Source organism: Cupressus sempervirens, chromosome 2 (genome assembly GCF_028749045.1).
Source record: "Cupressus sempervirens isolate cs-2001-9-10 chromosome 2, ASM2874904v1, whole genome shotgun sequence".
Classification (NCBI taxonomy): Eukaryota; Viridiplantae; Streptophyta; class Pinopsida; order Cupressales; family Cupressaceae; genus Cupressus; species Cupressus sempervirens.
Window position 1 is genome coordinate 746,016,819 of NC_143119.1, and position 72,089 is coordinate 746,088,907.

Below are 72,089 nucleotides of genomic sequence, written 5' to 3' on the forward strand. Positions count from 1 at the left end.
AAACTGGTTAATACTAGAACAACCCCAAAATACAGAGAACACAAAGAGAACATCAAAGTCTCAGAGATTGGATTTGAAAGTATATTATTGAGTTAAGGTAAGGTTTATGTTTCAGTTTCATGTCGAATTCAAGTAACTAAGTTTTCACAACTACCCCTTACGATTAATTCATTTCTATAATAACTTCCATTAAGTCAATAATCCAAATTTACAATTTAATCAAATAATAATCATTATTAATTAACTTTAATTAAACTAATTTTAATTAAATTAATCAATAATTACTTGTTTTAATCTATTTATTAATTGTTAATTTATTAATATTTAACCAAAATTATTAATAAATTAATATTTACAAAAACTATGCTAAATGCATTATTATTTAATTATTAAATATTAATAAAGATTAAAATATTATTAATTAAAATATATTAAAAAATTTAAATAATAATAAAAATTTGTTTTTATAAATAATAAAAATTATATAAAAACCGAAATTAAAAAAAATCATTTAAAAATACACGTTTAAAGCCCGTCGGCTTGCAAACCCATGTGGTCTGCCGCAGTCTTGCGGTCGCAGGGCCTGTGGCAGCAGGTACTCTATACCTGCCATCGCAGTACCTGTGATGCAGGTACTTTCGGCTCCGCCGACAGTGGGGGTGGGCACGGGGTAATTCCTTCCCCCCCCACTTAATCATATTTTTTGTTTTATATATTATTTGAAAAAAAAACAACAACCACGAATTTGTTTTTTAAACAATTTCCCTTTTTTTTTAATTTAAAATTTAATTTTGTTTATATATATATATATATATATTTATAAATATACTAACTCAATTCCTCTTTAATATATAAACATATAAATATATTAAAGAATTGCCTCTTTTTTTATATTGGTATAGAAGTATAGTCAACCATCCAAATTTCTAATGTAGAATTTCGGTATTAGATTCAACCCTTCCCATTTAAATCTCATGTATACAGAAGTTTATAAACAAGCATCTGATAAATTCCAATATCGTAATGTTTAAATATTCCTCATAGAGAATTTCAGATTTACAAACCCCAGACACGAAGAAGACAGGAAAGGATAATTGCGTAATAAATCGATAATAAAAAACACAAGACCCTACTTGATCCTGATGCTATTATACAATCTCCAGGAACTGTAAAAGAATTCGCTCCTCTCAGTAACCTTCTTCTGGAAAACTTTCTTGGTATTAGGCTTCTGAAATTCGCTTCCAAAAGTAGTCTCCCAAAAATTCCCATCCAAAAATGTGTCCCAATTCGTGTTCCCCAAGAATGAACCCCCAATGTTGTGATAAGCAAATTTTCTCCTTAAACTGGGGCACTTAATTGTGCGTTCACCCGAGAAGACTCTTTGCACAACTGAGTTAACTCCAAATTAACCTTTATTATCTTTTCTTTTATTTTGCATTCAACTTTCATGCACATTAAGTTGAATTATTAAATAACTTTATTTAATATACCACTTGACTTCTATTTTAAATTAATTTATTACTTTAATCTCATGTGCACTTCATGAAATTAAAATAACATTATTAATTTCTATTATTTAATCTTTTAATTTAATTCTCATATTTAAACTCATGCTTAGATCATGCGATCTAGAATTCTTAATAATTTTATATCTTTCAACTTTTAATTTATTTTAGAACTTAATAGATAACATATTTAATTAATTTAAATAACAATAATATTTAGCATTTATTTAAAAATGAACTCCAAATATATTATTATTAAATTAAATAAATATTATCCTGTTCTAAATTTATCTTTGAACTTTAATTTCCAAATTTAATTCTTTTATTTAATTAATTTCTCAATTAATTAAATATTAAAGATATCATATTAATTCTCTATTAAATTAAATCATTAATTAATCTTTTTAATTAGACTTAATTAATAGAAAACACATCAAGGACTCATATAACAACATACGAAAACCCTACATAGAAAAACACATACTAAATCAAAACAAAAAGGGTTATAATCACGAAATTACATCTTTTGATGCATTCAGAGGGTACTTAACTCAGATACTTGTCCTAATTATCAATTAGGACAATTGGCTAAAGGGTTTAGGATTTGGACTTAAGAGTTTATCTCCCCTCTCTTACCATTGAGACAATACGATAGGGTATGCTCATCCTGGAAATTCAGGGAAGTCGATACCCGGTACCTGCAACCTGCATAAAATCCATGCATGTACAAACACAATATTCTAAGCTAAATAGACAATGGCAGGAAGTGGTGCATCATGTAGATCCCAGCTAGCAGGTGACTACGACTCCCTTCCTTAACCACATCAGAAACACCATACATAAATAAAACAAACACGCACACCATACACATGCAGTATGGGGTAAGTATCCATAAGAAGCACATGGAATAATAAACCATCTAACTAATCATCATCGATTACTGAAAACATTGAATAATCATCATACATGCCTGAAATATAGAGTACCAAGTAATCTCATCATATAATAAACTGAGTGTAAAACAACATCTGATAATATCTAAAATAATAATACTAATCATCAAACATAAATTGGCCTAAAAGAGTTGGCAATGATAACAAAAATGCGACTTAGGGGCAGGCACTACATATTCAAAATAATTATTAAAAATTATAATCCTAAAATTCATACATTTTTACACATTTCATTAGTTTACATCATTATCAAATTCTAAATAATACCATCAATTTTATGTCATTAAAGGTGAACAATTATAGTTTTGTTAGCCTTTTCCATTCTAAAAGGGTAGCATAGGTTTGTGCTTTTACCCTAAGACTATCTCCAATAGCTACAAACTCATCCTTGACAAGTCTAAGTCTAGTGAAGTAACTTGTAACGTCTTCTCCTTGGTTCATCTGGGTATTCTTCAATTTCTCTTTGAGAATCATCTTCCTATTGGTGGTAGCATTACGGTACATATTCAAAATGACATCCCACATCTTCTTTTTTGTGTCTAGCTCTGAGAAATGTGGAACAATATCATCCTTGACACCATCAAGGATAATCCTCCTCACCTTGGCATCATCCTTCTTATATGTTGCAAGCTATTTTGCATCCATTGGTACAACTACAACACTAGTAACATAATCCATGATACCATTCTCTTCTAGCAATAAAGAAATTCTAGCCTTCTAGACACCAAAATTTGAGGCACCATCCAATTATTCCTAATCTCTCAAACTAGCGGAAGCCATCTTAAGGTATTAAAGCAATAATAATTTTGAAGAGATCAACCCTTAATTTCTTTTCTAGGGAAAAAATTTTCTACACTCAACACCACTCTGATACCATGTGAAAATTTACACTATTACAACCACTAATTATTAATCTCCTATCGCAAACAATTATTAAACTGCCAAAAAAAAATTCATGTGCTGATATAAAAAAATAACACAACTGCAAATACACCAATAAAATAAGGAAAGACATTCACAACACAATGAACACAATATTTTTGAACAAATCACCCCTAGAAAAACCCCTAAGGGAAAAGTAGTTTTGTAGATGGAAAATATATTAACTTCAATAAATCAAGAGATACAAAATTTCTTGCCTTCCACTGGTAGAATTCAGACAACGTCCTAATTTCTCCTATTGATATTCCCCATTGCTATCCCCAATGCTATCATTGTGCCCTTGCTAATGTTACAAGGCTATTTTCTATCACTACAAACACTTTTACAACTTGTGTTCCTCTGTTACTCTATTCACCTAATGCCTCCCTTGATCCCCCTTTTTATACTACATAACCAAGTGGTTTCTAGTTGCTTCTTGATTAAGACAACCTAACCGAGAAGTTTCTAGTTAATTCTTGATAACAACCTAATGAAGAAGTTTCTAGTTTCTTCTTGATTAAAACAACCTAACCAATAGGTTAGTAGTTTCTTCTAGAAGGAGTCAATTAATTAACAAATATTTGCTAATTAATCACATATGAACAAACAATTTTCTAATCTACCTAAAAATAATGAGGATTAGGGCAAAAAGTTAAGGTTTGGGGAGAGAGAATGAAAAATAGAAAACATTGACTCCAACTCGCAAATTCTAACTTTTCAACCTTAACTTTTGGAAAGTTCAGGTTGATAGAAAGAGAGAATGTTTTACTACATGGAGAGGAAACTTTAATACATAGAGAGATAAAGTTTTAGTATGTAGAGAGATAAAAGCTTATGGAGAGAGAGGGTTCTAGTATGGGGAGAGAGAGATAAATTAAGCACTTCAACTCTATTATCATTTCTAAATTAACCTTCCCTTAAATTTTTAGGTGAAAATATCAAGGTAACAAATAAACATTATTTCTAGGTCATATAAATAAAAGATAGCAATAAACGCTTGAACAATGAATTTTAGATTACAAAATTAGATAATGAAATCTTGGTTTTGTAGCTCTAAAATGAGCCAAATGGATGAAAAAATTATATCTCAACAAAATAAGAAGACCCTATTAAAAAGGATATATGGATGATCTACATTTAGATACTACCCCAAGTACCACATAATGGCTTGTATTTGGCGTAAGTTATAATAGTTTAGGATTAAAATTTTAAAAAACTTAATAGAAGTTTTAGTAAAAATATTTAATATAATTTAATCAAATTAAGTAAACATTAAAAAATTTAAACTTAAAAATATAAATTAAAATGTTTATAGTTGAAATAACTAAGATTACTCTCTAGCTTAAACACAAGTCATTAGCCTACATTGATATGACATCAAAGGAATTGTATTCCTTTATAATTAAAATAATAATAATTTATCATATGTTACTATGATAAATGAAATATTATGGGTTTCCTATTTATATATATTTTATCCTCAAATATCCACTTTACAATAGTAGTGGTTCCTCTATAACACCCAAAACTTATGAGCCAATCAAACAAAAGAAAAATCTTACATTTAAACATTAGAAAAATTAAAACTTAAAATAAATAAATAAAATAAGAACTATCATACTATATTATCTAATTAATAAATGTTGTTGAAAGTTATAATTAAAGTAGACATTTAAAAAGGTGAACATGTGTACCTAGTGGCATGTACTTGCCTCATAGTTTTTATACTAATTAGAAATTAGAATTTAAATACTGAATTTAATATTTCAATTACAATATTGTATAGTTTTGAAAAAAATTTATATAAAAATACCACCTAATCTTTGCACTTATAATTTCATTCTTATTTTTTAGCAAATAGCAATTAGATATATTATTTATAGATAACTTGAAATGGTACAACATCAAGGAAAAATAATTTGTGATGCCTTAAAAATATGAAGCCTCCTTGAAGAATGATACCTAATGCCCTTAGATTAAATTTACTTTTTAGATTTTCCAAATCTTAGAAAGGTTGTCTTTTTAGTAATGTAGTTGACTAGGATTTTGTGTTGGAACTTTACCTTGTTAAAGGACAAGTTAATGGCCAATGATGGACTCATTACACCTTGATATGAATTTACTCTTTTTATATGTAAGACCTTCTAGTTTAAAAGTTTGTTTGATGTATAGTTATGTATTTTATACTTGAAATCTATGATACTAATAAATACCTTGCTAGGTTTTTACATAACAAAATTATAAAACATTGTTGTCACACAACAAAATTTTAAGAACATCGTGTCTTGAGTAAAGTAGTTGACATTGAAACAAATAATAAAATTAATATATATAACCATAATTCATTATTTTATTTTCAATACATTAAGCTAGTCTTAAATAAATCTATCTAGTACAAATATCCACTACAAAATTATAATTTAATTTACTACATCTAAAATTATTTATATTTCTTTTATCTCCATTTATTTAGTTTCTTACTAAGCTTTTTATATTAATTTTTTTTAAAAAATAGATGATTTATATATCAAAATATTATAATTTAAACGTATATTTTATATGGTATTTATTAAATTGTTTTTAAAAATATATTCTATTTATAATAAGATTAAAATTTTTGACATGTTCCAAATATTATAATTTAAATGGAATGGATATTTATGTGGTATTTATTAAATTGTTTTTAGAAATATATTCTATTTATAATAAAATTTAAATTTATGACATGTAGATGTTGTCAAATTTAACCTAGAAGAATAAAAGTTAACATTAACACACTCACACCATCCCACTCCCTCATTCTACCATTATAGAAATATTAATAATTAAATATTGATATTGATTATTCTACATAACAATTCAAACTTAATAGCTAAATAATATCACATGAATATATTAAATACTTTTAAATACTAATCTATAACATCAAACCATATAAACTAATATTTGATCAATTAAATAATATATTTTATATTTTATATTTTAAATTAGACAAGATAAATTTTTAACCACGTAATGATCTCATAATAATCAAACTTAAATGACCAAAACCAAAATGAGTACATAGATAGAAGTAACATATATTTAAAAAATGCCTTTACTAATAAGTTGTGACAAGGTTATCAATAAGTAGTGACAAAGGATAACCGGGAGTCCACAATCCAACAAAACGTCAACATACACGAAAAGAGCTCTTCAGAGTTCCAAAAGCTTTTCCCCCATTCTTCTGCAGCCGACTCTTATTTACTTGAGTCTTATTTTCTACACATTTACAGCCAGCCATGGGGAACAATAATGGAGCTTAGTTTTGTTGTAGCTCTTGAACATGGCCCTTTCCATCCAGTCCTTTGTTAAAAAACTTCTGCAAATACTCTTTCCAAGGTGAATTTCCATAAACAGTAGGATGGTCTTTGTCAATCGGTGCAGAAAGGGGCGAAATAATGACTTCATCATGTGGAATACCAGAGAGAGCCCATGACATCCTTGTTCTATCCTTGTGAACTAAACTCCTGTGCTTAATGTTCTTGTATATCTCATTGCTTATTACCTATTTGTATTCTTACATAACTTATTATCTGTAATTTTAATCAAATAACAATTGTATTCTTATGATTTGATATCTTCAACATAAACCAATATCTATTTAATCTAATGAATTGCTTATTACATGCAATTTCAACCAAATAACTATTGTATTCTTATGATTTGACATCTTCCAAATAAACCAATATCTATATAATCTAATGAATTACTTATTACATATAATTACAGCCAAATAACCATTATATTCTTATAATTTAAGATCTTCAACATAAACCAATATCTATATAACCTAACAAATTGCTTATTAACTACAATTTCAACCAAAGTATTCCTTATATTCCTTATACTCTTCATAATCTAAAATCCTTGGATCCAATAAAATCTAAAAATAATTCTCAGACAAAATAAAAAGTTAGAAATAGACCCGTATCTATATAATCTACTGGTTTTCCTTTAAAAAACAAAGACATATATATTTGTTTACGTCAAGTGCATCAGCAATGTTAACAATGAGGGCGCCTTGAACACTTTGAATATCAACCCAATTTCCATCCTTTCTGATTTGTAGCCCTGGAGTTTCATCACTCAGAAGAAACGTGAGAACGTGGGGATCAGAGTGAGGAGAAATTCCAAGTACCATTTCTGGCTGAGGACATGGTGGATAATAATTCATTCTGATGTGGATTTCTTTCTTTTCTCCACCCACTGCCTCGTTCAGTATATTTTCATCTTCTAATCCTAACCGTCTGCTCAACACCTTCATCAAAACCTCTCACAATTTGTACATCTCTCTTGAATATTCATCCATAACTTCCCTGCAAATAACAATAACTATATACCCATATGAATTTGTTACACATAAGAATTATAAACCTCCACAAAAAATGATGTTTGAAGAGATGTAAACAGTGTACGTGAAATTAGAAGGTTGTTTGGGCCATTTAGACATGTTTCTTTCGTGTAGAGGCAATATAACGTTGTAATAGTAATCCCCACAGTCCAATTTAGCATCTTGGGTGTATCCTAATTTTCTTCCGCAGCCAATAGGGCTTATGTCTTGTTCATTTGTATACAATTCCTTTTCTTCAATGGGAATATTGAAAAACACTTTGCCCACTTTGAGAGATCAGAGTTTGAGACTCCATGAATGATGATCTGAAAGAAATCCCAGCCTTTTGCAGCTTCTGAGATTTCTACAATGGTTTCTTGTTCTAAATGTGAGGCTCCCAAGCCAAGAAAATCAATGACTGGAACGTGGGTGTTGTGTGGTTTGGAGGACTCAAGATTAGGTCTCACATATTGGAGAGGAACATTTTCGATCCCACTCTCTGATAATGTCTAAGCTCTTGGTAAGCTACCCAGTTTATCCATTATCGATGCATTCAGTCTTCACACAAATTGAGAGAGTTTGTGTGGAGCCCATTTATATGCTACTCCTGCTCATTTTGTAAACAACTTTTTCTTATTAATTCAATACTCTGCAGTCTGGACATAGCCACTATTGTGGTGAACCAGAATAAATCCGGTGTTGTGTATTTCTTCTTATTGCGACTTTTAATTTCTTTGTTTAAATCCTTTCAATTGGTATCAGAGCACGAGGTGTATAGATTGGAAAATTAGTGTTGAATTTTCTAGAAAGATGGAGGATTTGAAAATAGAGAAATTTACAGGCAAGAATTATAGCCTATGGAAAGTGCAGATGCATTCCTTGCTGGTTAAGCAAGACTTGGCTCTCGCAATCGAAGGAAAGTCTAAGAAACCATCTACAATGACTGATGAAGATTGGCAAAAGATGGATGACAAGGAAATGGCATCCATTTTTCTCTCACTAGCAAAAAATGTCTTGTTCAATGTCTCAAATGAGACATCAATGAAAGAGGTTTGGGACAAACTTCAGAATATGTATTAAACGGCGTCAGCTGCAAACAAAATCTTCATTATGAAGAAACTCTACAAACTGAAAATGAAGGAAGGGATTGCAATGTCAAATCATATAAATGATTTGAACACCCTATTATGTCAAGCAAGCTCGATTGGTATGACTCAAGATGACGAATCCAAAGCAATCATCTTGTTATGTTCTTTACCTGATAGTTGGGATCCCGTAGTTACAGCTGTAAGTACTTCAAGCTCTACGAAGTCAAAGCTGGCCTATGATGAAGTTGTTGCCACTTTATTAAGTGAAGACATGAGAAGGAGTAACAAAGACTCCTCATCCGGTGATGCTCTCACTATGGTCAGCATTGAGAAAAGAGGAAGAAGCCATCATAGAGGAAATAATAATTACTATCAGCGAAGATCAAAGTCACCCAATTGTTCAAGGTCAAAAGGTAGGAATGGAGAATGTTGGTTTTGTGGTAACCCTGGCCACACAAAGAGAAATTGTCGGGCTTACAAGAAAGCACAAGAAAATGTGAAAAACATGGAAGAAAATACAGCCTATGAGAAAGATGAAAGTGCTTTAGTTCTTTCTACAAGTGACACAAAATCGGATTCTTGGGTGATAGATTCCAGAGCTTCTTTCCATGCTACTTCATGTATGGATTATTTCAAAAACTACCATGGTGGTCAATTTGGAGAGGTATTTCTTGGAGACAACAAATCCTACGAAATAGTTGGCAAAGGTGACATTTTGTTACCGCTGGAAGATGGAGGGAAATGGTTGTTAAAAGATGTTCGCCATGTTCCCAAATTAAAGAGAAATCTGATTTCGGTTAGTTAGCTCTTTGCCCAAGGATATTATCCATTCTTATATCTGGATACTTGGAAAGTTACCAAGGGTTCAAGAATAATTGCCAAGGGAAACAAAGTTGGCAATCTTTATCTCCTTGAGAAGCGTACTAAAATAGGGGCTGCTATGTCAGTCATGGGCAGCGATGCAACACTTTGGCATCAAAGATTAGGCCACATGACCAAAAAGGGCCTTGAGATAATGCTCAAAAGGGATCAACTACCGGGTCTCCAATCAGCAAATTTGGAATTTTGTGAACATTGCCTTTACGGAAAACAAAAGCGGGTCAGCTTCTTGAAAGATGGACATGATCTCAAGGAGAAACCATTGGAACTTGTACACTCGGATGTCTTTGGTCCAGTTGAGGTAAGCTCTTTAGGAGGTTAAAAAATTTTTGTTACATTCCTTGATGACTGTACTAGGAAAGTATGGATATACATGATGGCAAATAAATCTGAAGTTTTTTCTAAGTTTAAAGTTTTCAAAGCTCTTGTTGAAAACCAAAGGGGTCATAAGATTAAAAGTTTAAAAATGGATAATGGAGGTGAGTTTTATTCATTGGAGTTCGACAATTATTGTGCAGATAATGGTATTTGTAGGGTGAAAGTTGTACCCGACACCCCTCAAGAAAATGGGGCAGGGAAAAGACTCAATAGGACAATAATGGAGAAAGCTCGGTGTATGCTTTCTAATACAGGATTGGGTAAAGAATTCTGGGTTGAGGCATGTAATACAGCCGTATATCTCATTAATCGAAGTCCTTCTTCAAGGTTGAACTTCGGAATTCCAGAAGAGGAATGGCAAGGTAGAAGACTCTTTTATTCTCATCTTAAAGTTTTTGGTTGTCAGGCTTTTGCACATGTGCCCAAAGAAAAAAGAAGCAAGCTGGATCCTGAATCTAAGCCTTGCATAGTCATTGGCTATGGAGAGGATCAATTTGGCTTTAGGCTTTGTAGCTTAACTGATAAGAAGATTATTAGAAGCAGAGACATTGTATTCAATAAGAAAACATTTCCAGCATTAAATTCTCAGGAAATGTTTGAAAAAGAATTTGTGCCAATCGCTGCACAAAGGAATGTTGGATTGAATCCACAAACAATTTCTAACACTATTTCATATAGTCCCACCTCTGTACTATTTCCAAATTTATCATCTTCTTCCACTTCTGGGAACACAGGACATGATGATAGTTCTACACAAGAATTTTTTGATATCTCTTCTCATGACAAGAATTTGTCTCTCCATCACGATCAAGCTTGTGAAAGTTTTTCAAACCAAATTATAAGGGATCCTCTTACTACAATGGGCTATCAGTCAAAGGACTATAATGCTCATCCACAGATGCAAGGTGGGTAAATAGAATCGCAGGACATCAATCTAGAGGATGAGAGTAATTCGCAGGCTGTGCCAATTGATATCCATGGCAATCTCGTCTATATACAGAGTACTCATAGTAAATGTATGTCACTATATCCATTTGAGCACGGTGAAAACTCAAGCCACAATCTTGGCAATACACGTGGGCAATTTCAGAGTGTTGTCTTGTCATCCATCTTTTGCCAATCTTCATCAGTCATTGTAGACGGTTTCTTAGACTTTCCTTCGATTGCGAGAGCCAAGTCTTGCTTAACCAGAAAGGAACGCATTTGCACTTTCCACAAGCTATAATTCTTGCCTGTAAATTTCTCTATTTTCAAATCCTCCATCTTTCCGAAAAATTCAACACTGATTTTCCAATCTGTACACCTCGTGCTCTGATACCAATTGAAAGGATTTAAACAAAGAAATTAAATGTCACAATAAGAAGAAATACACAACATCGGATTTATCCTGGTTCACCACAATAGTGGCTACGTCCAGACTTCAGAGTATTGAATTAATAAGAAAAAGTTGTTTACAAAATGAGCAAGAGCAGCATATAATTGGGCTCCAATAATATTACAAATGAAAAGTCTTTGGAAACCAAGAGACACGATTATTGGAGGGAACAATGATGACTGTTGGCCTTCACAATATCAACAGTTTGTGGGTATATTCAGAACTTAAATCTTATTTAGGATAGTGTTTTTTTTTACTTTCAACTCTTTATTCCTCAGATTTAATCTTATTATATTAAGAAGTTTGTTTTTTTTCCAAATTCTACTTGAGTAGATTTAAAGAATGTTTAGAAACTTAAATCGTAAGTTTTTGTTTGAACTCTTTTTAATAGATAGTGGATGTGTAGAAACTTAAATCTTATTATATCAAGGAGGAGTAAGTTTCTTTTTCTAACTTTCCTTATTAAATGGAGCAAAACGGAACAAAGCATAAAGAAAGAAGATGAATACAAGAACACAATATTTATTTTGGTTCAACAAAAGTATGAATAATCCAATACAATTACATGGGCTGCACATAGTCATTATAAAGAGCTCTTAGATTACTTAGGCTTCATACCCTGATAGAACTCTCCTTGAGCAGATTTAGAGGATGTATAGATACTTAAGTCTTATCAAGAAGGGAATTTCTTTACTCTCCAAACTCTTCTTGAGCATATTTAGAGGATGTCTAAGAACATAAATCTTATTAAAAGGGGATCTTATTTTGTCTTCTAAATTTTCCTTGATAAGATTTAAGGTTTGTGATGGCTAAATAAACCCTAATTTTAATTGAAATCAGTTAGAAATTATTATGTTTATAACAATAAATTTTGTAGTGTATTGGTTATAGGAAGACACATCTTCAATGTTTAGGAAGAATAAAAATAAAAGACAAAGTCTAAAAAATATTATAAAAATTTGTGTAATACCATTGGAAGGTGGCTCACATCTCAGAATATGTAATACGATGAAGTTCCAACTAAATGCAGCTCCATCTTCTTCTTTAAAATTATCCTTAGTAGTGGTTAGGGATCAAAGAAAGAGAGGATAAGCTATATTCAAGAGAACTTTCTAACAACTATCAAAACTCTTAATGAAATGCTCTTAATATTTAAATTAAGAACTAAAAACAAAAATATTAATTCTAACAAAATTAAAATAAATAAATTTAATTATGCTATAACCTTTTTAAAATTCAATTACATATATATGCATATACGTACACATATGCATATGTGTATAACTTATCCTTCAATAAATAATATCTACATTGATACCAAATCAAAACAAATGACCTTTCCGTATGTTTTTTAGTTAGTGGTATCTACTTACTTCATATGAGGATGCCAACTTGAAGAAGGAACTCAGTCTTGTTCTTTAGTGAATGTATCCACTTCAGAAAAGTTAATATTCACTTTATAAATTCACATCCACTGTCTGTATAAATTGACATGCACATTATTTAGCAATTGACACCACTTCGAACGATGGAAGGGAAATAATATTTCAAATTTTTAAATAGCTTGCTGATAAGAATGGCTGACAATGAGGTTGCAAATCAAACCAACCAAACTAGGCATTACCATCTAAGAAAATAGTTTTTTAAGAAATAATGGTGGAGCTCAAATACATTGTTGGTGACATAGGCTTCCAGCTTGTCCTTTTTAATCTTCCCTATCCTTTTACTTACTCCAACTACTTTATTTATTGCTATCTTGTCGTGGAGAGTTCTAGACCTCTTATTTTGTAAACTATACTTCTAGATTATTAGGTTTAGGTTTAGGTTGTGTCAGTTAAAGTATTTTCCAGAAGTTTGAGAGAAGTTTGTAGATATTTTGTCTTCTCGGCTAATGCTAGATTTCTCTAGAATATTGTATGCTTGCCTATAAAAAGGCACTATGTACTCATTTGAGATCATGGTGAAATATAATATATTTTATTGTGCGATAGCACATTGTGTTATTCTGTGTGTGTTTTTTTTTTTTTTTTTCCTTTACCCATCCATCAAATTGGTATCAAAGCTATAGAAAATCTAGGCATTATTTTTATGGGTAGATGTCATTGTGGGTGAAAGGAAAATGAGAGCAAAGCTAAAGATCTAAGGAAGAGATCATAGTTGCTATGTGAGGAAGGAAGAGAAAGGGTTTGTGGTTGTCACAAGAGAGAATTTTTTACTGTTAAATCATGGCAGGAACTAGTGGAAGTATTTCACAGCCAAAAATTCCAACTTTTAATGGCAAAAATTATGATTATTGGAGCATCAAAATGAAAACTCTTTTTTTTTTCTCAGGTTGTTTGGGATTTAGTTGAAAGTGGGTTCCCTAAACCAGAAAACTAGCAGGCATATCAAGCTTTTTCACAAGCTGAAAATAATTTATTAAAGGAAAATAGGAAAAAGGATGCTAAGGCATTATTTTTTATTCAGTAGGAAATGGAGGAAGTAATATTTCCAAAGTTAGTTGCTATCACAAGCTCAAAGCAAGCATGGGACAACTTGCAATCAACATACTAAGGCATAGGAAAGGTAAACATTTCAAAGTTACAAAATCTTAGAAGAGATTTTGAAAATTTACAAATGAAAGATTCAAATTCAATAGACTCATTATTCACTCAAGAAATGGGGATAGTAAATCAGATTAGATCTTATGGAGAAACCCTTGGGGATCAACAAGTTGTAGAGAAAATAATTAGAAGTCTACCAAATAAGTTTGATTCAAGAGTTGCGGCCATTGAAGAATCTTAGGATCTCTCCTTGCTATCAATAGATGAGTTAATGGGTTCTCTCTTATTACATGAACAAAGGTTGAATTGTTTGGGAACTTCATCATTGGAGAATGCTTTCAAGACTCAACTTTCATTTGGAAGAACAAGAGGAAGATCAGATTATAGTAGAGGCAGAGGACATTTTACATCAAGAGGAGGAAGAGGAAATTCATAGTATGAGAGTAGAAGACCAGCATAAAGCTCACAAACTCATTTCACATCAACAAGAGGAAGGGGGAGCAACCATCCTCACAACTATCATCAGGGAGAAAGGTATGACAAATCTAACATCCAATTTCATTATTGTAATAAATTTGGGCATATTGCATCCGAGTGTAGAAAAAGACAATATGACATGGATAGGAAAAAGGCCCATTTTACAAATGAAAGCCAGCCCAACACTAGTGAGCAAAATATCATCTTGATAACATGCAATGTTGCACAAGAGAGTTCTAAAGAAGTATGGTTCTTAGATAGTGGTTTTAGTAACCATATGAGTGGGTCTAAGGAGATATTCTCAGCAATAGATGAATCAATAAAATTAGAGGTTAAGTTGGGGAATGATAATCAAATTTTAGTCATAAGAAAAGGGTCAATTAGCATAAGAACTAAGAAAGGTGAAGAAAAAGAAATTCTTGATGTATATTATGTTACTGGATTGCAACACAATCTCATAAGCATTGGGCAATTAGTACAAAATGGACATAGAATACATTTTGAAAATGGTGAATGTGTGATTCTAGATAAAAGACCAAGCAATAGGCTAATTGCAAAAGTTGAAATGAATCAAAATAGAATGTTCCCACTTAAAATCCAAAGTGAATTATTCTTAGAGCCAAACAAATTGCAAAAAGTAGCTAAATTGGCATTCAAAGCTTTACACAAAAATGAATCTTGCCTGTGGCATTTAAAGTTTGGTCATTTAAACTTTAAAGGGTTACAACTCTTATATAAGAAACCAATGGTCTATGGGTTGCCATCAATAGAGCACTTAAGACAACATGTGAGAGTTGCATTTTGGCAAAGCAACATAGAGAAAAATATGTAGTTGGAAAGTCTTATAGAGCAAAACATCCACTTGAGATAGTCCATTCAGATCTTTTTGGGCCAATGCAAACACCATCCTTAAGTGGAAAGTTTTATTTTTTGACATTTATTGATGATTTCAATAGAAAATTTTGAGTTTATTTTGTGAAGTATAAATCAAATGTATTTTCTATCTTTAAAGAATTCAAGGCAAAAGTTGAAAAAGAAAATGGATACTCTATTAAAACATTAAGAACTGATCAAGGTGGAGAATTTACATACCAAATGATTTTATGAATTTTTGCAAAGAAAATGGCATATGGAAACAATTTATAGTAAGGTACACTCCACAACAAAATTGAGTAGCAGAAAGAAAAAATAGAACAATTGTGGAGATGACAAGGAGTATGTTAAAGGAGAAACACTTACCAAATGAGTATTGGGCTTAAGCAATTGCATGTTCATCATACATACTAAATAGATGTCCATCGAAAGTAGTAATAAATAAAACACTAGAAGAAGCTTGGAGCAAAAGGAAGCACAATATAGCACACTTGAGAATATTTGGTTGTGTGGCATACTCATTGGTACCTCAAGAAGTGAGACAAAAATTGGATGATAGAGGAGAGAAGTGCATATTTGTGGGATATAGTGAACAATCCAAGGCATATAGGCTATACAATCCCATCACAAAGAAGTTAATAATAAGTCATGATGTTGAGTTTATAGAAGAAGAAGCATGGGATGGTAGCTTAGATAAGTCAACTATGGTTGCAGCTAGCATTCCATAAGAAAATGAAGAAAATGAAATTCAAGATGTGCATTCTAAAACACAAACAAATATTCCTAAAACACCTACAAGGGTACCTACCACTCAAAACACTACTACTCCAACAAGCACTAATAGTAGTGAATCATCTAATCCAAAAATTGCATCATTAAGATCAAGGTCTATGAATACTTCAAGGACGAAATGAAGTCTTAGAGACATATATGATAAATTACAAGAGGCTGAAAATGATGATTTATGCATTAATTTTGCACTCTTAACACATGCTGATCCAATTTATTTTGAAGAAGCTATTAAAGATAACAAATGGATTTCAGCCATGGATGAAGAAATTTAGTCAATAGAAAAGAATAATACTTGGGACTTAGTAGATCTTCCTAAAGGCAAGGATATGATTGGAGTTAAGTGGGTATACAAAACAAAATATAATGCTGATGGAAAAGTAGAGAAACACAATGCAAGACTAGTAGCCAAAGGCTTCACACAACAACTGGGTATAGACTACAATGAGACATTTGCACCCGTAGGAAGATTAAACACTACTAGAATGATTTTATCCATAGCAGGCCAAAATAATTGGAAAGTTTATCAAATGGACATGAAATCAACATTCTTAAATGGCAGTTTAGAAGAAGAAGTGTATATAAAACAACCATTAGGATATGAAATTTTGGGAGAAGAACATAAGATATACAAGCTGAAGAAGGCACTATATGGCTTGAAGCAAGCTCCTAGAGCATGGTACAGCAAAATAGACTCTTATTTTGTGAATAATGGTTTTAGTAAGTGTGGCTATGAACTGACTTTGTATGTCAAAGTGATAAATGAAGGAGAAATATTGATAGTTTTCTTATATGTAGATGATTTGATATTCATCGGTAATATGCCAATCAACAATTTCAAGGCAGCCATGAAAAATGAATTTGATATGACTGATTTGGGACTCATGAGATATTTTATTAGGATACAAGTAAATCAAAATGATCAAGGCATTTTTATTTGTCAAAGTAACTATGCTACTGATTTGTTAAAAAGATTTAAAATGACAAATTTGAATTCAGCCCCTACACCACTTGCATTGGGTTTAAAACTTAGAAAGAATGATGAAAGTCCTAATGTAGACACAACTTTATTCAAAAGATTAGTTGTCTACCTTTTATATTTGATAGCTACAAGACCAGATATAATGCATAGAGTTAGTTTCATTTCTAGATTCACGAACAAACCAAAAGAAACTAATTGGAAAGCTAGAAAGAGGATTTTGAGGTATATAGCTAGAACCAAGAACTTTGGGATCTTATATACTTATTTAGATCATTACAAGCTAATTGGCTATACAAATAGTGACTGGGTAGGTAGCTTAGATGATAAAAGAAGTACTTTAGGACATATCTTTCACCTAGGATTGAGAGCTATTTCTTGGACATCAAAAAAGCAACCAATTGTGACATTATCATCAGCTGAAGCAGAATATGTTGCAGCAACATTAGCAGCTTGTCAAGCAATGTGGATGAGAAGAGTACTTTTAGACTTGAAGCATCCAAAAGAAGAACCTACAAGAATATATTATGATAATAATTCTACAATTGCTTTATCAAAAAATCATGTCTTTCATCAACATGGTAAACATGTAGATATAAGCTATCATTATATTCGTGAATTAGTGAACAATGGTGACATATGTCTTAAGTTTTGTAGGTCCAAAGAACAATTGGTAGACAATTCCACAAAACCTTTGGCAAAGAATGATTTTGAACATCTTCGAGAAAGTATTGGTATTACAAACATACATAGCAGTGAAGATTAAGGGGGAGTGTTGGTGACATAGGCTTCTAGCCTCTCTTTTCTAATCTCCCTACTTTTACTTAGTCCAACTACTTTATTTATTGTTGTCTTCTCATGGAGAGTTCTATACCTCTCATTTTGTAAACTATACTTCTAGATTATTAAGTTTAGGTTTAGGCTATGTCGGTTAAAGTATTTTCTAGAAGTTTGAGTTAGCTCTAATATTTTCCAGAAGTTTGTAGATATTCTTTCTTCTTGAGTAATGCTAAATTTCTCTAGAATATTGTATGCTTGCCTATAGAAAGGCACTATGAAGTCATTTGAGATCATGTTTAATGAAATATAATATATTTTATTGTGCAGCAGCACATTTTGTTGTTCTATGTTTTTTGTTATTTTTCCTCTATCCATCCAGCATACATCAGTCAAGATTGTTGTAGTTGATGAACATGCCCCTTTCCATCAAGTCATTCAATGAAAAACCTTTGTAGATACTCTTTGCTTGATGAACCTCGATATAAAGTAGGGTGATCTTTGTCAATCAAGGTTGGAAGAGGGGAAAGAATCAATTCATCATGTAGATTACAAAACATGGCCCGTGAAATCCTTGCTTACTACACTTCTATGCTCCACACTCTTGTATCTTCCATTGCTCACTATTTGCAACAAAATACACTCCAAATGAAGTATTATGAAAAACTACTAGTTTTGGTTCTTAAATGGTAGAATTCAATAATTTGATTGATTTAATATTAAAAGTTATTAGATTTCTACAATCTATCAAGTATCATATGTTAATTTGATTGTATAAACAATTTTTATCATAATTTTTTTCAAATCACGTTCTATATCCTACCATTTGAATACAAGAGAAAAAGGAAAAAAGTTATATTTTTTTACATTTTGTAGCTGCTATCCTAATAATAGATCACAAAGTGTGATTAGAATGTTGATTAAATTTTTTCACATGATAGATATCATAAACATTATTAACTATTGTGATATTCTTATTAGTTTAATTGTGTGATTTTGAGTCAAACTCATTGATCCATGTTTCATGAGTAGTGATTCAACATTGTTGGTGTAAATACATATTTACTATTTACACTTTACTTAAGTTTACTTAGGTTAATTGTAATGTCCCTAGTTTTTTAGCAATTTAGTGGTGTTCTTAGCCTTTACATTCTCCAAAGGCTAAGTGGAGAAATAAGCAATTGATTAAATTAATTTCTTATAAAGTTTAAATAAATTAAAATTAAAAGGTGACTTTATATTTAATTAATTTAATTTTCTAGAAGTATAATTAATTATTGTATTGCAAGGAGAAGCTTCTAGACTATGCATTAATTATTGGAAAAGGGGAAGCCTCTAGTAATTTATTGTATTGCAAGGGAGAAGTTTCTAAAGAGTGCATTAAGTATTGGAAGGGGAAAGCTTCTAGTAAATGAAATTAATTAATATTTTATTTCCTTCTAGAAGGGTGAAGAAAAAGTATAAATAGAGGTGAGAGCTTCATTGTTTAGCATCGGATTATTATATCAAATTATTATGAATGACATTTGATAAGAGCTTTGAGGTATGAGTTAGAGATTTGTTCTTGACATTAGAGGACATTTATCCTCTCTTGTGACATTCTAGATTCCCTTGGGGTTTGGCTTTTGAAATTCATTGCTATGTATTTGATTTTATTAGTTTGAGAACTAATATTAATTTAGCAGTAGTTCAATTTTTAGTTTGCATAAATTCTTGCTTGTTCATATTATGTGGTTTTAAATCAATGCAAAGACATTAAAATCTCTTTCAGTAGTTGGTTCAATTCTTGGACATTTCCAGGGTGCCCATTATATTAATGCATTATTTCATTATAATGCATTATTTTATTATTTATTTTGTGACACTTAGGAGTTTGCATACTTTTATGAGTTGTCATATTGACAACACAGAAGTAAGCAACTCTAACTACTCCTAATTTAGCACATAGTGTCTACAACATAAATTTGTGTGCTACATCTTTGTAGGCTTATTCTCACATCATTGCACTTACTTCTTTGCTTAATGGAGGATAACCCATATCTGGTGGACATGTGCATGGTTGTATGACTTATCATGTTGCTAATTTCTAGGCATTCTAGATGTATCTAAGAGGCTTTTATATACAAGCACTCCTAAAGTACTTTCAGTCACATTGAATCAAATACATATCAATATTCTGATTATACTCTTTTCTGGTTTACTATTGTGCTTGTGCTTGACTTCTTTGATCTTGGGTGAATTTTTCCCTAAGAAAAGTTCTTATATGGTATCAAAGCTTGGAGAATCTCTCTTCACATAGCCATTCAAGACCATCTTGTTGCTTCAACACCTTGGCCCAAATCTAGAGTATCGTTGTAATTGGAAGCATCTAGAGCCAAATCTGACCTCACCATTGTATCTAGAATGTTGATTTGATGAAAATTGGCTATAAATTTAGTGACCCTAGGTGAAAGTTGATTGTGAGAAATTTTTTTTTTGTAAATTGACACCTAGAGGCCCAATTTACAAGTTTGGGTATGAACATTATTAGATATGTTAATTAATTTTTTCAGATCTGATATTTCTCTACTTTTTCGATTTCTGCATTTTTTGAATTTTTTTTGTTGTTCGGGCAGTAGAGAATTTTTTTTTTGCACAAGTACTAGATAGTCACACCCTAGCCCCACATAGAATATTTTGGAGAATATTCCTTCTCCATTTTGGCAGTTTATTGTTCAAGTTCATGGCACACCTTCTATATTTCCTGGCATACAAATCCAATGGAACATAGCATACCAGGCACTTACCTCTATCACACGGTAGGCCTTGTTTACACTTGGTCTATAGCTTATTTGTTTTAAGAATTTCAAATCCGTGCCCCATGCTCAATGTGGGACTAATGAGTACCTTTGTTGGTGCCTAAAATTTACACCAACCCCTGTTGACCTCATGCTGATCACCGTCTTTGACTTCTTGATGATCACAGATGAGCAATTCTAGTGCTATAATCTCCTCACTAACATTTACATCTCTTCGGCCATTGGTTGCTAGCCCTTTTGAAGACCTCCATCATCGTTAACTTCATCGCTACATATTATAACCTCTGGCACTAGAATTCTGACTCTGGCTCAGCTTTTAGTCTACCATTCTACAACATGACAATAGTGTGACATGTAAGAATCTAGTGACAAAATAGATCTGAGCCACCTCCTATCTACCACATGTCAACAACAAGACCCATATACGCCATATTGGTACAGTCAGCCCACCATATAGTCCACATAGGCAACATGTGGCAACCACACAAACCCTACCATGATTTTTTCCCTATAGACATGTGGACATCTATATGCCACGTTAGCCTACCACATTAGCAAAGGAGGCTAATTTTTTGCCATGTCAGCATTTCACAAAGTTAAATTTGACAATTGTTTGACCATCATTACCAAGCAATTTATAATTGCTGCGACAACCATTTGACCATCAAATTTAAGCTCACAATTTTTTTCCTGGACCCCTCTTTAGATGTAGTTTTGATTCAAACTTAGTCATCCATACTCCAAATTTGGTGTAATTTTTTTTTTGATTTTGGGTAGAATTTTATGAACTTTTCAGTGTTAGTGTTCTTTTCTAGTTTTGGTGCAAGGATTTGTCAAAAATTGCATTTTCTAGGGATTGTACCTATCTAATCCTGCATTTTGCAACTTGAAATGCTCTGTATGGTCTCATCTGGACACATTCTAATGTTGAATCTATGATTAGGTTTTTACTATTTTGTGTCAACACACTTAAGATGTTTACTAAATTCATGCCGAGCCGGTATCACATGCCGAGTAAACTATGTATAGATGTCAAGTAAATAGTTGATGCCGAGTGAACTTCATGTGTCGAGTAATATTTAGGTGCCGAGTGAAGATCAAGTGCCAAGAAAAGTATAGGTGTTGAGTCACTATAGAGGCTGAGTGAAATAGAATTCCTATAGGTGCCGAGTGAGCCAACTTTTCTATATAAGCTGAGCATTAGATTAACAAGTGCCGAGTAAAACAGATTGAATATAGTTTGTAATTGCACTAACACCTATGTAAACCATTTTTTGAGCCGACATAGAAGAATCTCGAAGGATATTAAGGATAAGAATGAATCTTTTACATTTCCTATGCAATCAACATGCAACCAATAAGAAAAATGGAGAAGGCATGCAACTAATAAGAAAAGTGCAAGGATTGAGCAAGAAATAAAGAATGAATATGGATCATAGATTCATACCTAACTCTAAGTCTTTGAAATCTTTAAAAAGAGAATGAAAGCCCATTGTATGAGTGGATGAGAGTAGTGTATACACTAATCTAATATGATAAAAACACTAATTTTAATGAAAACAAAAGCATTTACACATTAAACTGCTATAACATATAAGAGAGACTAAGACAAGCCCTCAATTGAGAATGTGAACCATTAAGAGGTTCTCTCAATGAAGTCTTTCTTGTTTTGGGGATGAGTCTATTTGGATATGAATTTAGGATGTATGCTCAAGGTCCTCAAACTATGCTTCAATGGAGATCGAAAATGGCAAATTGGTAGCTTTGTGAGTTCTCAATTTGGCATCATAAGGGTATGGTTAAGGGCTTTGGCTTCTCAAACTAGCATTATAACTTTAACTCAAAGATTGTGATGAAATGGCTTGGGAGGGGACTCAATTTATAGGCAAGAGGCTTGAGGTATGGAGGGTTAAGATGGAAGGAAATAAAAAAGCTTATGGAGGGCTTAGATTGCATGAGAGGAGAGCACATGGATTGTGCTTCCTTACAGCCAATCAGGAAGTGAGACATGTCACAAGGTGATAGGATGGAGGAAAGGGGAAGGATGAGTCAACAAAGGAGGCTGAAGGGATAATATCTTCATAAAGACCCTTCATAAATGGCTTGTAAGAGCAATGAATGGGCTTGTAAGAGTCTTTATGGCCTTTGTAAGAGCATTCATTGTTGGGTGGTTGGGATATTTTGGAGAGAGTTGAGATTGTTGACTTTGCTTGGCTTAGGAAAGTCTTAAGCTTGCTTAGGGAATGTGACAAGGTTAGGGGTGGGATTAGAGATGGTTTAGGATTAGATTAGGCTTGTTAGAGATATGCAAGTGGATGACATTCATGAGGGTGGGTGAGTTAGTGGCTAAGCTTGTTTAGTATGGGTGGATGGGATGGATTAGGCTAAATGGAGGATTTAGGATAGTTTAGGGGTTATTGGATTTGAGAGCTTTATTTATCAAATAGATTTATTTAATAAATGAGGGTTTTGGAATTAGATAGGAGAATAGGATTAATTGATAAATAATGGGTTATTTGATTTATCAATTAGGACTATAGATGATTAATTAAATTAATCAACTAGAGGATAGAAAAAGGATTAATTAAATAGGAATTTAATTAATGATTCCTTTAGAGATAGCTAAATAAGATTACTGAAGCGGTGTAATCAGATTTAGGTGTCTACATTTTGCCCCTCTTTGACATAGTGTTGAGACAACACTATTTCAAATAAGTTCGAATGGAGACAACACGAGAAAGATGTTTTAGCAACAAGGTTGCCCTAGTCTCAGATAAAAAGAGGAGAGACTAGACTTAGAGATGCCACCTCAAGAACGTGGCGGGGAGAGAAAGCAAGGCTCGACGGCTTCTTAAAAATTACAAGAATTCGAGATGAGCAGGGAGACTCAGATTGGAAAAGAGAAGGGGCTGAATTAGCTCAAACTCTCACTACAAGAGAATGATAAAGGGAGGTCAGAGGCACAAGAGTAAATACGCTTAAGACTTTCAGGGGAGGTGGAGGATGAAGGAGCAGAGCACTATAAAAAGGAATCCAGGATAGGGAGAAGGATGAGGGAATTATGAAGCTGATGCGATAGGATTTCAAAGAGTCAAATTGGTGGAAGATGGGTTTCAGAGATCCCTAGGACTAGGATTGTGGATCTTGAAAGATGAGGCTTGGTGGATTGATTGGATTGGTGGATCCCTAAGACTAGGATTGTGGATCCCTAAAGCTAAGAGTGCAGATTGATTCAAAGAGATACTGATGCATAAGCTGGGGTAGGAGAGACAGATGTTGGATATGGATGGGGGATAATGGAGATGAAGGGAATCCATTGAAGCTTTTTGAGTGGGGGGATACTTCAAAGATAAGTACCACCATGTAGTTCAACACTAGATTTTCTATAGGACTATTGGTTAATTACCAAGGTTACCAAGAACATCAAGGCCTTTTCACCAACTGTCCAAAGGACTGACAGAATGACTCGAAACAAACACAAAAAGATTGCCCTAGCATCACACATGAATCTTGGAAGAATCAAAGTGGAACCGACATTGGGTAACCCACAAGTAGAAAAGAAAAACAAACAAAAGACTTGATCAAGACCTTACACCCAGATTGCCCCATTCATAGTATACCATGATATGGAAGATTGTGGCAACCTTGAGGAGGGAACAAAAAGATTTCTTGGAAAAGATATTTCAAGACCCAAAAGGGAAGATTCCAAATCAAAAGAAAGCAAAAATCCAAAAGAGAACCGTTTGCCAATGAGATAGGTAGGATGAGGTACTAACAGACCAAGATCAGACATGATGAAAGCTATATCCTCCAAGGATCTATTGAAGAGCACCTAAGCTAATGGATCTAGATGAGTGATGTGTCTGGCAAGCTGAACTAAGAAGGATAACACATTGCTAATAGGAGATCTAGCTAAAGGATGCATTGGAATAGCTAACCAAGGGTTGTGCGATGTGTGCAAGATGTTGATCAAGGAGGAACTGACACGAAAGCTGGATAGATACAATGGTACTAAGCTAAAGAGGATGTACAAGCTGATGGACCAAGGTATGTTACAAATGTACAAGGTTGTTCATGTTTTGGTTTTTGTGAGATGGAAATGTTTGTGAAGGGTGGGATGTCTATAATAGTTGATAGGCCGATAGGTAGATGGTTTGCGAAAAGCTTAAGGAAAATGGGATTCTTTGTGTGCATGTGATAGGATACAAGCTAGGATACAAGATTTGGCATATAATACAAGCTAGAATATGGTACAAGCTTTGGACAAGATTCATATATACAAGCTATGATACAAGGGGGGATACAAGATTTACAAGCTTTGGTACAAAATTTACAAGCTGAGGTACAAGATTTACAAGTTGTACAGGAGGTATTTACAAGCTTCATCAGATTTTTGGATATTTGGTTGGAACACCAAGGGAACAAGCGGGTGTGTTATGGGATGGTGGGTGGATGGATGAGGGATAGGATAGTGATAGATAATGGATTAGTCTTAGTATACAAGGCGCCTAAATTACTAGGTTTTCACCAAAGTACCTATCCAAGGTGCTTGAATTGCCAAGTTTTCACCATTGGATGCTTATTTCTCTTTACTATTTTTTTGTATTTTTCAAAAGCTGGGTATACCAAGGATCTTCAAGAATAGAACTTCTTGAGATGAATGATGTTAGTAGGATCATTCAAGAGTTCTCCTTCTGGTGTAGATAGCTGATAGGCTTCAAAGCCAAAGGATGCAGTGACAACATAAGGACCAAACCATGTAGGTTCAAACTTTCCTTTCTTTTCTCGATCAGCTTGGACTTTCATATTTTCTTTGAGGACCATGTTGCCCAGTTGAAAGTGTTGTGGGAGCACCTTCTTGTTGAAATTCCTTTTGAGACAAGTTTGATAGACTATGAGATGATCATAGGCTTGTTGTCGCTTCTCGTCTAAGAGATCTAGTTGGTTGAGTTTGGCTACTCTGTATTCTTCATCTGATATTTGCCCTTGCAAAGATATGCGCAAGGAGGGAAGTTCAACCTCTATGGGTAGTACCGCTTCAACACCATAGACTAAGGAGTATGGAGTTGTGCCTGTGGATGTACAGAAGGAAGTTCAATAGGTCCATAGGGCTGGATTTATTTGTAGGTGCTAATTGCGATCGAAATCATTGACAACTTTCTTTAGGATTTTGAGGAGGGTTTTGTTAGTTGCCTCTGCCTGGCCATTACCTTTTGGGAAATATGGGCTAGAAAAGTGGTGATGGATGCGGACAGAAGTGCACAATTCTTCGATGTTGAGATTTTCAAAGTTACCTCTGTGGTCGGTGAAGATGGTGGATGGGATACCAAAGTGGCAAACAATGTGGTACAAGATGAAATTGGAGACCTGAACTCCTATAGCTGAGACTAGGGGGACTACTTCCACCCATTTAGTGAAATAGTCTGTAGTTGTTATTATCCATTTATGTCCATCAGATGAGAGGGGTGTGATAGTTCCAACTAGATCAAGGCCCCAACAAGCGAAAGGCCAAGGTGGTGCAATAGGCTGTAGATCCTGTGCTGGAGCATGCACAAGATTTGCGTGCTGCTGACATGGGAGACATTTTCTAACAAAGTCATAGGATTCTTCTTCAATGTTAGGCCAATAGTATCCTACTCTAAGGATTTTCTGCGCTAGGACAATACCACTCGTGTGGGCACCACAAAGTTCAAAGTGTACTTCTTTTAATGCCATCGTGGCCTCATTTTTATCTAAACATCGAGAGAGAGTATCGTGATAACCCCAACGATATAGGGTATTGGCTATGATAACATAGCAGGATGATTTTTGGATGAGGTTCTGGTATTGGGTATGTGTGAAGTGAGGGGATATGATACCATTGTTAATGTAAGTGTAAATCTTATGGTACTAAGGGGATTGGGGACCAACCAAGATACAAACATGATTTGAATCCTCATTCGCATAGGCGGGTTTGAGGAGCTGCTCGACTAAAAACTCATACTGTGTAGCTGCTTGGGGAATTTCCAAGAGCGAGCCTACAGTAGCCATAGCATCTGCTGCTTTGTTTTGTATTTGAGGCACTAGTGTAAACTGAAGCCTTGTAAAATGCTGGGTTAGCTGATCAACTAGCTCTTTGTAGGGTAATAGCTTTTCATCTTTGGTTTGATATTCATTTAGGGCTTGCTTGATGATGAGCTGAGAATCACCAAAGATTTTTAACTCAGTGATGTTCCATTCTGTAGCTATCTTTAATCCTGCTATGAGGGCCTCATATTCAGCTATATTGTTGGTGCTAGGGAATTGTAGCTTGAAGGCTTTTGGAATGTAATCTCCTTGAGGTGTGACCAACAATATTCCTACCCTTGATCCACGAGATGTGTATGAGCCATCAAAATAAAGTTTCCATGGGGGTTGTTCTTCAATTAGACAGATATGCTCATCTAGAAATTCTGTGATCAACGGACAAGTATCTACTAGAGTTGCATCAGCTAGGTGATTTGTTATAGCTTGCCCTTTTATTGCCTTTCTATCCACATACTGGATGTCAAATTCGCTAAGGAGCATAACCCATTTGGCCAAACGGCCTATAAGTGTTGTTCTGGAGAGCATATACTTAAGAGGGTCGATCTTGGAGACTAGTTGGATAGTATGACTTAGCATGTAGTGGTGAAGCTTTTGAGTTGAGAAAACAACTGTCAAACAAGCTTTTTCCATAGGAGTATAATTGGTTTCATAACCAACTAGGGTTCTGCTGATGTAGTAGATGGCTCTTTCTCTGCCGTAGTCATCGAGCTATGCTAGAAGTGCCCCTAGAGCAGTAGGCGTTGCTGATATGTAAAAAATCAGGGGATGACCAAGAACTAGTGGAACCAAGATAGGGGGATTGGTGAGATACTACTTGAGCTGATCGAAGCTGCGTTGACATAAAGGATCCCACTTGAAGTTCTCATCCTTCTTCAATAAATGTGCAAATGGTGTACACTTATTTGCAAGCTGGGAGATGAAGCGTCAGATAGATTGAAGCTTTCCCTGAAGAGAGCGAAGCTGCCGCAGTGTCTGGGGAGGAGGCATGTCTAAGATAGCCTTGACCTTCTTGGGGTCGATCTCTATACCTTGTTTAGACACTATAAAGCCTAGAAGCTTGCCAGATGTGAGCCCAAAGACACACTTCTTGGGATTCAACATGAGATGATATTTGGCTAACCTATCAAAGACTTTCTCTAGGTTAGCAAGATGATCCATGAAGGTGTGAGATTTAACCAAGATTTCATCCACATAATCCTCCAAAATGCTATGGATGAGATCATGAAAAATGGCTATCATAGCTCTTTGATAGGTAGCCCCAACATTCTTTCGGCCAAAAGGCATCATGTTGTAACAAAAGGTTCCCCAAGGGGTAGTGAATGCTGTCTTATGCTGATCCTCTTCTGCAATCTTGATTTGATTGTACCCAAAAAATTCATCCATGAGGGACAAAATTTCATGTCCAGCTGTAAGATCTACAATCATATCTATGTTGGGCAAGGGAAAATAATCTTTTGGACAAGCTTTGTTAAGATCTCTAAAATCAGTGCAGATTCTGATGTCACTGGAAGGTTTAGTGACAAGGACCATGTTGGAGATCCACTCTGAGTAGTTGATAGGTTGGATAACCTTAGTAGCTAACATTCTTTCTAATTTAGCTTTGATTAGTAATGCCACCTTGGGGTGCATTTTTCTAAGCTTTTGTCTGATGGTCTTGATCTTTGGATCGATTGCAAGATGATGAACTACAAGCTTTGGATCAAGTCCTAACATGTCCTGATATGACCATGCAAATCGGCCAATGTTCTCTCTTAAGACCTCAAAGAGGAGGTCAGCTTGGTCTTGTGATAGGGATGCAGCAATGTGAACAAGTCTGGGGATCTCTAAAGAATCGATGTTGACTTCTCTAGTATCCTCAATTAGAATAAAAGACACCTCTGGTCGATTATCTTGAGGAGGCAATGCTAAATCCTCATGTTCTACTTGTGGCTCTAGATTTTCTTGCTGAGGGGTTCTCTTCACTACCTTAGCTAGTCTTGAATTCACCTTAGTTCCAGTTTTGGGTGTATCGAAACTAGGTTGGGGATTTTCTCCAAAATACCCCTTGGGATCTAGCTTATAGGTATAGGTAGAATCTGGCTTTGTTTTCTTGTGAGGTGTTTCAGCTCCCATAAATCTTAAAAGAACTTCCTCTGATGTGAACTCATCAATGTGTATGACGCTTGGTTGGTCCCAATCTATGAGTTGTGGATGGGTGAGTGGTAGATCAATAAGGTGGATGGATAGTTCTTGGAGAATAGAGTCTCCAAGGAAGATTTGGTCTGGGATATCGTCGTAGGCTCTCTTTTCAACTTCCTCAGGAATGTCTTCAATTTTGACAAGGTCACAGTGAATGTTCAAAAAAGTGTGACCATCCATATTGGTGCCCCCAGTTGTGGGTATGTCAAAGTAGGGACCTGACTTCGATTCCCACTTGTGTGTGTCGATGGGGCACTGCATGCCTCTTTCTTCTGGTCCTAGACCACCACCTTGATAGTTCCATTTGTCAGTAATGAGCTTATGTTCTTGGGGATACTTTTGGCTGAAGTGATCAAGGCATGCTTGATTTCTTGGAGGTGCATCCTTATGTAACCAATTGTTGATATCTGGAGTGAGCTCCTCATGAAGAGGGATTTTCAAAGATACAAAGGTTATTGGGCCAAACTATTTGTAACGAGGAGGTGGAATCTCCTTAGCTTTGTGATATGTCGGTCACCCATGAGCATGTGGATCAAGTGGGAGTGCCCCGACAGCAAATGCATCTGACAGACTTTACTCTCCATAGCCTTTGTTATTGATCTTCACGGTAGATAGGGTGGAGGCGAGAATGGTTTTTGGGTCATTACAAGTGTGGAATGAGCTGGCGATGGCTATGTCGATATCAATTCCAGGGCAATGGTTTGTATATGAGGATTCAAACCCATTGCAGTAAGCAAAGGGTTCGAGATTGGCATGGATGGTTACCTCAGTGCCCTGATGCAGAAATTTGATGCACTGATGGTAAGTGGATGGAATGGCTTTCATGGCATGAATCCATGGGAAACTGAGGAGGATGTTGAATGGTAAGTTTAGATCAATAACATGGCAAAGTGTTTCTTGGATGATTGGCCCAACCTTGATTGGTAGCAAAATAGTTCTTTCTGTGGTTCTTTCCAAGTTGTCATAAGCTTTGATGGTGATAACCTCACTGATGATATTTGCCTCAGTATACCTAGCTTGTTTTATGAATTTTAGGGTGCAAATATTCAAGGCTGATCCATTATCTATCATTACTCTTTTTATGGCAAAATTGGATACCATGATGGCTATGCCAAGAGGAAGGGTGTGATCTGGCTCGACCACAGGTATGTCAGTGGGTTTGAAAGATAGGGCACATGAGAATGAAAGGTGTCCAACAAGATTATGAAAATTAGTAGCGTTGATATCTAAAGGGACACGGGATTCTATGAGAGCATTGTCAAGGATGCTTTTGTATACAGGACTAGTGTGGAGAAGATCTAAAATGGAGATTTGGGCTGGCATGTTCCCAAGGTGTTCCAAGATATTGTACTGGCTTTTTGATGGAGCTGATGGTGCTGGTGAAATGGGTGGGCCTGCAATGTTAAATTACGCTCTTCAAGTGGTGACTGCATACTCATTGTTTGGGCCTTGGATATTGATAAAATTGACAGAAGGATCCTTTTTAGATATACAACCGATGAGGCTACCATAGTCTATGTAGGATGAAGTGTGGTCATTGTTCTTCCCATGCTGTTGGTTTGGCTGGTGGTTGTTGCTGTTGTTGTTGTTGTTTTGGATAGGTGCTTTTCTAGGATTTTGATTGTTGTGAGGAGGAAAAGCATTTTGATAGATCTATAAGCCTACATTGGGAGAGGATTGGGCACCAATAGTGATTTCTTTTTGATCAATGAGGTCCTGCACATAATCTTTTAGTTTCATGCATTTGAGGGTGGTGTGACGTTTTAACCTATGAAATTTGCAGTACTCATTGTCTTTGTACCATGTAGCTTTGGATTGGCTTGGGTCAATTTGATGAGGTTTTCCTTGACTAATTTCTCAAAAATGACATCCAATGGCTCACCAAGGGGTGTATAGTTTCTAGGTGCAGGTTGGAATCTGGGCTTTTTCCCTACAACTACATTGATGGCATTAGCTTGATTGCTAGACCCTTGGAAGTTGGGTCTTGGATTTGATTTTGATAGCTTTGGTTATTCTACTGTTGGTAGTTGATAGCTTGTTAATTTTTTGGTTGATATGGTGGGTTGGACTAGTTTTGAGAAGGACCAACAATATTCACATGTCTGGTGTCAGTGACACCATCTGTTGCAACATGCTTGTTTTTGTTCCAATACCTAGACTTGTCATTGGAATGTGATTGATTTTGGTTGGCTTCCTTGTAAATCTTGACCACACCATCTTTAATGAGTCCTTGCTCAAGGATCATTCCTTTCTCTTTGATATCTTTGTAGGTCTACAAATAGTTCATGGTCATGTGGTGAGCCAATCTAGGATGGGCATTATCAATAAACATTTTCACCAAATGGCGCTCTAGCAAGGTGCAAGATATGTAGGTGGTAAGGGTTTGCCATCTTTGTAGATATTCGGGAAGGCTTTCTCCACCTTTTTGTTTAGTGTGAACAAGATCCACTACTGATAGCTCTGTTTCAACAAGATGGGCATATTGGGCTACAAATGCCTCAGACAATTCAGCAAAGTTTTTAATTGTGCCATATGGTATTCTATAAAACCATTCAAGAGCTGGTCCAACCAAGCTTTTGGGAAAGAGACGCAAGAGGAAGACATCATCATATGCCACTTCTTGGTAGTGCATGTAAAATTCTTCGATATGTGTGACAGGGTCTCCTTTTCCTCTAAATTTATCAAACTTGGGTGTCTCAAAATGCTTGGGGAATGGAGTCATAGTAATGGCTTTTTCAAATGGGTAAGGACACACATTCTCAAACTTGAAGGTTTTTGGATCATTTCCCTCTTGGATGTTCTTCAAAGCTATCTTCATGGCTTCCCATTCTGAATTAATGGGTGATGGCTGAGGTGCCCCCAATGTAGGAGTGCCTTGAGGTAGGTATGTGCTAGATGGGGCAATGGAATATGGATGGCTTTGAGGTATGGGCTGGTAGGGATTGTACATGGCTTGGGACACTAAATGGTGGATGATGGGTTGCTGAGGTGGAGGTGGGACATATTGTTGCATGTGTCATGAGGCTTGCTACTGATATTGGATTTGAGGTTGGGATTGAGGAACATAAGTTGGCTGTGGAATAAATGGATTTCTTTGTGGAGGTAAGGTATAAGATGGGTGTGAAGCTTGGGGAAAGGATCGAGGAGCTTGTGGCACTTGACTTTGGATTTGAGGAGTTTGACCAATATATGTGGGATGTACCCCAATTTGGGACGGTGTCTGCATGGAAAAAGAGGCCAAGTAATTGGTGGTTGGTGGTGGTGGATTTCCTCCTAGAAGTGGCATAGAAAAATAGTTGGTAACAGGAGGTAATGGATTAGTTGGTGGTGGAGGTGGTGGGAATTGAAAGCTTGGGAATGGAACTGATGGGGTTTGATAGCTTGGTGGCTAGATTTGAAAACTTGGTAGAGTGGTGGAAGGAACTTGGGTCACTTGAGAGCTTAGCAGAACATTGGTAGTAGCTTGTGGGGTTTGATAGCTTTGTGGAGTGAGGGTAGTAGCTTGTGGATTTGTGGTTGATGGTGCTGAGCGCCAAGGACCTAGTGGAAATGATGGAATTGTGTTTTGAGCTGAGGTTAAAAAGCTGGGGGTGATGAAGGGTTTATTACTTGGCCCCATGGGTGGCATCCTGGTTGTATATTGTTGAGGTTGGCCAAAGATGCTAGCACTAATTTGGGAAATGGGTGGATTTGGAAGGCTGGGTTGGAGAGCATGAGTAGCAACAATAGTGAAGGGAGTGAATGATGAGGTGTTTTCAGCGAAAGGGGGTTTGGGATGGAGTGGTATGGACCAATGGTGGAGTGGTGGTGGCTAGATTGTCTTGTGGAAGGGAGATTTCAACTTAGGTGGAGGATGGTATTTTTGAGTATGTTGGATCATATGGGGTGGGTTGAGGCTCTTCTTTTGGCACATATTGAGGATAATTCGAATCATAAGAGCCTATGGGTGGTGGTAGTTGTCCAAACAATAGGTGAGATGGCTCTAATAGGGGAGGAGGTCTTCCAAAGTTGAAGGCTCCAATGTTGTCCCTTCGAAAGTTAGCCATGATTGTTTCCTTGTTCTTGTCTATAATGGTGTTCACCAATACTGCATTTCTTGGTTGGTTCATGAAAGCTTCAATGTCAGTAGGTGATGGTATAGTATTCTCTGGGCTAAAGGATGGTTGACTGCTCAAGGGGAGCGATGCTATTTGATCCAAATGATAGGGCTCCATTGTTTCCTTCTTCTTGGCTAAGCAAGTGACAGGTGGCATGAAAATGCTCCTAGGGATGAGATGCAACAATGTTGATGGATTCAAAAGGGGAAGGCTTTTCTAAGAAAATGATTTCCTAGGTTGAGGCAAAGCTATATGAAAAAACCTAAGGAGGATTGAGTTGGGGATTCTAACTTCAAAGATATGTTGCCAAATCATGAAAGGTATGCTTTCTTATGTGCAAGCTTGGTGGTGATTGTGTCAACTTAAGGACAGACTGATGATCCTTTAGGAAGAACATGAGATTGACCACTTGTGGATCCCAACCTTTAGCTCAAGGTGATGAGGGATAACAAGTGACAAAGCTAGATTACCCTAGACAAAGCTCTGTCAAAGGGATAACCTTGGTGAGGCTGGTGGATTTGGAAGATGTTAGGAATGGAAAACTTTTGGCAAAGTGACAACAATTTTGAAGGCTTGGATGTGAAGTTTTGGATTGCTGGCTAGATGGTTTGGTTCTAAATGAGATGGATGAGCTAAAATGCTTAAGGGGAGGACTAAAGATGGCTGGCTTTCCTACAAAGATGACTCTAAAGTGAAGCTTATGCAAGAAGATGTGGAGAAACAAAGGGGTCTAATCATAGAAATCATGCCTAGTTGGTAAGGCATAAGCAGGGTTAACTCATGGATGTTGGTTAAGTTGGATAGTGCGATCTAACTAGGTGTCTTGAAGGGTTTCATTAGTAGCTTTGTCTTCCGCTTTGTGGAGTTTGGCAATTTGAGGGCTTCGTGTTATTTCCTTTCTCTTGGCTGAAAGTTCTTGGTATGCCTGAGATGGCTTGAGTTTGACTTTGTGAAACTTCTGTTTGGGTTTGGGTTTGGGTTGTTCTAACATCAATTCCTAAATCTGCTTGGTTTTGAGAGATCTCGATTGTTTTGCTTCAACTCGTTCAACTTTTGGAATAGGCAGTGACTACGGTAAGTATGCCCTAAGCTAGGATTGACCAAGTTTGGCAAACATTCATTCAACAAATAAAAAATCAAGCAATAGATAGGAACAACCAAATAGAAGTTTTTGATTCTTAGAATGTGATACTTGAGCCAAGAAGTGTGTATGTTTTACAAATGTTTCGATCAGTCACTTCAAACACATTAACACCCTAGATGGTTGTCTGCAAGGCTGATAGTTGGTTTAGCTAGGGATTCCTCGATATACCCAAGGTACGTGAGGCCCAAATCCATAGATGAAACCAAAAAGATGTCACACAGCCGAGAGGAGCGATAACCCACTTCTCCTCTTTCACTTCTCAAGGGTATAAAGTTCCTTGAGGCTTAGCCTGAGTGACAAAATCTTGATTCCAAGATAGGTGTCTTTAGATTCACCTTTTGATCTTTATACTCCACTAGAACACTGGAGTTGAGGTCGTCCAAGGGGTGATGAAATCTCCAAGCAGGCCTCCTAAAAAGAGAAACAAGGTTTTGGATCCTAATCTTATGCACCCAAGATGTCCTCGAAAGACAACAAGGGGAGAGAAGACTTGGATGACCTTGGGCTAAAAAACACGCTTGTTTCTTTACCAACTAACTCTTATGTGTGTTGATCTAGACTTTGCAAGCACTCATGTTTAAGAGACAATGTTCAATTTCAACTTTGAAATGTGCCAACAAAGCAAAATCGATCAAAGAATGCGAACAAGAAGAAGAGTTAGGGTCAACAAGAAAGTAAACCCACGCGCTCAGAGGCCCTCCACGTCAAGTATCGATTAATTTTTTTTAAAGCATTCAAGAGTTGGTGTGATTTTGTTTTAAGCCCAAAAAGAAAGATGTGTAAAAGCTCGATTTCAAGCACGCGCCCGAAGGCCCTCCACATCAAGATTTATTCAAATTTTAATGCCCAAATGAAGTGTTAGCGAGCCTAATGTGCATTCAAGGAATTTTCTACGTTAGAAAAATTAATAATAACACAAGTAAGTAAAGTTTGATCTTTTTGGAGCACTTAACACCCTCTTAGGTGGTCCCATCCCCATAGATGGTGCTGAGATTGCAACCAATGGTTAAATTGATGAGTGATTAAAGAGGGTGAGTCCAACTACAAACTCACTTAGAGCATCTTTATTTGATTTTTATAATTTAAGAAGTTTCTAGAATGTAGATTCTTTTTATGCCCCAAAAGATGATTATTTGATCTATGGCATTCAAGATTGGATTTGTTGTTTTAATCATGCATTCAAGAAAAATTGATTTTAATCCATTGCATTCAAGATTGTGTTTGAGCAACATTCATTCAAAACAAAATGTGTTTAAGCATGCAAGTTCATTTTAGCAACACGCATTCAAAGACAAGTGTTTAAACATTCAAGTTCATTTTTCAAGAGCATTAGACCATGTAAGGAGAACTTGCAAAAAACATGGTTAGTGGTTTCATAGATGCTCCAACCTCCAAGGCTACAAAAGCCAATTTGATTAGTAATCCAAAAAATCTCAAAATTTGAAGTTTAATTATGGGAAAAATAAAATCAACTTTTTTTGTTCTTTTTCCTATGCATAAAAATGCTTAGAAAAACTTCTACTCTATGGAACCACCAAGTGCAGACGACAGTTCACCAGATGCAAACACCAATCTACGGAGATGACATTGCACGAACAAAACTAAAATGTGTGGATTTTTCCAAAAAAAATTATTTTTTTGATTATTTTCAGGTTTTAGAGGGTATGTCTTCTTCCCAAGTGTGTTCTTCAACCTGCAAAAACAAGTAAAACACCCTACAACTCACTCAAACAATAAAAAATATTAGATTATTAGAAAAAACAACATATAGATAGAAATGGATGATTGAATGACCCATAGTGGGGTCCCACCAGACGTGCCAAAATGTATACACTAATCTAATATACTAAAAACACTAATTTTAATGAAAACAAAAACATTTACACATTAAACTACTATAACATATAAGAGAGACTAAGACAAGCCCTCAATTGAGAATGTGAACCATTAAGAGGTTCTCTCAATGAAGTCTTTCTTGTTTTGGGGATGAGTCTATTTGGATATGGATTTAGGATGTATGCTCAAGGTCCTCAAACTATACTTCAATGGAGATGGAAAATGGGAAATTGGTAGCTTTCTGAGCTCTCAATTTGGCATCATAAGCGTATGGTTAAGGGCTTTGGCTTCTCAAACTAGCATTATAACTTTAACTCAAAGATTGTGATGAAATGGCTTGAGAGGGGATTCAATTTATAGGCAAGAGGCTTGAGGGATGGAGGGCTAAGATGGAAGGAAATGAAAAAGCTTATGGAGGTCTTAGATTGCATGAGAGGAGAGCACATGGATTGTGCTTCCTTATAGGCAATCAGGAAGTGACACATGTCACAGGGTGAGAGGATGGAGGAAAGGGAAAGGATGAGTCAACAAAGGAGGCTCAAGGGATAATATCTTCATAAAGACCCTTCATAAATGGCTTGTAAGAGCAATGAATGGGCTTGTAAGAGTCTTTATGGCCTTTGTAAGAGCATTCATTGTTGGGTGGTTGGGATATTTTGGAGAGAGTTGAGATTGTTGACTTTGCTTGGCTTAGGAAAGTCTTAAGCTTGCTTAGGGAATGTGACAAGGTTAGGGGTGGGATTAGAGATGGTTTAGGATTAGATTAGGCTTGTTAGAGATATGCAAGTGGATGACATTCATGAGGGTGGGTGAGTTAGTGGCTAAGCTTGTTTAGTATGGGTGGATGGGGTGGATTATGCTAAATGGAGGATTTAGGATAGTTTAGGGGTTATTAGATTTGAGGGCTTTATTTATCAAATAGATTTATTTAATAAATGAGGGTTTTGGAATTAGATAGGAGAATAGGATTAATTGATAAATAATGGGTTATTCGATTTATCAATTAGGACTATAGATGATTAACTAAATTAATCAGCTAGGGGATGGCAAAAGGATTAATTAAATAGGAATTTAATTAATGATGCCTTTAGAGATAGCTAAATAATATTACCAAAGTAGTGTAATCAGATTTAGGTGTCTACAAGTAGTGTACGTGTAAACTATAGTAAAATTTAGAAGGGAAGTGTGAAAAGACTTAGATGAATAGAGTAGCATTACAGTATTTAGTTGATCAAGAACAAAGTATCAGAATATCAAAGAGTGACATATCAGATCAAGTAAGGATTAGGTCAGTTAGAGTAGAACAAGGATCTAGAATCAACAATTGAAGATTGCAGAGCTATCAGGTCAAATAATTTCTAATATTCTCAAGTAAATGTATTAGATAATGGAAATCCTATGGACTTAGGTTAGCTTAACAACCATTTGTAAATCCTTTAACAGGGTGGTATTCCAAGTGAATGTACAAAAGTCCTCTAACCAGGCCTACTTTTAGCAGGGTAATGAAATGCTTTAACCGGGATACTTTTGACAGAGTGTAAAAATCTTTAACATGGCAGGCCTTTCATAGGGTAGACCATTGGAAGTGGTCAAACATTGTAACCTTGAATAGTTACACATTGCTGCGGTGATATTTTGTGGGTGTCATCCCCATCCTAGTTTTACCTTCTCATTTTGGAGGGTTTCTGGGTTACCAAATTTGTGTTTTATTTTTTTTCATGCATGTCTTTACTTTCAAGTTCAGTAGATAGATTGAATGCATGTGAATGGTTATAGTCAAAAGAATTTAAAAGGTTAAAGTTAGTTACTTCTGATTCACCCCAACTCTCAGAAGTAAATCTTCCCACTTGTTAATTCCAACAATTGGTATTAGAGCTGAGTTCTCACAAGAAGGAGCCTTATAGCTTGGAGAAAAGATCTAGAAATGAAAGTCTACAAACTTGGGAAGATCATAGAAAATTAGGCAATTGACATACAACTTGCTTTAAATGCTTTGGAAGAAGCTAGAGGAGAACTGAGAAAATCCTTAAAAAGAAGAAAAGAGATTGCCATAGTTGAGAATGACACACAGTAGAAGGAGATTGACACCCCAAATCTATTTTCAAATGGAGATTCTAAAGAATTTGATGCAGCAATAGTAGACCTGATGGAGAAGAATAGAGCTCAAGCAGAAGAATACTAAAGCTTGAACAAGAATCATACTCAAGTTTGAACAAGAATCACAATCCATGATGCTTTGTGAAGTGATTGAACAAAAGAAAAGAGCCATAGAAGAAAAAGCCATGAAAAAAGATGACAAGATAAATCTTGACAATAGATTGGAGGAAAAGACAATTGAGTTTGAAAGAATCTCAAGAACATTGAGATCTCTATACTGAAGATGTAGAATGAACAACTAAAAAATGACTTGAAAAGAGAGAAGGAGATTGTAGAGAGCTTCAACAAACCCAATGAGGCCATCAAGTACTTTGATTTGCTATTAAAATCACCAAGGGCTAGCAATGATACTTTAGGACTAGGTTACATCAACACTAAACAAGGAGAGTCGTCCAAGACTACAGAAGAAAGGAGTAACAAAGGTAAGAACACTAAATCTACTTGTCATTTCTATGGTAAAAAGGGACACAATTCTAATGTGTGTAGGAGCAAAAATGCCCATTAGCATGATAAGCCTAAGAATGCAAGTTATTGTTATAAGTGCAAAAAACAAGGACATCAAGCACATGAATGCAGGACTAGGACTATTAGTACACCAAAATTTGAAGGTCACTGCTACAATGGTAAGAAGTATTGACATAGAGCATTTGAATGTAGATCAAAACCTTTGTGGACATGAAATTAGGCATCAAGAGAAGGTAACCATGGTCATCACTGCAATTGGGACTATAACACTAGGTATAGCTATCATTACTATCAAGAATATGGACACATTCCTAAAAAATACATAAGGACACATTTCAAAGGGAACTACAATAGATGGTTGAGTCAAACCACATGTTTCAGTTGCTTGAAGATTGGTCATATCAACAGGAATTTCCCAACTAAGTCAAAAGCACCCATGTCATAAGTCAACAAAGGAAAAGAGAAGGTAGATGTTGAAAACATCAAAGGACAAATGAACAAGACATGGAAGAAGAAAGATGAGGTTAGCACAGCAAATGAAGGGATCACTTCACCTAATAGGTCAAGTGATCACACTTCATCAAACTAAGCAGATAGAATGCATGAGGGACTAATTTACTAAGCTTTATTATACACTAGTTCCTAAATAAAATAGTACTAAAAATAAGATATCAGCATGATTAGAGATGCAAATTTGAAATTCAAAGTTTTCACTAGTATTTTTGAATCTTCCTTAGATGTCGAGTGTATATCAATATATGTGTAGCTGCTAGTAGGAGCTGAGTGATTGGTCATAACTGAGTTGGCAATGGAAGCCGAGTGAAGAAGAAATCTAGTTGAAGCTGAGTTATGCTAAAATCCTTAAGGAGCTGAGCATATAACTGTATACACACTAAGCATTTAATGCTATGTTTTGAAGAGTATAAGGTCAATTTTATGATCATTTCTCATCATTCAAACATAGAGAAAGAATGAGAAGAGCATAGAAGTGATTGACGAACAATGATTGAAACCTTTTCATGGATTTTGACAAAGATCAAGCACTATTTTCATTGATCTAAGGTATTCCTCAAGTGGTGAGGTGTGCAGTTATAAATTTTAATATCTGTTGAAACCTTAGATTTTTAATATGGCTTACAGTTTTAAAAACCCTAAGGAAAAGGAAGATTTTGAGGTTTAGTTAGTTAGGAATGAGGTTAAACAACTAGATTTTAGGTTGATTCTAAAAGTTTCTTATAAAAATGACCCTGCCGACGCATTATCCATGATTCCACCCAAAGTCGTAATGATGCAAGATGTAAGAAATGTTATAATTTCAAGGTAGGAGTAATAGTAGACATGGAGATTCATCAAGAATATGCTAAACTATGTGAAAATGGAGTGGTAAAGGAAGAATTTCAAATAGTTGAAAGAAAGGGCTTAACCCTTGCCCTAGTTTTCCCCACTTTTTTTAAAACTAAATAGATAAGAATTGTCCTAAGTAGAATACATAATGGTTTTTTATGGCTAGAAGGAGGACCTATCAAGATAAAAAAGAGAATCATGCATAGGGTTATAGGTTTTCGAACCCTAGATTGGTACAAGACCTTGCGAAGTGATTCTAAGGAAGCTATTAAAAAGAACATTGGGGCAAAATAGAACAAAAGGGTCATGACTATTGATACAATCATAGATCCCCTTCAGGACTTTGTAGTAAGAATAATATCTCATAAGTTCTATCAATCAAGCAGATTGGATAGTGTTCCATGCATTGTTGTGGATGTGGAATACAAAATTGTCAAGAAAGATCATACATATGATCTAGCAAAATTATTATTACAGCAGATCATGGAGAATTTGGAAGCAGTAAGAAGAACAAAAGGTGCTCAGTGTAAGTTTGGATCAGTTCTAATCTATATATTTTTCTATGTTCTAGAATAATTTCCCTCTTTTGGCAAAGTAAACTAGAAATTAGATAACTCAGCTATTACTCAAATCAATGAGTACATTGAGCAAATGAGAGACAAATTTGAGTCTCTAATGACCAGTTATTTTGAGGACTTCAAGAAATCCATGAAGAAAAGACTAAGGATACCAGTTTCCCTAGTGGAACAACACATCAATCATATTTTTTTTTTAGTTGATATTGATTATACTTATATCCAAGCATCAATTCTAAGAACTAGATGGCTAAGACCATTACGGTATGAGCTAAACATTGAAGAAGCATTAGCAACAATCATAACATTGCTTGTTGAGGAAATTGATAAGGAGGCACCAAATTTTGGAACATATGATGTGGTGCGATCCAAAGTGGATATGGAGATGAAAACTACCTCCACCTTAAAGAAAAAAGACAAGCTTGTAAAGAAGGTTAAGGAAAAGTTTGTAGAAGGCACTGCAGGAGAAGTAGAAGGTGAAGGTGTTGAAGTTGAGGAAGAGAATGATGATGATGATGAAGAGGAACATCAACCTCTTGCATTGACACAAATCTTAGGTGAGGATGAAGGAAAGGAAGAAGGTGCCGAGGAAGAAGAAGCCAAGGAAGCACCAACTCAAGAGCCCAAGAAGAGGAAGTCCAAAGCTTAGCCTATAGCCCAGCCTAAAGCAAAGAAGGTTACAAAGAGAACCCAAGAGAAGCTAACTATTCCAGTGAAAAAAACCACTACAAGAGACTCAACTCAAAAATCCAAGGAACAAGACAAAGAAAAGAAGAGGGCTATTGAGTAGACTGGTCCTGTGCAAAAGAAACCAAGGAGAAAATATGTTGCACAACCTAAGTTAGATGATGAGGAAAGGATAGAATCTGAAGATATCAACCAATTTAGAGTGGTAAGGCATGCTCCTAAGTCCAATATTGACAAAATTTGTGATAATGTTAGGAAGAATGTAGATTTTTTTGGATTAAAAAATGTTGATTTTAGTAAATTAAGTAGAGAAGATTAGAATAAAGTTGAAGAATTAGTATATGCCATTATGGAAGAATTCAAGAACACTCCTCTTGAATTAGACAATATAATGCCCAAGGAATTATATGAAATTTCTGAAAATAAGTGGCATTATTGTTTAAAAATGGAAAAAGACATAAGAGAATCCACATTGGCACAAGTAATGCCAGAATTGAGTAAAGGTCAAATCACTAAGGCAAATAAGAAACATGGAAGCAAGTTTGCACCAAAATCTAGAGCCTTTAGCATCTTATAGAATAAAGTTGAAGAAGTTGTCAATAAATCAACAAGAATGTGGAAGTCGATATATGGCTTGACTACTGTCAAGGATGGAGAAGAAGATCCCTTTGAGAGACAGAACACTGAAAAGGATAAAGATGCAAATAAGGCTAAGGCCAGTAAGGAAGAAGAAGAAAAAGAACAAGAAAAGGATGAAGGAGAAAAGGAGCCTAAAAAAGAAATAGTGGAGGAGGAAAATGAAAATGAAATGGCAACAATTGAAGAGGAGCAGAAAACTGAACTAAATGTATAAGATACACAATTGCCACTTCCTAGTCCTCCACACACAACACCTATAGTTACAGTCATTGTGAAGGATGTTCCTGACACTTTTTCTTAGAACATCAACCCTTTAACTATAGAGGATCTCAAGAAGATCCTTCACCAATCAACACTACAAGCACAACTATGCACAAATACAATATTGGTGAGTGTTGATGAGCTACAGAAAGCTATAGCAGCAATAACAAGGGAGAAGGAAACCACTCAAGAATAATCCTCATAACCTCTCACTGCTATAGTAGATCAACCTAAAGAGCAAGAGGCACAAGAAAAAATTGCTAAGGTTGATTCTACAACAAAAATGACAACTACTATCAAGGAGCCTACAAAGGAACCAATAGGACAAGATGTTCCTACAACACAAACCCTAGGTGCACCTCCTCAAATTGTCATTATTGACCAAGGCAGCAGACAAGAGGAGAAAGAAGTAGAGAAAACCCCTGAGGAGCAGGAGGCAATACAAACATTGGTGAACTTGCCTACCTCAGGGACTCCTTAGAAATAGCCAAGCACTGATGCAATGCCATTGCAAATCTCTACACTAGGCTCAAGCTCTACTAAGGTTACAAGGGTACTTCACTATGGAGACCCTAAATTAGATGAAAAAATGGTCAAACCAAGCTATGACTCAAGGACAATGAACCTACAATAGATATATGAAGTGCAAGAGGCACTAGAAAGGAGGAAAAGACAAGAGATACTAAAAAGTGAGTATAAGTAGAAGCAAGCATTAGTAGAAATAAAATAAATATTTCTTGATGCTTTCAACTTGCAGACACTTGATGAAACCAAGCCTATATTGGAACAACTAATAGATATTATAGAATAGGTGACTAATGAAGACCAAGAAACCAATGTGAAACTCATGGAATGGTCTGAGAAGAAATTTCAAGGAAAAGTTAATGAAAGGATATCAAGTGAAATAACACTATCACAGGTTGAATTGGCGAAAAATATTGAAAAAGTGAAAAAGGTACTTGAGAATGTATTATCATTGTAAAAAAATTGTGTGATTTATCATACTTCACATAGGAGACAAGCCAAAGAATAATGAGCTTGGAGAGAAATCTAAAGATTTCCAGCACTCAAGTGCCAAATGATCCAGCTTAGAGTGAGAAGCATTTTGCTCAAATTCTTCATAGACAGAAAGAATTAGTTGTGTTGACAGCTGAAGAGGCCAATATTATGGCCAAATTGATGCAAATATAGTCTTCCATAACTCCACACCTAGAAGTACTCCATAAAGAAAAAGCTTATGCTAAGAATGTACTAAAGAAAGACCCAAATCTTTCTACTTTGGAAGGACTTGTTCATCTTGTAGTAGAGGCAAACTATCTAGCATAAATCATTGGAAATTTCTTTGGATAATTGGGATGCATCTCTCAAGATGATTATGGAGGTCAATAAAATATTTTTGGAAAAAATATGGTCTTAATCCTTAGCACCCTTTGACATAAGTGTCAAAAATGGGGAGATATAGTTAAGGGGGAAAAATAATTGAGAAGGAGATATAATATTTTGGGAGAGTTGTAAATAAGAATGGAAGGTAACACAGATCTAGAGTATAGGGTACATAGATACATAAGCTCATAAGGAGCACAAGAATTTTTTTCATAGGTATAGGTGTGTGTGTGTGTGTGTGTGTGTGTGTATATATATATATATATATGCTTTTCACAAAATTTTGAGAAGATTTGAAGTTTTGTATATATGTCGAACTGTATGCATATTTTACTCAAAGAGATTAGACTTTAGCATACTGCTAAGTGTTTTTGGAACTCATGTCAAAGGGGGAGATTATTGAATCTAAGACTAGGTTTTGACTATTTTGTGTCAACACACTTAAGATGTTTACTGAGCTCATGCCAAGCTAGTATCACATGTCAAGTAAAATATGTATAGATGTTGAGTAAATAGTTGATGTTGAGTGAATTTCATGTTCTGAGCAATCTTCAGGTGCCGAGTGAAGACCAAGTGTCAAGAAAAGTATAGGTGCCAAGTTACTATAGAAGCCAAGTGAAATAGAATTGCTATAGGTGCCGAGTGAGCCAACTTTTCTATATAAGCTGAGCATCAGAGGTAATAAGTGCCGAATAACACAGATTGGACATAGTTGTTTGTAATTGTACAAACACCTATGTAAACCATTTTTTGAGCCGACATAGAAGAATCTCAAAGGATATTAAGAATAAGAACAAATCTTTTACATTTCCTATGCAATCAACATATAGCCAATAAGAAAAATGGAGAAGGCATGCAAGCAATAAGAAAAGTGCAAGGATTGAGCAAGAAATAAAGAATGAATATGGATCATAGATTCATACCTAACCCTAAGTCTTCAAAATCTTTAAATGGAGGATGAAGCCCCATTGTATGCATGGATGAGAGTAGTGTATGGGTAAACTATAGCAAAATTCAAAAGGGAAGTGTGAAAAGACTTAGAGGAATAGAGTAGCATTGCAGTATCCAGTTGATCAAGAATAGAGTATCAAAATATCAAAGAGTGACATATTAGATCGAGGATTAGGTTAGTTAGAGTAGAACAAGGATCTAGAATCAACAATTGGAGATTGTAGAGCTATCAAGTCAAAGACTTTCTAATACTCTTTAGCAATTGTATTAGATAATGGAAATCCTATGGACTTAGGTTGGCTTAGTAGCCATTTGTAAATCCTTTAATAGGGTGGCATTCCAAGTGAATGTAAAAAAGTCCTCTAACCAAGCTTAATTTTAGTAGAGTAGTGAAATCCTTTAACCAAGTCACTTTTGACAGAGTGTGAAAGTCTTTAACATGATAGGCCTTTCATAGGGCAGACCATTGGAAGTGGTCAAACATTGTAACCTTGAATAGTTACACATTGGTGCAATGATATTTTGTGGGTTTCAACCCCACCCTAGTTTTACCTCCTAATTTTGGAGGGTTTTTGGGTTGTTTATTTTCATGCATGTGTTTACTTTCAAGTTTAGTAGAGAGATTGAATGCCTGTGAATGGCTATAGTCAAAAGAATTTAAAAGGTTAAAGTTAATTACTTCTGATTCAAACCACCCCCCCCCCCCCTTTAGAAGTAAATCTTCCCACTTATTAATTCCAACATTTTAGGTTCCATTTTTTTTAAAGTGCATTTTTTTTTTCTATTTCTAGATTTATAATTAGATTCCAGGGTTGTGTGGAAAAAAAATCACTTTTAGAACTAGGGCTTTTTTTCATTGTAATGCTTTGATTACTTTTAAAAATTCTTGTACATCTCAGCTATAATGCTTAGTGATACATTTGGGCCTCAAAAGACAATTGTAAACAACAAAATCAGAAGTCCACTTTATTCATTTTAACAAGTGGCCTATTGTACACACACTACATATAAAGTGCCAAAAGCATCTTTTTTGGGGGGTCTTTTGATTGAATGAAAAGGGGGGTGTGTACTGTATTTTCCATGTCTCTCTTTTGTGCTCTTTTACTTTTCTGCATCATGGGTTCACCTAAATGTCCACTTCTAACTTTACATAATTATTCTACATGGAAAGATATTGCATTGAGTAGATCAAGGGAAAAAGGTCTAAGTCTTTATGTTGATGGTACAATTCCCAAACCCACTGATGCTACAACACACATTGATTGGAAAAAGCAAGACCAACAGGCTTTAGGAATTATCAGGAACTGTGTACATAGAGATCTCTTCTTCTACATTTCTAGTTTCAAGAAATCCAAACCTACATAAGAAAAACTTGAATCATTGTATGATAAGGTGGATGAGGAAAAGGGATTCCAAATTGAAGATGATTTACTTCTATTGGATCCAAAGAACTTTGACAGAATTCAGGGTTACATCAACAAAGCTAATGAGTTTAGAGCACTACTTAAAGATTGTGAAAATCCCATGAAGGATGAAAAGTTAATTCATCACATCCTAAAGAGGCTACCTTCAAATTATAATTCATTTTTTTTGAGTTATAATACTCATAGGTTAACCATGGGTAGTGCTTTCTAGAAGCCTACATTTGATGCTTTTGTAGAAATGTTGATTCTTAAACAATCTCACTTGATAGATTTGGGACTTCTCACATCATCAAAGACAAAATCATTAGTGGCTAGTGATGAAAACCAACCAATTCAAGGAGGAAGAAGTTCTAACAACAACAAGAAAAAGTAGTGAAAGCAAAAATCAAAATATGAGACACAACAATCCTCCTCACAATAAGGCAATTATTCTTCCAACAAGAAGGGAAGTAATGGAAAGAATGATAAAATTTTTTGTGCATATTGCAAAAAGCCAAATCATGATGAGCATCACTACAAGACTAAGAGAGTTTATGAGTTGGAAAACCTACTCAAGAAGAACAAAATTCAAGTGCCATGTACTTCCAAGGATTCAATTCCAACCTCTTCAAAGGGAAAAGGGCAAGAACTTATGGCAAATATAAGTTCTTCATCAGAATGGATTCTTGACTTAGGTGCCTCCTATCATATGGGTTCTTCAAAGGGATACTTTTCTTCATTGAAGCAATCCCAGTTATTGCACATCTTTGTGGGAGATGATACAAAAATGGAAGTTGAAGGGAAAGGACATGTGGAGATGGAGAATGGGGAATTCAAAGATGTTCTCTATGTTCCAAAGCTAAGTTCTAATCTCCTTTCAATTTACCAAATCACTCACCTTGGAGATGGAAACAAAGTTGAGTTCCTTTCAGATTCAGTAATAGTGCAAAGACTAAAAATAATTCATTGGTTGTGGTGGGGAAAGTCAATCATGACAAGAGGCTTTATTCCCTCTCCCACTTTGTGCCTAAGTCTCCTTCACATGCATTGTTAACTCAATCTAATTCACAAATAAAATTATGGCATGAGCAATTTGGTCATCTTGCCTTCCACTATCTTTAGCAACTTTGCTCCAAAAACATGGTCAAAGGTCTACCTAATATCAACTTTTCTAAGGGTGAGTGTTCATCATGTTCAGTGGATATATATCTTGAGTAGAAGTATGATAAAGGGAAGTCTTCTAGAGCACCAATTATTCTTTAGTTAGTTCACATGGTACTAGCAAGACCTTTTGCAGTGACATCAGTCAGCCAAGGCCACTACATCCTTACTTTTGTTGATGACTTTTCATACTTCACATGGATCTATTTTCTTCATCACAAGAATGAAGTGTTGGACAAGCTTCAAGCCTTCAAGTTTCATGTTGAAAAAAAATCAAGGAAAACCATGAAGGTTCTATGGATGGACAATGAAAGCAGTTATGTGGATAGAAGACTTAAAGACTTTTGCAAACTTGAGGGACTTGATCTTTAGAATCCACCAACATTCAATCCGCACAAGATTGATGTTGCAGCACTAAGGATTAGAACTCTTAAGTCGATGGCAAGTTGCATGATACAAGTCAAGTCTCTTGATCTAGCACTTGAAGTTGAAGCTATTAGTAGTTCCACTCACATACTTAATAGGTCTCCTCATAATGCCTTAGATGGTAAGACTCCTTTTGAGGCATGGTGTGGCAGAAAACTAGTCAAGTGAGTCACTTTAGAGTCTTTGGTTGTCTAGAATGGGCAAACATATCTTCCAAAGGGTGCAAGGCACCACCACTCAAGCCTTGTACTTTCATTGGATATGAAGACAATGTTAAGGCATATAGACTCATGGATCCTGAGACTCATGAGATTTTTGTGGAGAAGGATGTACACTTCAAGGAAAATTTACCCAACTTATCCTTGAATCCTCTCCACACTTCATACACTATGGAAATTGATAGTGACACCAATGATAGTGCTTCAACAGATTCAGAAACATGAGGTTTTATTGATAGTTGTAGCAAGAGGTCACATCATTAGTATAGTCCACATGCATACATTTCCATAGTGATAGGTCCAGCACAATAGGTACACCTTGTCTTCTAGCTCTAGAGGTAGTGGATAACTTCTTGGCAGACATTTCAAACTTGTTCATGGAGTCACACATAGTAGACTTGTGAGACATCATTGATGATGTACATCTTCTCTTTGATGAAGATGATCCTTCTATAGTTCTTGTGAGGGATCACTCTAATTCTAGTGTCCATTCTCTACATGATCAGTCTTTACAAGTTGACATAATTGTGGATCCTTATGTACAGTAGTTGTAGGAGGTCTCTTTATCAATTGAGGAGATACATGGTTCATTGGGACAAGTTCTATAGACATCCTTGGTAGATCTACATTCATTCATTTTAGTACTATTGGAAGGGGTGACCATCAGCATTGACATAGGGATACTTGAACAACTTTCAGGGCCAACATACATCTTCAAGATTGTACCTTTGCCATTGTTTCTTCCAAAGGGAAGGAACATCATTCAACACTCATGGACCAAATTCTTCCTTAGAGTAGTTATCACTGGTTGACACTCTTCCTTAGGGGGGGACTACCTTGTCTCTCCTCTTCTTTCTTATGGGGAGGACTTTTTCCTCTTATGAGGTTTTTTCCTTCTCATTCTTCACTATTGTATATACTTGATGTATGTCATAATGGGGGGGTCTTGATTACTCCATCCATCCATGCATCTAGTTTTTTTTATCTCTCTTTTTGGGGGAGACCTTTTCCCATGATATTTTTCCTCTTTCTCCACTTCATGAGAGATTACATTTCATTATGTATATGGGTACCTAACATGGCCTAGTAGGCGAGACCCATTATGCATTTCATTCTAGTTTTTGTAAGCTTAAGGACATTCCTATAATTATCACTTAAGAGAGGGTGTTGGTGTAAATATGTATTTACTATTTACACTTTACTTAAGTTTACTTAGGTTAATGCATTATTTTATTATTTATTTTGTGAGACACTTAGGAGTTTGCATACTTTTTATGAGTTATCATGTTGACAGCATAGAAGTAAGCAACTCTAATTTAGGACATGGTGTCTACAACACTAGAGTTTGCATCATTAATTAAGTTTTCATGTAGACAACACAGTTATTCACACTCCTAATTTAGTGAATTGTGTCTACAACATAAATTTGTTTGCTACATCTTTGTAAGCTTATTCTCACATCATTGCACATACTTCTGTGCTTAATGGAGGATAACCCATATCTAGTGGACATGTGCTTGGTTCTATGACTTATCATGTTGTTGATTTCTAAAAATTCTATATGCATCTATATATAGGCACTCTTAGTATACTTTTAGTCACATTGAATCGAATACATATCGATATTCTAATCATACTCTTTTCTGGTCTACTGTTGTGCTTGTGCTAGAGTTCTTTGATCTTGGGTGAATTTTCCCCTAAGGTAAATTCTTACAAACATGAATCCATCTCTAATGAGAATAAATGGAACACTTAGCACTCATTAGATCTAGGTGATGCTATGGAAATTATCTCCCACATATTATTAATTGTTCTTATGAATTGTAGAAAAGTGATACTCCTAAGTTATTTTCTTTGGAAACAAGATATATGAACTAATTCTCAACTTCAATATAAAAGAAAAAAAAAACTCAAATGCTAATCTAGGTACCTCAGGTGCATCAGCAATGTTGAAAATGAAGGTGCCTAGAACACTTTGAACATCAATCCAATTCCCATCCTTTCTAATTTGCAGTGCTAGGGTTTCATCATGCTAAAGAAATGTAACAAAATTGGGATCAGAGTGAGGAGGAGGTAGTCCAAGTACCAAATTTGGTTGAGGACATGGTGGATAATAGTTAATCCTAATATGCATTTCTTTTCCATCTCCAACCACTGTGTTGTTCAATGTATGTTCATTTTCCTATCCCAATCCTCTACTTAGAGCATATTCATCTATAACCTCCCTAAAAATAACAATAACTAATTCTTAATGCATAAGATATAACACACAAAAAAAATTATGACTGAAGAGAAGAAAATAGTGTACATGAAATTAGAAGGTTGTTTGGGCTATTTGGACATATTTCTTCTATCAAGAGGCCAAGCAATGTTGTAATAATAATTCCCCCAATCTAGTTTGGCATCTAAGGAGTATCCTACTTTACTTCCATATCCAATATGGCTCCCAGCTTCTTTATTACTATATGCTTCCTTTTCTTCAATGGGAAGATTGATAAAATCTTTGCCCAAGGCTTGTACTTGAGAGATGAGAGAGTGCATGATTTCATGATTGATGATATGAAAGAATTCCCAGTCTTTTGTAGCTGTTGAGATTATTGCAATGGTTTCTTGTTGTAGATGTGGGATGCTCAAGCCATGCCAATAAATGATTGGAATATGGGTGCTTTGTGTTAAGGGTTAAGATTATCTAGGAGAATCTAGAGAAAAGGCTTCCTAGAGCCTTCCATTGTATAGTCCAGATTAGATGTATACCATTCTAGGATATAGAATACTCTACAAAAGGAGTTTCTAGATTTTGGTACTACATGTATAAATATGTGATGTGCACATACAAGCTATGCATTGTTAGAAGAAATTTGAAGGTCTTATGTATGTAAGCAAGCTAGATTAATATATTATCAATTATATATCTCTTTTTTTTGCTTTGTTTTGCCTTGCTTTCTATATTACAATAGTTATTACTTTGGTTTTTATGTTGTTTATGGCCAGCTAGAGATTCCTTTAGAGGTTCAGCTAGAAATATCTCTAGAGATATTTGGTGCAAGAAATACATTGTTGTTGCAAGGTTGATTTTTGTTTTTTTTTGTTAACATGGCCTCTTCAAAAGAATTTTTGCCTATATTTGATGGAAGTGGTTTTGTTGGAAGATTGCAGTCAAGAATGCTTTGAGAGAAAAGGCCATATGGAGGATAGTGAATAAGGAGATTGGAGAACCCCAAACTAATAAAGAAAAAGAGAATTGGGGATGCAAGTTGGAGCAAGCTAGAGGTATTATTGGAAAAGCTTTAAACCCTAATCTCAATAGAAAGTTTGTTGATATTGATGATCCAATTGTATTGTGGGATAATTTAGAAAAAGATTATAAAGATGTTGATATTGCTAGCACATTTAGCATAGAGGAAAAATTTGTGAACTTGGATCCAACCTGTTTTGAAAAAATGACTAATTATTTCAATGAAGTTACTTTTTTAAATGCCCAACTAAAGAAAATAGGTGTTGAATATGCAAATAATTTTTTTTAGTTGATTGTAATGGTTGAAAGTAAGCTCGCACAGCCATACAAGGTATTTAAGGAATCAAGGAAAAGGATTATTCAACTAAATCCTAATATTACACAACAAACTTTTGATCAATTTTGTAAATCTATTATAGATGAAGAAGTCCAACTTATTAAAGAAGGGTATATTAAGAAAAATCATGCATATGTAGCTAGAAGTAAGTTTGTTATAAATGATGGAAAGAAGAATTGGAAAGGATATAATAAATTTTAGAATAATAAGAGTTCTAACCATTTTTTATAAATAATGGTGTGGAGAAACAAGGTGGAAGAAAACCCATTATTTGCAGGTATTGTGGTGGTGAAAATCACATGGAGAAATTCTATTTGGAAAAGAAGGACAATGAAAGGAAGCAAAACAAGCCCAAGAAAGGAAATTTTAAGGATGGCAAGAAGCATAGATACAACTTTGTAGCCATTTCCTAAAACATAGAAGATAAAACAAGTAAGGAGGTAACTGCTACACCTGAAATAAAATCTAATTTTAAGGGGGGGGTACTTTACTTTAGATTCTATTAAAGAATGAATTTTAGATTTGGGTGCATCATTTTACATGATTGGAGATAGATCTTTGCTTATTGATTTTTATGAAGGAAAGAACTATTGGCAATAATATGAAACTGTTGGTTATAGGTACAAGAACTGTCAATGTAACAAATGGGTCTTTGAAAAATGTTTTATTGGTTGAAGGATTAGGGGTGAATCTAATTTCAGTATACAAAATAGTTCAAGATGGATATGAGTTTGTTGTTTCTACTAATCAAGTCATTGTTAGAGATAGAAAAGACCCAACCAATATAAATTCCAGTGGTAGAGTTGATCATGAAGAAAGTTCTTTTTAAAAAAAAAAAATTGTAGGATTTGTTGATGAAGAATTTAAAGACTCTCATGCTTATATTGCTCAAGCTGATTATATGTCAAAATTTTGGCATGCTATACTTGGACATATCAATTATGGGTAATTGCAAGATATGGTTAGAATGGATATCATTAGAGGGTTAACAAAAATCTTACCATCTAAAGGAGTTTGTGAAGGATGTGTCCTAGGGAAATATCACTAAGATCCTTTTGATTCAGGTAAGGCATGGAGAGCCAATCATCCATTACAACTCATTCATAGCGATTTATGTGAATCGGGCTATCCCTTAGTTTTAGGTGCTAGGTATCTCCTCACTTTTATTGATGATTATAGTGTTAAGATAATGGGTGTTGCACACATTGCATAATATTGTTATATTATTTTATTTTATTTTATTATGTAATGTTACATCTAGATGGACATCCAACATGTAAAGATTTTCATGGGATAAATTTGATGAGTTGTATTATAACATTGTGATGATATTTGACGTAATTATTTAATATTGGAGAAAAAAATTAAATTTCCAATTATTAAATGTGGGGTCAATGGGTTAGGTAGCACATGGTTTTAGCAAATGGTTTATGTAATACCACTTGGTGGTCTTGTGGGATTTGCTACTATATAAGAAGTCACAAGGGTGGTTTTTATGTGAGAAAGGATAAGACAAAAGGGAAAAGGGAAAGAGTTGAGCAAGACAAGTCTTGATAGGTTAGCGAAGGGAGCATTTGTGAAGGTTGGAAGCATGGTGTGGGATGTGTCAATTCATGCTTGTTCACATGGATTGCTTGGTTGTGGCTATGGATTTGAAGGCTCCATGGTTGTATTGAAATGGTGTTTTTTTTTAACAATGCATGTTGATGGATGCTTTTGAAGGCTGAGTTTTTTCCCTCAATAAGGATTTCCCAGGGTATATCTTGTGTCACATTTTTGTGGGTATGTTGTCTATTCTCTTACATGTGGATATTAATTGCATGCTTATTTCAGATCTATTATGGGTTATGTGGAAATGGTTATACTCTTTGTTGCAAGTTTTCTTACATATAGTAGGAGAGTATGAGTTTATTTAATTGAAAGAATGAATGAAGTACTTGAAGTTTTCCAAAAAATTAAGGCTTTAGTTGAGAATCAATGTGGGAAAGAATTAAATGCTTAAGAATAGATAATGGGGGTAAGTATTATAACTATGCATTTGAGTCATTTTGTGAGAATTTGTGGAATTAAATTGCAAAAAATAATACCATATAATCCTCAAATAAATGGGTTAGTTGAACGAATGAATAAAACTCTTCTAGAAATGGCTCATTGTATGTTGCATTTTAAAAGTTTATATAATAAATTTTGGGGTTTAGTTATTTCTTGTGCTGCATATATTGTGAATAGAGTTCCAACTAAAGCCCTCACAAATATCAAATGGATGTGAAAAATGCTTTCTTAAATGGAGGTTTATATGAAAAAATCTATATGGATCAATCTCCAGGTTTTATAGATCAGCACCATCCTAATCATGTTTGTAGATTAAAGAAGTCACTCTATGGACTTGAGCAAGCACCAAGAGCATGGAATGAGAAGCTTGACAAGTATTTTCATCATCATGGGTTTAAAAAATGTAAACTAGATCCAAATCTTTATGTGAAAAAGGTGAAAGATGACATTATCATTGTTCCAATTTATGTAGATGATTTACTCATTGTGTAATATCCCTTTCCCAAATTGACTGATTTTAGCTCAAGGAATATTGTCAAACATTTTTCCGTTACCCTTTCAATGCTAAGAAATTTAGAATGTCAGAAAATGATATTACAATGCCTCTTACAATGAACTAATATGCAAGTGTAGTTATTTTGGTACTTTCAATGTATATATATGGAAACTAGATATGGAATGCATACCTACAACCAATTGACATTTTGATAAAAAAATTGACATACAACTATTATGCTGATCATATGTACTATTAGATGGACATTTCATCAAACAAATAGTATGCAACATGTATCTTCTTTATTGAATTCATTCTTATGTACTGCTATGAGTTTGCCAAGATAAAAGGGCTTACAATAATGACTACAGTAATGCCAAGATCTAATTTTGAATTATCATAGAAAAATTATATGCCTAAAAATTACAATGCTAACTACTAATAGTTGCAAGAGGAACTTGATAATAGTGACGTGCAATAATGAAAATGAATCATTGAACATAAATACTGTAGTGCAGCATCATGCATGCATACTGTAGTAGCTAAAATGCATTCTCCAATTTAAGCACAAATATAACTCTAGAATGAAGCTCTCCCGCATACCAAATTTAGTGAATATTTCACCACTTCAAATGGTTGCAACATTGAAGAGTTGGCATTCTTTAATGGCTGATTGAAATTAGAAACCTTAGTTTCATTTCCCAAGTTTATATCAAATGCAATTCATAATAATTAGATGATTAACAATGAAGGTCTCAACTCTCTTTATTCTTTTCCTTCACCCTTCTAGAAAGAAATAAAATATTTTTTGATGAATAGTCCTTTTCAATTAATAAAATTTTCTAAGATTACAATTCACAAAAAAGGGGCCGGGGGATACAGGATCACCCCGTGAATGAGTTCAAACGGTCGAAGCTGGAATAAACAACATGGCCTCAGCCAAAAACTATAAACTATTCATCAAAAAAAAAAACCACTTTTAAGCTGCCAAGGTAGTACCAGCAGAGGGAGGAGGATCATCTTTATCAGGAAATCCCCACGCATTAGTGGGATTGTGAGGTGGACTGGGAACAGTCCAGCCGTTAGTAGCATTAGTAGGGTCTGGGGTAGTCGAAATATCTGCATCCTTCTTGTCTGGTCATGGAGGAGAAATTGCCAAGGCTAGCCGAGGAAACTTTCCAGAGTGCGCCTATCCAAGGGGAGGAGCCGGAGACTAGCCAAAAGCCTACCCAGGGGGGGGAGCCAGGGACCAGCCAGAACCACCACGTGGTGGGGAAGCAGAGCAGCACCTCCAACCACCATGACCACCATTGGGAGAGGAGTGGTGGGGACCCTGGGAGCGTGACATGTGTGAATGGCGGCCAGAGGATTGGCATCAAGAACGGCGACCGTGAGACGAGGAGGCATCGACCAAGGCATCCAGAGGCACTCTGGAAACGGTGCAAGGAGCATTGCCCCAATGATTTAACAATTCTTGTAAGTGTGCAACCTCCAGGAAAAATTTATTAGCTTGCACCTATATCTGCATAATGACATTGTTACAAATGCATGCCTTAGTGTACATTGCAATGTTAACATCCAAAAAATTGTGAGTGAATAAAACTACATTCCTATCTTTCCATAGAGAAAAAAAAATTTCCATCCTAAAAGTATGCCAAATTTGGGAGAACTTCTGAGGAAATCTAGGGGAATCACCCAGCAGGATCATGTGCCATGAAAAAGGTTCAGGCCTAAAAGGCTTGAAAAAATCATGAATCCAGTGCCAATAATTCTAAGCACGCTTGCAAAACCAAAAAATATGCAAAAAGGACTCAGGTTGGCCACAGAAGGGGCATCTGGGATCAAGAACCCCAATGTTCTTGAGCCAAGGCCCCAGGGGAAGACCTTGGAAGGCAAGGCACCAAGCAAAGTGTGCCATCTTAGGTTCTGTAATGGCACTCCAAATGGTGTCAAACTATTTTCTCCATTGAGAAAGTGAAGAATGTAAATACCACTATTGATTAAGCATGTCCACCATCGGAAGGTGGGGCAAAAGCCATCTATATCCCATATTGGGCTTATAATTGGTAAATGGAGTGGAAGGAAACCACTTCCAATCATACCACCAAGGATGAACAGACTGAATCCCCACTTTATGAAGTAAGTGCATAGGGATGGAAGACAACAAAAGGTCATAAGTCTAGCGATCAACAAAAACAAGGCGGTATTGAACTTGCATATCCTCCCATGACCTAAAATTCATGGTGACTCTTGAAAAAATGTCCTTGGTAGTGCGGATGCCACGTTTAAAGAAACGTAGAGCACTGGCACCTTGAGTCTTGGCAAGAGGAGTACCCTGGAAGGCAAACAGGGGAAACCACCAAATGTTCTGTTGATTTAAGGACAGCCCATTGTGAAACTCATCACCAACCCAATGAAGCCAAGGTTTAACAGCTTCCCAGGCTTTCTAGATGCTCTTAATAACAAAAGGGCCTTGTATGACCACTGGTTCATGCATAGTGAGAAGGGTCTGAAAACCAATCCCCTTCCACGCCGGTCTGTTAGCAGGGAAGCCTAAAGAGATACAATGCCTAACAAGAATTTTCTAGGCTTCATCTCTAGAAATAGCTCTGATAATCCATTTAGCACAGAGGGCAAGGCCCTGCTTCCAAGTGGAAAGCAGGCCAAGACCCCCAGATTCCCTTGGGAGACAATAGAAATCCCAAGCAACTCTGTGAAAACCATGATGGTCAGAACCAGAGGCCCAAAGAAAATCTCTGAGCAAAAATTCTAATTTGAGATAGGAAGCTTTGGAGGGAGCCCAACAAGAAGAATAATACACATGGGTGGCAGCCAAAATCTTAGAACAAATCTGGAATTTACTAGCAAGAGAAAGCGGCTTAGTGATCCAATAATCAAGCTTTTTGTTAATCTTTGTAAGCACAGCATTCCAAAGTTCCACAGGGGAAGCCTGGAAAGCAAAGAGAATGCCAAGAAAGCAAAATATTTCTCCATGGGTAACCCATTTCCATTGGAATTTTTTGAACCAAGGTGGAGCTGGCAAAAAAGACTGTCGGTAGCAAAGCGTTTTATACCATTGAATGGCAGAGCCAAAGGCTTGACAAAAAGCGTCCAGACAAATTAAAGCATTTTTGATGTTTTCTTCATCTTCAAGAAGAGTAAGAAAAGAATCATTAGCAAAATTCCCATTGATTAACTAAGAGGAAGAATCAGACAAGGAAATGCCATGGACCAGTCCTGAAGACATAGAGTGAGCAAGTAAATAACCAAAACCTTCAGCAGCAAGGACATAAAGTGCTGGAGCTAGCGGACAACCTTGTTTGATGGAACAAAAAAGTCCAAAAGTTTTAGATTGTGAATTATTGATGGTGATGCAAGCATTAGCGTCACCAAAGAGCATCTCCACGGACTGAAAAAAATTGGGACCAAAACCCAGAGCCTGAAGCATAGCCAAAATGAAAGGCCATTCAATGCGATCATAGGCTTTAGCAAAATCTATCTTTAAAAAGATAGCCTGTTGCTTAGACTTACGAGCCCATTCCATACCTTTCCAGACAGAAATGATGTTGTCAAGAATATACCTGGATTTGATGAAGCCAGTCTGTTCAGGCCACACAATTAGAGGAAGCATATGGCATATTTTGAGAGAGAGCGCCTTAGCAATGATCTTATAAGACACATTCAGGAGGGTGATGGGCCTCCAGTTGCAGATGTCCTCAGGATCACCAGCTTTAGGTATGAATTTAATATTGCCTTTATTTATGATCGCTCCTAAGCTTTTAGAATGGTATGCTTCAAGATAGACTTTGTGTAGACCAAGACCAATTTTCTCCCAAAGATGTTTGTAAAATTCACAGGGAAATCCATCACACCTAGGGGATTTGTCATCCGCCATGGAGTAAACTACCTCTTTAAGGTCTCGGAGGGAAATAAGTTGCTCACAGAAAGCGTGTTGCTCAACTGCGAGGCGGTTTGGAGTAACAGTAATACACTTTCTGAGAGCCTCCTCTTGAGCAACTGAATGGCCCTGCGAAGCAAAGACGTTCTCATAGTGAAGAACAAAAGCTTTCAGGATGTCAGGCAGACTGGAAAGAACATCAGTTCCCTATTTTATCTTTTTAATCCCAACATTGGTATGACGGGCTCGAAGAGCCTGGAAGAACTCCTTCAAGGCTTTGTCGCCAACCTCCAACTAGTGGAGATGGGCTTTGATTTGAGCTCCTCAAGCAGCATAGTTATCAACAATTTTATTTTCATGGCAAAGCTTGGGAAGTTAAATTTGAAGATCCACATCAAAGGGGTTGAAGGTGAGAGCTTCAGAGGACTTTTTGAGGGCAAGGGTGTTGGCTTCATAAGACCATTTTCTAAAAATTGCTAGCTGACGCCCGTAGATGCGCAAAAATCAAGCTATTTTGGTAATGGTGTCATTCCACGATTGAATCCAACCTCGATGGGAATGTGGACATGGTTCTAAATTCCAGAGACGTTGTATGTGGGAGATGGTGGAAGCATGCAACAACATAGACATGTTGAGGAAGAATTGAGACTTGGCCACTTTGGGGATAGCTGTTTGCCAAAAAATGCCAAAAAAAATGGGATAGTGGTCTGACAACATCACATCTATCAGGGGAATGACAGGTAGATCATGATCTTCAGAAAAGGAAAAAAAAGATTGCGCCGAGATCATAACACGATCAAGATGTTTGAATATGCAGTCAGGACTAGCTCAAAAATTGGACCAAGTGTGCTAGGCCCCACTATCAGGATGATGACTAGTATTGGGATAAAAAAGGCACAATTTATGATGCATGTAAAACTAGTCTTTTCTTTCCCTAGCTATCCAATGGAAAGGGAGAATGCCATCTTTGTCAGAGGCCACTTCAACCATATTGAAGTCCCCACACAGGACCCAAGTAGCTGGCAGCAAGTTGTCAGCAAGGCAAACCCACATTGGTGCCCTTTCCACAGCATCATTGGAAGCATAAACATTAATGACTCCAAAAGAATGATTGTTAATGAAAAGAAAAAGCCAAATAATACGGTGAGTGGGGTCAGAACCGTGCAAGATAATAGCAAAATGAAGGCGAGGTGACAAGAGAGTAACTACACTACCTCAGCCAGCTTCATGCTAAGAAAAAAACATGACGCTATCCTACCAAATGACATGGCATGCAGCAAAAAGCATGAAATCAGAAATCTTAACTTCTTGCAGGAAAAAAAAATCTAAATTCCCAAGTCTATGACAGGTATCTCGAACATAGTACTTTCTGGGAGGTTTGTAAGACCTCGAACATTCCAAGAGAGGAAGTTCATGAGAACTCTTCCATACCATCTTTGTCCTCCAGAGAGGAGTAACTATTCTGCAAAAAGGTAGAAACTGGTTGGAAGTCAAACGGGAAATCCTTTGAACTTACAGCCTACTGTTTTACTCCTGATATCTCCACACATCCAGGAGGACTGTGAGAATTCCTTATTACTAGTGGTACTATGGAAGAGACTACAAGAGGAGAACGAGCCCTAGCCAAGGACGAGGCCCAGGCAGCCGCCTTAATCTCCTGCGAACAAGCAAGGTTTGAAACCTGCGAAACCAAAACAAGTGTAATGGAAGCCATTGGCGTCTCCACGCTAGCAGGCACTGACACTTCGGTGGAAACAGGAAGAATCGCGGTAACTGTCGCATAGGATGGCTTGGGGGCCAAAGGATTCAAGGCAGGCTTACCCTTGCGCCCAACAATAACCCATTCTTCTTTTTTTCCTTTGACCTATTTGACAGGCATTGCTTTAGGCTGGGGTTTGACCCTAGGCATAGCCAAAGGGCAATCCCTGATCTTATGTTCTGCAGACTGGCACCTATAATAGGTGTTAGGTAGGTTCAAGTAAAGCACCTTCTGTGAGAAGGTTTGAGCACCAATCTAGATTTCCACAGAATCCTTGAGATCTTTAGAAAGATCAACTTCAATGCAAACACGCCGTTGAGGGCGAGCATTAAAAAATTTCTCTGGTTCCTTGGCAACAACTTTGCCAAGGGCTTGGGCAATAGACTCAATAAAAGGCCAGCAGGGCAAGGGTAGACCTGAGAATTCGACCCAAATAGGAACCCTAAGATTTTTATCATCCGAGATAGAGAAGTCTCGAGACCATTTCTAAAAAACAAGCAGAGAGGAACGCACAGACCAAGGTCTGTTGGTAAAAATTGCATCAGCTTGCGACGGGTTAGCAAAGCGAAATAAAAAAAAGCTTTGGTAAAGTTTTGCACAGCGTCAAGGCGGACTCCATGAGGAGTCCAGCTTTTGTTGACCCATTCTCTGAGCATAGCTTCAGGGGGAGTCCTGCCAATAAAATACCCTATCAAGGTATGTTGTTCTAACTAGTCACATCCAGCATCAAATTCTTGCAAAGGAAGGACAATATCAGGATTACCTCGTGGAAGACCTTCAGGACAAACTTGCACGAGCATTTGTTCGGTGGCGGCACCATGGCAGTCCGCAGCAGTAGCGTGAATACCAGAAACAACTGGTTCACCACTGGCTAGAGCCATTATATCCTAACCTAAAGCTCCCATAGTAAATGTGGTATGACAAGTGCTGACAAAAGGGGAGTGCAAGCGAAGGGCCATATGCAAAAAACTAAAAGTTCGCATGAAGGAAGAAAACCCTAGCAGAGCGAATTTTGATCTTCCATCCCATAAAATAAAATATTATTTAATTGCATTCTCTGGAAGCTTCCCCCTATCCAATACAATAATTAGTTGTATTTCTAGAAGATGCACTCTCTAGAAGCTTCTCCCTTGCAATACAATAATTAATTGTGCTTCTAAAAAATTAAATTAATTAAATATAAAGTCATCTTTTAATTTAAATTTATTTAATGACTTTATAAGAAATTAATTTAATCAATTTCTCCTTATTTATAGACTTAGCCTTTAGAGAATGTAAAGGCCAAGAACTCGATTGAGATGCTAAAAGATGGAGACATTATAGTCTTCCCTCCCTAAAATTGCTTGTCCTCAAGAAACTTCAAGTCTAGATCTTGCAAAATCTCCTCATTCTCTCACGTCGCATCCTCTACTGAAAAGTCCTTCTATTTCAACAACTACTCCCTTATAGTACGCCACCTCAAGTTCCTTTGCCTGAAATCAATGATAGCCTTTGGCACCAATACCAATTTTCCCTCATCATCTAAGGGTGGAAGAACTATAGAAGAAACAATATGATGTCCTAGTGCCTTCTTGAGGTGTGATACATGAAAAATGTTATGCACCTTGCTCTCTACTAGCAAATCTAACTCCTAAGCCACCTCTCCCACTTTCTTAATAATTCTGAATGGGCCATAGTAGGGTAAAAGTACAAACCTATGTCACTCTTTTATAAAGGAAAAGGCTAACAAAAGTATCACTCTTTATCTTCAATGACATAAAAATGATAGGATTATTTAGAATTTGATAATGAAGTAAAGTAACAAAATGTGAAGAAATGGATGAATTTAAAGATTATAATTTTTAATAATTATTTGGAATAAGAATTGATATATATTTTTCTAATTTTTAAAGACAATTTTTTACTTGCTAAAAAATGCTAAAAAATAGGGGTCTAGTTCCCACCACAAAATAATGTGGAAATAAACTTATTTCCCTTCAATCTTATATTATGTTATAGACAACATATATAGCTAGAACAGTCAAAAATAAAAATTAGATTTAGACCTATATTTTATCATTTATAAAGATTCAAGTTTAACTAATTTAAAATTGATAGTTTTCATCTCCTACCACATTTTTCAAAACAAATCTTTTCTAACCAAAACAAAAATTATACATTCTTGAAGAGGATTCTCTCCTCTAGAATGTCATGTGATTTTTAAATTTTTTGGATATGATTTAATATTTTTTCCATTCTCAAATTCGACATCTTCTTGAGTGTTAAAATATGTAGTTTTAGAATTTTTTAATTACAATATATTATATCTAATTAAAATAATATGAAATCTATATGAGAATATGAATCTTGACTTTGAACTCTATAAAATGGTGTTTATATGTTATTAAAAAATATCATAAAAATAGTAAGAGTTATTGAAACATCAATTTTCTGAAATAATTTTATTTCTTTAGTAATTTGATACAAACTAGTATAAAACATGCATTAAATAGACATTTCAAATTAGAATAGTGTGATACCATATATAACTTAGCTAGAGTGAATTTTTCTAGATCATATGTTTGAATAAAATTGATCTTTAAATAGAAATACTCAAATTTAGTCATTCTGATAAGTCAGCTTAAAAGGTGACACAACTTTTTACTTTTACCCAATATCATGGCTTAAGTCTCTCAGCATGAATCTTCTTGAGAGTGGATTGACAGTAAGGCTACAACATAAGATACATAGTATCTCCAGCCTCAAAAGTCAGCTCAGTCCTCTTCTAGTTTGCATACTGCTTCTACTAATTATGTGCATTGGTTATGTTATCATTAAGAGTCTTAACAATGTCTTGACTCTCCTATAACAAATCACCTACACTGGGAACTCTACTGTCACTCAAAAGCAAATCCATAAAATTGGGTGCCTCATACCCATACAGGGCCATAAAAGGTGATATTTGAATAGACATGTGATGAGTGGTACTGTAGCAATAATCATAGAGATAAATCCACTTTACCCATGCCTTCTATTTCCTTGCTATATAATTTCTAAGATACCCCTCCACCCATTTATTCACTATCTCCATTTGACCATTTGTTTATGGGTGGTAGCTAGTACTTGGAGTGTTCTCTATCAAACAAAACCTCAATAGCTCTTGCCAAAAGTGACCCATAAAACTATTGACTCTATCACTCACAATGCTCTGAGTTAAGCCATGTAATCTAAATATCCCCTTGAAGAACAACTCTATCACTTGTGTAGCAGTGATCAAAAAGAAGTGTGCAAACTTCGTGATGGGATCCACAACCACATATATGTAGTCCCTACCTTGGGCTCTAGGAAATCCTATGATGAATTCCATAGATAAACACTCCCACTTTCTATCAAGAATTGAAAGTGGCTAAAGTAAACTAGCTGGATAGGAGTGTTGCTACTTATTTTTTCGATAGGTGGGACACTCCCTAACATACTGAAGTACCTCTACTCTGAGCCCTTTCCATGTGAAGTTCTCTCTGATTTGTTGCTATGTCTTGTAGAAACCAGGATGTCCTGCCATAGGTGAATCATGAAAAGATTTCAAACCCATCCTCATGACTATTGAGCCTGGAACGAAAAATATTCACCATTTGTAAATGATGAGCTCATTCACAAGGGTGTACCTGCTATCCTTAATAGTTCCATCTATGAATCCAGCTATCCACACATCCTTTACATACTCTGCAAGGATCAAGTGTCTTCAATCCTCTAATATATCTATCAATAAGCTGAAATGGGGCCTATGTGATAAAGCATCAGCATCTACATTTTGTGTCCCCTTAAAATATGTAATATCAAAGTCATAGGGTTGTAACTTGCTCACCTACTTCTGCTACCTATCATTAAAATATCATTGCCCCAAAAAGTGTTATGGCTATTATGGTCGATTTTGATACAAAATTTTCTACCTACCAAATATTGCCTAAATTTAGCCAAAGCATGCATAATGGCTAAAATCTATTATCATATATGCTGAAGCTCCAATTTGGCCCTCTTAATTTCTTGCTCTCATAAACAATAGGGTACTTCTCCTACATAAGCACCACTCAAATCCCCTCTTCGAAAGCATCACAACATAGCTCAAAGTTTTTGCTGAAATCTAGTAATGCTAACATTGGATAGGAAGTCATCAACTCCTTAAATTTGTCGAAATACTCTTGTACCTTAGGAGTCCACAAGAAATCTCCCTTTCTCATCAAATCTATCAAGGATAATGCATGCCTAGAATATCCATCCACAAACCTCCTATAGAAACCACATAATCCCAGAAAGCTACTCAACTGTGTAAGGTTCACTAGTGAAGGTTACTCCACAATGGCATTAATCATTTTAGGATCCATGCATACACCTTCTTCACTGAAGATGTGACCCAAATACAATGACTCTATCATACCCAAATCACATTTTGACACCTTTGCATACAAGGACTCTCTGCCCAATATATCTAACACTGTGTCAAGTGAACCAAGTGCTCCTCCCAAGATCTACTGTACACTAAGATATCATCAAAGAAGACAAGTACAAATTTCTTGAACTGAGGATGGAAAACCCTATTAGTTGTTGCCTGAAATGTAGTAGGTGCATTAATTAGCCCAAATAACATAGCTACAAACTCAAAATGGCCACAATGACATCTAAAGGTTGTCATCTTGAAGTCCTACTCTCTAACTTTGATATGGTGATAACTTGATCTCAAATTTATTTTTGAGAAGAAGCAAGCTCCATGAAGCTCATCTATCAACTCATCGATCCTAGAAATGGGATACCTATTTTTAATTGTCTTCCTATTAAGCATCCTGTACTAAATGCACATCCTCAATGTCTCATCCTTCTTCTTCACCAACATGACTAAAGAAGTGAAAGGAGTCTTACTTGGTCTAATGTGGCCCATAGCAAGTAACTCTTTTATGGTTTTTTCAATTTCATCCTTCAACCTCTTTAGATGACTATAGGGTGTAATTATGATGGGCTTAGTCCCCTCCTCTAACTCAGTTATGTGCTTAATACCCCTGTCTGGTGGTCTACCTAGTTGAATGTCATTGAAAACCTTGGAGTGTTTAACTAAAAAAATTGGAGTGTTTAACTCCAAGCTCCTAAATATCAGAAGGATATTCAGTCTTCTTTTGTCCCTCCTATGATGGCATTAACATGCACTATGCCCACTCTACCTGATCATGCCAAATAAACCTAGCCATCCTCCAAAAAGAGACCATCTTGAAATCAATGTCCCTAATTGCCTTAAGAATATGTGTCTTCCCATTCACTTTTAACCTCATCTCCATCTCCTTGAGATTAAGAGTGAATTCACCAATATCATGCAAAAAATTCATCCTAAGGACTATATTTGTATCTCCCAAGGCACAATATAGAAATCTTCCTTAAAGGAAAAATTATTAACTTCCAATGGGAGTCCAGTGATCTTATGATCACAATTGAGGACATAGCCATTAGCTACCCTCACTCTAATTTCTCATAACTCCTCTATTTGTATGCCATGCTTCTCTACCAACCTAGCATCAATGAAATTATGAGTGGTACTAGTATCAACCAAAGTTATAACTCATTGTCTAGCAAGTACTCCTCTCATTCAAAATGATCCTTCCTACTTAATACTAGTGAGAAGAGCTTCCCTAAGTTGCCCATCTCCTTCCCCATCATTGGACTCCATTTTGGACAAGTTTTTAGCCTTGTCTTCCTTTTTTCACTATCTATTTCCTCTATATTAGACTGTTGGTCTATATTATTTGATTTTCATTCCTCATAGTATGTCCACATAACTCTGTTAGCATTTCCTTTTGATCTAAGAGGATAGTCATGGTTTGCATCATAGGGTCCCTTACAGTAGAAACATAATTTTTTCTTCCTCAAATCATTTAATTTTTCTCTATCAAAAGGTGTTGGAGTCTTATCTTTAGAATCATTTTTAAAATTGGTCCTCTTTGGTTTTTTATAAAATGTTTTGTTATCCTTACAAGATGATGCTCCTTTGTATTGAAATTTGTTTGTTGGGACTGCATGTTCCGTACTTCTTTCTTTTTTCATATCTTCCTATAAAGAAATGGGATCAAATGACTTTATCCAACCTCTCAATGGTTTAGATAGGCCCTCAATGAAAAGAACTATCAATCTATGCTCTAAAATATTTGGCAACATGATTGCCAACTGCTGAAATTCACCAATGAAATACTCCAAGTTTCCCATTTGTTTCAGCTATGCTAATTCCTAGAAGTAAACTTCTAGATCTTTCTTGTCAAATATTTCAACCAACCTATCCATAATGTCTTGGTACTCTATCACTTGATTATGCTTTAGTGTTACCATACCATGGTACTACCAATCATGTGCTACTCCCTCCATGTGCAAAGTGGCATATTTGATAGCTTCAATCTCTATCATTGGACTTAGTGCCAAGAATGTGTCAAGCTTATGAATCCAAGATTGAGCTGTCATCTTACCACTCCCATCAAATCTAGGCATAGTAAGCTTTCTTGTAGCCCACTTTAGCTCACTATTTTGACCCCTAGTCCTCCTATCCTATCTAAGTGACCTGTAATGTTCTCTCCTTTGATTTACAAAGCATTCAAAGGAGATCCTTTCCCAAACTTGAGGAAATAATAACTCTCATTCATCATTTGTAGCCTATACTAGTTCTTCTCTAACAAATGTAGGATGTGTGGCCCTATCTACTATTCTAGAAAGAGTTCTATTAGCTCTAGGTGATCCCACTACACTCATGTTATCCCCTTGTACCTAATCCCGTCTATCTTGTGGGTTCATGCACTCAACCATGGTGGTGAGCATTTGCAAATCCTGAGCCATCTACTCTTGTCATATAACCATTGCTCTGTAAATTCCCTTGTTTCCTAATCTTGATTCCAATTGTCTCTTGGTGGGCTATGCTCTTGCATATCACCCATGGTGTCTGGATGCCTAATAAAATCTTGTTTCCTATCAAACAAAGCTTGTCTGATAGTGAAAAATTTGTGAGAGCCAACCCCAGGTGGCTTATGATTGCTAAACCCTCATGATGGCAGGAATTAGCCTTGATATCAATGTAATATCCCTTGCCCAAATTGACTAATTTTAGCTCAAGGAATATTGTCAAACACTTGTATGTTTCCTTTCAATGCCAAGAAATTAAGAATGTTTGCAAATGGTATTACAATACCTCTTATAATGAACTAATATGCAAGTGCAGTTCTTTTGGTACTTTTAATGCATATACATGAAAACTTGATATGGAATACATACGTATAGCCAAATGAAATTTTGACAAACAATTGACATACAACTATTATGCTTATCATATGTGCTATTAGATGGACACTTCGTCAAACAAATAGTATGCAACATGTATCTCCTTTATTGAATTCATTCTAATGTACAATGTTACTATGAGTTTTTCAAGACAAATGGGGTTACAATAATGACTACAGTAATGTCAAAATATAATTTTGAATTATTACAACAAAATCATATGCATAAAAACTACAATGCTAACTACTAATAGTTGCAAGAGGAACCTAATAATAGTGATGCCCAAGAAAGGAAATGAATAAAACATAAATACTATAGCATGACATTGTGCATGCATACTGTAGCAGCCAAAATGTATTCTCCAATTTAAGCTCAAATAGAACTCCAGAATGAAGTTCTCCCGAATACCAAATTTACTAGATATTTCACTACCTCAAATCATTGCAACATTGAAGAGTTGACGTTCTCCAATGGTTGACTGAAATCAGAAACCTTAGTTTCTTCTCCCAAATTTATATCAAATGCAATTCACAATAATCAGATGATTAACAATGAAGCCCTCACCTCTATTTATTCTTTTCCTTCACCCTTCTAGAAGGAAATAAAATATTATTTAATTGCATTCTATAGAAGCTTCCCCTTTTCCAATACAATAATTAGTTGTATTTCTAGAAGATGGACTCTCTAGAAGCTTCTCCCTTACAATACAATAATTAATTGTGCTTCTAGAAAATCAAATTAATTAAATATAAAGTCAACTTTTAATTTTAATTTATTTAAAGACTTTATAAGAAATTAATTTAATCAATTTCTTCTTATTTCTCCACTTAGCCTTCTGAGAATGTAAAGGCTAAAAACTTCACTAAGATGCTAAAAAGATGAGGACATTACACATTGTTGGACCAAATATTAGTTTAATCTATGATTTGATATCAACTCTCAAAGGGGCATTCTATATATGACTGATTTGGGTGAATTAACTTATTTTCTTGGCTTGCAAATTAGTAGGCTTCTTAATGGGCTATTCATCTCTCAAACAAAATAAGTTTTGGATATTTTAGAGAAATTTAAAATGCTTGATTGGAAGCCAGCCCCTACTCCTTTCCAATCCAAAGTCAAGCTTACTAAGGAATGCACCTCCAAGAAATTAGATCCTACTCTATATAGACAACTTGTTGGTAGCTTGGTTTATCTAACTCATTCCAAACTAGACATTTATTTTGTAGTCAATCTAGTATCTCATTTTATGCAGGAACTGGAAGAAAGTCATTGGATGGCTACCAAGAGAACTTTGTGATATGTTCATTGAATAATGTACTATAGCATACATTATAATTATAAGTCCCCAATTTCTTTGCTTGGCTTTACAAATTCAAACTGAGGCAGTGATATTGATGATAGAAAATCTACTGGAGGCTATATTTTTTAGCTTGGCTAAAATCCAATCACATGGAGCAACATAAAACAAGCCACTACATCACTATCTTCATGTGAAGCAAAATGTAGAGCAACAAATGAAGCAAGGAAAGAAGTAGTTCAACTTCGACATCTTTTATGTGAGCTTGTCTTTGAACAAAGTTCAGCTACTACTTTCTATTGTGATAATCAAAGTGCTATTCAAGCTGCAAGAAATCCTATTTTTCATGCTAAAACAAAGCACATTGAAATTGATGTTCACTATATCAAGGATCTTGATAAGAAAGTATTGTTAATCTTCAATTTTGTCCAAGCACTAGTACATTTGACCCTATTTTTAAACCAAATTTTTTGATTATTTTTAACATGGAGCATGCGCAGGAGTTGGATATGCACAAGAATTGGTGAATGATCAAAACATGGAGCTTATGTGGGATGTAGAGGGCGTCTAGGTTCTTGTCAATGTAGAGCATTTGACTGCAGATCAAGCGGTTTGTAGGAACTTTGGTCCCTTTTGAATTTTCTTCTGCCTGAAGTGTTTGATAATCAAAAAGCTTTTCATGACTGGTTTTCTAAAACTTTTCTAAAGGATGTGCCATCTCAGTCTTCTGAAGATGATTGGCTTGAAACTGAGAAAAAGGTTATTATAATACACAGGCTGCATCAAATATTGGAGCCTTTCATGCTTCGACGTCAGGTTGAAGATGTAGAAGGGTCTCTTCCACCCAAGGTAATGTTGTTTAATCTTGTTTTTGTTACTCACTGTGACTCTTTAATGCTATAAATAGGCGGTCCCTAGTTTGAATATGGTTGTGGTTTTGGTGCCTCCAGTGAACCTGATATTGACAATAAGCTTGAGGGACAAGTTTTCCAAGCTACTAATACTAGTCCCTGAGTAAGTGGAGTTTGTCAAACTTATATGTTCTATTGTTTACTAGAGTTGGGTATGTGGCAGTTACATCTCTTATGTCTTGATCCCAGAGATAGATTTATGCTATGTGGCATGGTAGACGGCTTCAATTTTGTGGTTGAGTGAAACAAGAGAATAATGTCTACAATCATTGGATGATGTGGGAAAGCTTCAGGGAGATGTAATCCATGCCATGATTTTTATGATGAATATATGCTTTGTTCCAACGATCCTGTGACTGACTTCTACAAAAAAATGATATTACTTATTTTGTGTGCTTTTGCAACGTATATCATATTATTTGTTAGAGTAATTAGTTGTTTTCACTTATTAATTAAATCTCTTTGATTTAATTAATTAAGTTTCCTATTACTCTAGTTTGCTTAAGCTATCTTGTAGGTGCATATAATTAATATTTTATTAATTATATTGTGCAACCTAGCTTTTTTAGGCTTTAGGTTACCCTTTTTAGATTTCGATCTCCTTTTATAAGGATTGATCTCTTTGTATTTTTTATTATGAAGATTCGTTGAATAATATTTTCTTCGTCTGAGTTTTTCAGATCAAACCCTTGCCTCTTCTTGTCTTTTTCTTCTTCGTGACAAGTTTTCTGCATGTAGGTTTTCTTGGGCTTTGTGGATTTTTCGTGTGCTTTTGCTCAAATCCTACATGGTATCAGAGCTAGATCTACTATAGCTTGTTCGATGTTTCAAGAAAAGGGGATAAAAAGGGTTTGGTGGATCAGATCTAGTGTTTTTTTGGGCTTTTTCTGAGAAAACAAGGGGGTCACTAATTTTTGAAGCAGTTTGAGGGCAAACTAACCTCACGGATGGATTCAGAAGGCGTCAAAACCCCATTTTGATATAAAATTTGTCCAATTTGGACAACATTGATCTGGGAGGCAAAAAAATTTTTTGCCAAGAAGGCTCGTACGACCCTTGGCACATTGTTCGAGGCAAAAAATTAAAAAAATCACCAAAAAAAAATTGTAGCTTTTTAATCTGCTAGTAGTTAGTTAACCACTGTAGTTACCACTCAGCAATTCATTAGCAGCTCTGCAGTGGCTCCACGACACCTCCACCGCAATGGCACCTCCTACCCACCAGCGTCGCCAACAACTCGGCCGCCCTCCTCCACTCTTCCTCCACTCCTTGGGTAGTGCATTTTTTATGAAGTTTTATTATTATTATTTTTATTTTTAGAAAAAATAAATTTTCATGCATTTTTAGAGGCGCTGTCGATTTTTCTTCTGTAACTTGAGCATACAGACGTATTTTTTCGATCCAAAAAATGTGTTGGAAAGCTGGTTCCAAGATGAAGATGATGGTGTAGGTGTTTTTGGTTTTTGATGCAGTTTGGTTGCCTATTTTGGCAGTCAAATCTGGATGTTCTATTTTGCACTCCGAGAGGCGTATCTTGAGCATCCGATCTTCATTTTTGGAATTCTTTATATCATCGAAAAGCTCTTTCTGTGTTCTTTCCAGTGATGCTAGTTGTTGTTCTAGATTCTATTCTAGGAACATCCTATTCAGTCTTTTGCATTTTAGCATTCTGGTGGATATCCTCATTGTTTCAGGTCCAGGGATCTATTTTGTTGCTTTAGTTGCTTCGTTTTGGGCTCTACTTACTATTGTTTCAGCCTTATGTTTTTTCTAATCATTATCGATATTCATTGTAAACATCTTTATGCAAATGCACTGAGATAAAGTGCCACTCTTGCATTTCAGGATCCATTTCATCATTGTGGTTTGTTGTAATCGCACTATTTTATAAAGTGCCATGGGGGGATAGTTGTTTGCCACTTATAGGCCCTCTTTCTCTTTTGCCTCATGCAGTGTCGATGACACGTGCCTTTATTGGTGTCTATACCTCACTCTCGATGTGTCTGGTTCTTATGTTCTAGGAGATTCTTTGGCCCACCTTTTCAGTTTCTTGTCACCTCACCTACCTTAAGGGAGGGTTATATTGTTGTTCTATGCTTCTTTGGTTGATGGTTCATTGGTGTGAGCTATGTATTTAGTACTTGATCCTACATACTAGGTGATTGTAGTGGCTGGCTACCTATGCATTTCAGTGAGATGGATCATCTACCATATAGACACGCTCGGTTCGTGCCTTCTATTTCCATGGAGGTTCTACAGATTAGTATTTTGACAGAGTTTTGCGATTCTTCATGCTTCAGTGATTCTCTTTTGATCTCTTTGTTCCTTCTTCTAGAACATTCTTTGCTATCTCTTTTTGGAGTAGGGTTTTTCCCATGTGGTTTTCTCTATTTCTCCTCTTTATAGAGATTTTTTTGTGATTGGGTACCTGATTAGGCCTTATTGCTGAGACCCATCTCTTTGCTTTCATAGTTGTGCTAGGTTAGCTTACCTCCTAAGCTTCACTTAAGGGGGGGTGTTAGAGTAATTAGCTATTTTCACTTATTAATTAAATCACTTTGATTTAATTAATTAAGTTTCCTATTACTCTAGTTTGCTTAAGCTATCTTGTAGGTGCATATAATTAATATTTTATTAATTATATTGTGCAACCTAGCTTTCTTAGGCTTTAGGTTACCCTTTTCGGGTTTCGATCTCCTTTTATAAGGATTGATCACTTTGTATTTTTTATTCTGAAGATCTGTTGAATAATATTTTCTTCATCTGAGTTTTTCAGATCAAACCCTTGCCTCTTCTTGTCTTTTTCTTCTCTGTGACAAGTTTTATGCATGTAGGTTTTCTTGGGCTTCATGGATTTGTTGTGCACTTTTCCTCAAATCCTACATTATTCTCTTGCTCAAGCATACTAAGCTTTTAACCCAAAAAAAAATCAACTCAAATCAACTATATCCAACCTAAAACACTCTAATTAGGACAATTTTCTAAAAACATGAATTAGGACTATCAACTTTGCTCATTCATAGCTACATTGTTCAGCATTGTAAAATCCTGATGTTCCGAGTGCCAACTGTCCCTTAGATAGATTCATGCAATAATAATTTCAATAAAACTTGGATCTGGGATTCTGA

General features: G+C 35.6%; 3 pseudogenes; all 3 read right to left on the minus strand.

Annotated features, from left to right (window-relative positions):
- Positions 1-6,680: 6,680 nt before the first annotated feature.
- LOC149575549 (jasmonate-induced oxygenase 2-like) lies at positions 6,681-8,302 on the minus strand (annotated as a pseudogene).
- A 9,999-nt stretch (positions 8,303-18,301) lies between these two features.
- Positions 18,302-55,270, minus strand: LOC149575550 (jasmonate-induced oxygenase 4-like; annotated as a pseudogene).
- A 16,775-nt stretch (positions 55,271-72,045) lies between these two features.
- LOC149575551 (2-succinylbenzoate--CoA ligase, chloroplastic/peroxisomal-like) overlaps positions 72,046-72,089 on the minus strand; it is a 2,507-nt pseudogene continuing 2,463 nt past the window's right edge.